Raw genomic sequence first — 72089 nt, 5'->3', positions numbered from 1 at the left:
TTCTCAGTGAGCACATGGAGATTTTTCCCTGGTTGAAGCAGTGTGAATGAGAATGGCTTCTCAGAGCTGGTAGGCATGTTTGCATTTGGCAAACATTGCCATCTATCACCAAGAGTTCCTTGCATGCAGAAACCTTCTTTTTATGTATTCTCAGAAAAGTCTGATGAGTGGATTTCCATGGAATTTTGTGGAATTGATCTTTTCAGCAGTCCTCATTGCCTTCTCAAAATTTGTGATCCTGGGTGCAAGGACTCTCTTGCCAGCCAACATTGTATTTTGGGCTTGACCTCAGCTCTGAACGTGCTTGCTGAGAGTAGTTTGGGAGTGCAAAAGTAAAGCAGTCTCTCAGCAGATTCAACATTCAGGAGCTCATTTTGTTCTCAGTGAGCACATTGGGGTTTGTCACTACTTAAACTAGCATGAAGAACCACCGCTTCTCAGAGGTGGCAGTTTCCCTCTGAAGCGTCTGTACAATTAATTGGACAATGCGAGTTCAATGCAGGCAGGCACTTGGATTTCAAGTGAATTCTGTGACAAATAATTGAGCAATTGATTTCAATCAATTTTGGGGAATTGCTCATCCCAGTGGGCCCACAGTTCTCCTTCAGTTGCTGAACCTAGGTCCAAGGGCTCTCTTGCTAGCACTTTTTGCATATGGGCTGAAACTGTGCTCTGAGTGTGCTTCCTGAAAATATTTGGAAGTGCAAAACAGAAGAATTTTGGCAAGCAACTTTCATATTAAAAAATGACTTTTTTCTTATCGTGCCCATTGAGCTTTGTACCTGGCTGAAGTAGCCTTAAATCCAATGGCTTCTGAGAGCTGGCAGGCCCAGTTTCCATTGGAAGCAACTGTGCTCTTGGTCAATGGCAAGGTGGTTACTGTCAGGTACCTGTAGTTTCAATGAGTTTTTAGAAGAAGGAGACCAAGGGGATAAGATGAAACTTGTGCAATTCATTTCCTAATCAATGTTGGTGATGCTAGACCAGAGTGGACTTTTGCAATGATACTTTCTCATGTTTTTTGCAGAAAATGTGCTATGAATGTGCATGCTGAGATGCATTTGTAGGGGGCAAATAGAAAAAGTTTGTGCACAAAGTAGATTTGTTCTCAGTGAACACGTGGTGGGTTTTCCTTGGTTGAACATGCAGGAAGCAGAACCTCTTGTCAGAGTTGATAGCACCATTTCACTTGGAACCATCTATGCACTCAATAAAGCAGAGGTCATTGGAGACAGGGTCATGCAACTTCAAGATAGTTTTCAGAATCCGTTTGAGGAATGGATTCCAAAGAATCTTTGAGGTATTGACCCACACATCAGTCCTATCACTTCCTATCTGAGCAAGTGCTCCAAGGTACAAGGGCTCTCCTGCTAGCACACTTTGGATATTGAGCCTGAACTGTTCTCTGAATGTGCTCAATGAGAAGAGTGTGAAGTGCAGAAGAGAAGCAGGGTGTACAAACAGCTTCAATTGCAGGATGTAAAAATGTTTCTAGAGAGTATATTGGGATTTGGGTTTGGTTGAACTAGTAGGAATTGGAATCCTTCTTAGAGCCAGCAGTTACGGGATTTACTTAGAAGTTTCTGTGTCTTGTATAAAGCAGAGTTTGTTGCTCATGGGTACCATCATTTCCAGTGAGTTTTCAAAAAATTTGAGAAAAATATTTCAATGAAACTCTGGGCCATTAATCTTGTCAACCGTCCAATGTTCCACATGAATATTGGTGATGTCCCAAGAGACACAATTTGCACTTTGGGTGTAAACGTCGTCTGAACGTGCTGGCTGAGAAAAGCTTGGAAGTGCAGAACAGAAGCATTTTGTGCAGGCAGCTTCCAATTGAAAAAATGGTCTTGTTCCCTGTAAGCACATTGAGGTTTGTTTCTGGTTGAAGCTGCATGAAGTGGAACTGCTTCTCAGAGCCTGCACTCTCAGTTTCTCTCTGAAGCATCTGTTCCATTGGAAATGTAGATTCCCTTCAATAGGGCCTCATCTAGGGAGCCTGCCCATGTGCCTCCCACTTGATTCAAACTTCTCCAGTGCACTTGTTGTCAAAGCAGGGACTCTAGGAGAGAGGGGCTCTCCATTCTCCACACTGAGATCTCTCAGCAGGGAGGACTCCTCCATGCTTGGATGGCAGGGCTGTGATCACCTGGAAGGTGGAAATAGGAGGCTTCCAGGGGGCTGGTGGTGTTCCTAGCCAGGATGCTGGTGACTGCAGTGCTTTTAATCTATGGATCTCAAGGAGCCTTATGCTGCAGATTTGTGTACTTCTGCATCTGTATGCACACAGTTCTTCATGTGGGGAAAAAGCAGTGTTCTCAAAGTTTGCTTTACATTATACTCAACTGGTAATTTACAAACCCCAGTGTCCCATCTTAGCCCAGAGCCATTCCATCAGCCCAGGGCCAGTGGGTAGTCCAGCGGTCAGTACTATGCACAGCTCCCAGGTGGCTCCAGTGTGTAGCTGAATTTGACAGCCAGTGTACTGTAGGATTTGCCCTTGAGGTTAGAATTCATTGACTTCCTCTTATGTCATTTGACTAGTCAGGATGTCTCATTAACTATCTGTGAAATCTTCAAGTTAGCAATTTCTGGTCATTTCTACCCTCTGAGGAACCCGGTTCAACAGTTGGTCATGGTCATGAGTAGTCCTGGGTCACAATGAGGGAGAAGAAGACAATAATGTGGAATGGTGGTGTAGAGAGTCAGGGTGGGGCCGGAGCCCACACTGTTGTTAGGGTAGGGAAGGGATCTGAAGAGACTACCTTGAAAGTGAGCTCTGGCTGCAGTTAACCAGGAATCAGGGCCTGGAAATGGAAGCCATGACAGGGCTTCTGACTAGAAAGGACACACCCTTCTGGGCTGAGTTGGAGGTCCATCCAGGCAGAGGCAAACAGAGAGGATGAAGGAGAGCGGGGGATGGTCTAGATCACAGAGTAGCTTCGTCATCATATCTTAGAGAATGGATTTTTTTCTTTCAGTTGTTGGTAAATGCTAATTCATTCACGTGTTACATTCACATCCACCTCATCCATTTGAAAGGCCGCTCAACCACCACAGGCAGTGATATCTTGGTGGATGTGTGCATTCTAAAAGGAGGTGAGGTTGGCACCAATAGAGTGTGTGGGCACTCAGGCATTGGCAAGCTTGCTTTGGAGAGTGAATCCTCTAAATGTTACTGGGCTGCTTTTGAAAGCTCGTGTGGTTTGGCTGGACTTAGAATTTTTCCACACAATTTAGCATGGTGTATATTTTAGAGAGCATGATCACTGAGGGGCAGCTTGCCGGTTTGAAGCCGTGAGCATTAACATCTATCAAGTTTCTCATCTGGAGTTGGCTACCTACAACTGGTGACAGTTTTGCTCCTGCTGAGCAATACTGAACAAGTCTCTATGCCAGTAATCCATTGCTGAACTACATCACCAACAAAAAGACACTGAGTGAAGGTGAGGACCAGAAGAGCCCGGGAACCACCAGACAGCAGCCCTGAAGTCCTGAGCTCTGGCACATCATATGCCAACTCAACTGGGTATCAACCTTGCCTTCCTGGACTCATTAGAACTGTGTGCTTCAACTTTCAGAAGCAAATGTAGAATGACAGAATCTTCTCTGAGGACACTTTTCTAAGTCTTATTTGCAGCACATATTCTAAGTCTTATTTGCAGCATGTCTTCACTGGAATGAGTAGTCATTTGGCATTCTGTTGTACTTAAAATTTCATGAGATTCTACCCCTACTTGGTAGGTTGTGTGAAAGTGACTCGGCCTTAATGCATTTTACATCCAAAAATATGGCTTGTCTTTTCTCCTAAACCTATCAGGGCAGTCAGAGCAGGCAAGGAGTACTATAAATTCAGGCATAAAATGGCCAGATAGACTTGGATCACTGTACATCTTTCTAGAACCTTCTTTCATGCTCTGGCTTCCCTGAGGTAAAGTGTGGGGACTCTGGGATCCAGAAAGTAGTTTTCTTGGGAGGCAATGCTAGAAAACTCCAGGTAGGAACAGGAAGTGATTAGGAACTGGAAGACAGGGTGTACCAGCCAGTTGTTGTCACTAAGTGAGTAAGCACAGTTCTGATAAGGAGTGCTGGAGGTTCATGTAAATCATGTTATTAATAGAACCCTTCCTACAGGGTGAGAGAGCTGGGGGTTCTCCACCCACTCCTGCCAGCCGTGGCAGGATTCTGCTGCTGGCCTTCACTGTAGGCAAATGGGCCATGGTTCTGGGGGCTCTAAGTCAGCTGGGGTGTAAAGAAATGGCATAGTGCTGGACAATGTAATCCAGCTTTAAATCCTCAGACTGGGATCTTTAGCAGGGAAAGGTCAGAGACTGTACTCAATTCAGCGTGTACTTCTCAGCATAGTGCCAGGCACACAGAAGAACTTCATCAATACCCTTGGAATGCGCTGGCTCGCCCCAGCCCTGCTTCAGGCCTCTCTAAGCTGAGCTCTCTCTGCTGGTCCTGTCTGTTCTAGTATATTCAGCTCTGCTTCTTTGTATTTCGCTTTCCTGAATTATGTCCTCTTTTTCCACACTCCTGTGGTCACTCTTTCTCCACACTCCTGTGGTCCCAAATGGCTGTCTGGAGGGGCTGTGGCAGAGAGATCTCATTACTACCAGAAATGGAGTTTTTAAACCAAATAAGACATGTGCTCTGCTGGTTAGGATTGTCTTCACCATAACGTGAGGTAGAAGGTTTGAAATTAGGATTGTCCTCCCAATCTTAAGGCATGTCATCCCTGTGTGCAGACCAGGAAGTGCCCTGGGAAGAAAGGCAGGTGTGGATTTGGAATCAGAGACCAGCATGAGAAGAACACTTTCACTGCTTACTAGACAATGAGCTTGGGCTTGTTCTGTAACCTCTTGGGACCTCAGTGTTTGCATATCTGAAATGGGGATAGTTGTATGACTGACTTCAGGAGGTGGGTAGAGAGAATCCTAGAAGTAGAGGAAGAAAACACACAGCATCTGTGAAGCACCCCGCCTCCATCTTTAGTCTTTCCATGATTTTCTAAGCATGTGTTGATTGACTGTTGGTTACAGCATGCCTGTAGATCTACCTGACTTCCCGTCTGATCCACATGGATGGAGAAGCTCACTTTTGCTCAGTTGCCACATTTGCAAGGACACCTTCTAATAGAATCAGATCTAGGAAGCTTGGGTCCCTTTGCAGAAAATACAGGATCCACAGCAATGTTAAAGCCCCTGAGACAGAGGGCTTCTCCTGGTGTCCTTAAGTCCTCATGGGCACTGCAATGCCTTTCTCCACCGATGTTCATTGAGAGCCTGGTCCAGGCCAGGCCAGGGCTCCCTGCTGAGGATGTGGCAGAGAATGAAGCACATGCCTGGCTGGCTTGTAGGAGACTCAACAATCGGGGGCAAGACAGGCCAGTGATGGTGAAGACAAGACCAGTTAGTTGACTTGTCCAAAGGTCTTGGAGCCAAATACTCTTCTAAGCACCTTATCATAAAAGCTTCCTCATCCCTCCATAGTTGGAGGAGGAACAGTGCTTTGGTTGTCCCCATTTTCCATAGGTGACAACTGAGGCAATGAAAAATCAGGTCACTTGGCCAAGGTCATGGAGATAGCACAGGGGGAAGTGTTGGCTGCAAAACCCTCCCAGGGGGCTACTGCTTTGGGCTCTTTATCACCCATGGCCTGCAACCTCTTGGTCATGCTGTGGCCCTTGTGACTTGTCTGTCACCAAATAGTGATTTACTGCAGGGCATTTCCCGAGTCCATTTCCACCTCAGAGTGCCTGTGTCTCACAGAGAGTTAACCAGTTTCCTGGGCCCCACTGGAGTTCCTAGTTTTGCCAATCTGGGGTGGGGTCTGAGAATGTGTCTTTTTAACAAGGTCTCAGGTGACCCTGCAGGTGATGGGTCTCAACACAGGTTACTTTCCCCCTCCCCTTGGGTCATTTGACAATGCCTGGAGACCTTTCTTGTTATCACAAGTCAGGGATGCTGGTGCAAAACTCAGGTAGAGGTCATGGGTGCTGCTGAATGTCTACACTGCACAAGGAAGACCTCTACAGACTGAGAAGGATATGGCCTGATGGGCCAAGGGCGCCAAGGTGAGGAACCCAGTGTGGAGTACAAGCACATGAACTTGGGTGTGTGAAAGTATGGCCTTGGGGCTTGTTTCAAACGTGGCTTCTGTCAGTGCAAAACTCCAGCACCTCTGAGTGGCAGCGTTTCTGACAAGCTCTGAGCAGGGATGCTGGTGCTGCTGACCAAGCAACCACACTTTGAGTAGCAAAAGTGACATGGAGTTCTTAGGACACCATGAACTTCTCAGAAACACAAAGTAGACATCTCCTGTGTTAGATCAGAAGAAAAGAAACTCTTAGTTGGAATAATCCCTTTTCAACTCACCTAGTTGCAAGTTTGCCCCTAAAGCAGTGCTGAGACAGCGGGGCCAGGTGGGGGACAGTGCTCCACTCCTCTCCTAGCTGCAGGCAGTGGCCTGCTGAAAATGAGGAGGGAGAAGAGGTGGGTGAGAACTGCCTTGCTTCAGTCCCCAAGCATCCAGTCAAGTCTATTTTCACCTGGAGTGGTGGCTTCTTTTCCAGGGCCCACGCTAGCATTGGGGTTTGCATCTGCCTGACTTTCAATTCTGCGAATGGAAGGTGGGAACTGGCTGCTTGAGACATGGTTGCTCTCTTGGGAGAGGGTATGGGAGAAATGACAAGACTTCCAGCCCTCCAGAGCCCGCACCCCTGCCCCTGTGATAAATGGCAGCATTAACAAGGTTTGGTTGAGAGGGTCCCCCAGATTTGTGACTTCCCATGTCCGCCAGCAAATGTCACTATGGCTGGCAGAACAGAAGGCCTTTCAAGAGTGAGCTGGGGAGAACAGAGAGGGGAAAATATCATCAAATAGAAGGCAGAAGCCAAAAGTACCCTTGGCCTAGCGGGATATGGTCCATACTATCATTTTAGGAATGGGGGACATTCTGCAATAAACCCACTATCAGATCGTGTCACTAAGGTCCAGCTTCTGAGATTTAGGCAGGAAACTCTCCAATGAAACACAAAGTTCCTGGCTTCTTTCAACTGAGAAAGTCTCCAGGTTTTGGCTCCTGGCCTATATGTATCAGGAAACATTTTCTTGAAGGAAACAAACACGTTGCACTGAATAAACATATATTTGTTGTAGCTTACCCTGAGACATCATATTGACGGGTTTTAAAAATTGATTCATTTTACAAATTCAGCAGCTTATTCTGAAGTTCCATTTCCCTTAAAATCCCTTATGATTGGCACATTAGCCAACAAGCAGAATTCTCTGAAGCCCCAGCAAGAAAAAAATAAAGTCAAATTCCTATTTGCTGACATTTGAGGAAAACAAGGGAGAAACAAGGGGCCCCACTCACTGGTGACAAGGTCTGGTTGAACATCTTGTATCTAATGCTTACCAAGAATGGTAGCAGAAACAGCACCGGTTCCTCAAACAGGGCAAGAGAGAGGTTGACATAGATGAAGAAGTACATGGCCATCCGCATGGCCCAGTGATTAAAAAATGGTAAAGTCTGGAGAGGAAAAACAGTAAAGGTGGTTCTAACCACTGAGCAGGAGTTATATAACACTCAAACTTCTGTGCTAAGATGAACAGGGGCCGGGGCTGGGACGGCAGCTCAGTGGTAGAGCAGTACCCAGCACGCACCAGGCCCTGAGTTCCATCCCCAGCACTGCCAAATAAACGGGTAAATACACAAATAAATAAATAAGACTCATGATGGGTCACATGCCCTTTAGGTTCTCAGGAGCAGGGGTGATATTACTTGAGCTCAAACTATAAAACACTAACAGAAACATCAAGATGATGATCATATCTCAAAGCACACTTGGTGGACAGTCTCGAGCCAGCTTTAGCACCTTCTTCACGGAGTTGTTGTGACAGTAATAAGAGAACACTCTGAACCAGAGACTGACAAGGTGAACCCTCAGTTACAGTGACCTAATGCCATGTGGGCGTAGCTGAGTCCAATGTGAAAATGTGCACAGCCCGTCTCAACGCGGTATACTCAGGACAGATGTGGCTGCCACACGCCAGATCCCTGCAGGGTGGGACAGTCCCCCACTCCTGCTTGGCAGTCTGGGCATATGAGGTTTTTGTTGCTTTTGGAGACCCTGACACCGAGCGCTGATGTAAGAGAGGGTTTTTCCTTACTCTAGCCAAGGGCTTGGTCTTAGTTGAAACTTTAGGGGGAGATAGAAAAGGCTGGATTCCCAGGAAAGGAGTGAATGTGTGGGTAGCATTAGGAGGTGACAGAAGGGAAAAGAGAAGCCCTCCCTTGCACTCCAGGTAACGCTGGCTAGGAAGAAAGGTGGCCATGTGCATCAAGCTTGGGCACTCCATCTCCTGGCCCTGGTGGTGTCCATTACCCCCGATCTGCTCTTAACTGACCGGATGCTCCCTGCACGTGGGACACTGTGCTCTTAGAACTTAACCCAAACCACCAGGCTCAGGGGCTGGGCTGTAGCTCCGTGGTGGAGCGCTTGCCTAGCACAGGCCCGTCTCTGGGTCAACTCCCAGCACCGCAGAGCAAAACACTTTTGGGTTTTACCCAAATTATGTGCCCTACCTAGACCCCTCTGAAAAGTTTCTGTAGAAAGAATGCCTCCAGGTTTGTCTCAACCTCTAGAACTTAAGGTGGACAAGTGGACAGCTAGATGATTAAATTACCTGATAGCCTGAGGGGAAGTTTGGAATGAAACGTTTCTGTTGTACTGGGCATCAGAAACATAGGCAGCTCCAAGAGAAGGTTCTGGAAGGGAGAAAACGTCAGCACAGGAACTAAACTGCTTTTTCCTTGTGGGAATGCATCAGGCATGGAGGGGAGCCCTGCCCCTCCACCACCAGCCCGGCTCTCTAGAGGTTGCCACCATCAGCAGAGCCATAGGTGCCTTTCCTGGTGGGTCCCCTGGGACCAAGGATCCTGCAGCAGAGCTGGCCACGTGCACACTGCATTTTCTAGAACTCAAATACAGGTTCTCATTTGAGGAAGGAAAATAAGAAAGCACTGAACAGAATATGTACATGGCTTACGTGGCATATTTACACATAAATAAAGGTTGCGTCTGTCCAAATATACATATGAGAATGTGCACACAAACCCAAGTATAGAAACCCCAAATTATATTTAAGCCACTTGGTGGGTGATTGAAGGGATTTTTGAGGCGAAATCTGACAAGTGAATTATCCATGTCTTCCAAATCTACTTAAGGTAGATCTCTATACATACATGGAACTGAAAACCAGTCACAAGGCTTTCATGTAACTCATGGTGGACACATTTCAGCCAATATATTCTGGACTTTATCCCCTTGTCAGGACACAGAGTTGTATTCTTCTTAACAAGCAACTTATCATTCTGATAGTACTCATTTTTTTTCTATTCAAACATAGTTGCATTACATATTTTTATGGGGGTGGGTACGACAGAACTCAGGGAGCTTAACAACTCAACAACATCCCCAGTCCCCCCCCTCCCCACCTTGAGACAGGGGCTTGCTAAGTTGCTGAGGCTGGCTTTGAACTTGCAATCCTCCTACCCCAGCCTCCAAGTGCTGGGATTACAGGCGTGTGCCAATGTGCTCAGCTCAACATTCTTTTGTATATTACACACACACACACACACAAGAATATCACACGTGCACACATAAATTTCTTGGGGCCCTATGAGTGTTTTTGTAAGATTAAAAAAGTGCATTACTTCTTGATGAAAGAAGACATAGATATCCCACAGGCTGCCAAATGGTATGGGAAAGAAGACTTGTGCAGGTAAGCATGCGCGCGCGCCCAAACACATACACACTTGCGTGCACTTCTCGTGCTTGTCACTAAGGGTGATGTGATTTTAAACAGTGTCTAACACCGACCAGCCAAAGGGGCTTCTAGAGACTTTGTTTGCTTTTCCTTAGGACCAGGACTGCTGCCTCCCTGTGTGATGATTCACATTCTGATTCTGCATTGATGAGATAAGAACATACACACACTGACCAGCTATTTAGCCCTTTCCATAGACTTCAGAAAGAAAAATATAAGCTAATTGACTGCCTGAGCTATCCACTGTAAACAGAAGCCATCTTCCTGCCTGTTTTGAATGGGTGTCTCTTACTGGTCAGGCAAGTTAATCTTAAAAATGCATCACGTATTCATAGGGTCAAAAGATTCCCAACTGTATGCAGATGGTCAATCATAGTTCTATAAAGCTGTTAAAAATTATCCAAACAGAAAAGAAATGCTTGAATTAAAAGTTGATGCAGAACCATATCCTTAGAGATGAATTCACTGCTGTAAGAATGGATTGCTTTTGGAGTCTCACGCATTCCAGGGCAGGAGGACACTTCACCAAGGCACATTACCAAAACCTCAGATGCACTATCTATGTTTTTGACACATTATACATTTTTCTTTAACATATCTAATAAAATATTAATAGAAAAACTATTAATATCAATTATTTTTCCATCAAGCACCTTTAATATTGAGTAATAAATAGTTTCCCAGTATACTCTTAGAATTCTGTTTTAGGTAAAAACATCTTGTATCAATAAGAGTTGATTTGTTTCTAGCTTTTTCAGTGCATGCACATCAACTTTAAGAAAATTCTTTACCTTATATAAATGTTAAAATAGATTCTACTGTCTTTTATGCCTAAAGAAGGAAAAGAAAAAAATAAATATATGTTTAAAAAAATAAAGTCCTATTAAACCTCAGAAAGATCATACTGGGGCAGCAAAGAATTCTGACTTTTTAAAAAAGTATTCACAGCAATATTTTTTTAAAGTTGCTGCTGTTCCTGGTTTGAGAAGATGGCGCAGGGTTTGGTGTAGAGTGTGTGCTCAGCGTGTACAAAGCCTGGATTTGATTGACACCCAGGAAAAGAAATTTAAATAATGAAGCTGTTAACATCCTTATGACTGGACCCTGAGACAGGAGCCCTTTGACATTCACAAGCTTGAGGTAGACCATTCACAGGCCCTCCAGAGGGAGGATGGGGAAAACCACTCTCACCAACCCTGGGAGCCAGGCCAGGGGGTTATCTCCCTGAGACATCACCCAGACACAGACCTTAATGAGACCAGCACAGGTTTCCCTCCAGTGCCCCTGGCCATGCAGACACCCCTGGTTGTCAAGATCTGCTCAGGCTCTGTAACACCAAGCCTGCTCCAGGACAGCCCACAGAAGTGCTCTCGAGGCTTTCCCTGCCTTAAGAGAAGGCACATTTCTGACATCTGTCTCCACTTGCAATCTCCTCTACTCTGCCTTCTGGGCCTACTTCCCTCCTTCCCGTTACTGTGCAACTTCTTTCTCCTGCCCATTTCACTTGGGAAATGTTGTTCTCAGCAGATGAACTGTAGTAAGCACGCTTACTTGTACTAAAGCCATTTGTGTCTTCCCAGAAAACCAATTCTTTTCATCCGACCTATCTTAGACACCCAATTCCAACACTTTATACTTTTCAAGTTCATATGATGTATTAGTTGGCTTTCTGCCACTCTAAGACCTGAGGTTGCTCATTTATAAAGAGAAAAAAGTTTATTTGGCTCACAGTTTCCATATCCAGTTCACATTTGATTGACCCTGTTGCTTTAGACCTGTAGTGAGGCAGAACAGTATGGCAGGCAGTGCATGGCAGAGCTACCCACTCACCTCACGGCAGCTGGGAAGTAGAAAGAGAAAGCCAGGAAGGGACCAGGGTCCCAACATGCCCTTCAGAGGCACACCCTTAATGACCTAAGATCCCCCACTGGACCCCACCTCTTAAACATTCCACTACCTCCCAAGAGAGTCACAGGCTGAGGATGGAACCTGTAATATATGGGACTTTGGGGAACATTCTAGATCCAAATGATAGCCTTTGGGAACCACTGTCAGTATCTACCATGAAAATGGCAACCACCAAATACAGATGCTCCCCTGGAGGCACCTCATACAGGCTGCACCAGCCCACAGAGGGCCCTGGTGGACACAGGAGTTCTCAGTCCCCATGGCAGGGGTCCACTCCCTGGGGAGCTTTAAAAGACCCTGGTGCCAAGAACACCCCACACCAGCCATGTCAGAACCCACAGGAGGTGGGACCTAGGATCCGCTTTTTAAAGTTCAAATGTGACTTGACGGTCCAGTGACAGTGGGAAGCAGGGTCTACACTGGCCTTTCCCTGCAGCTTCCCTCCTGAGGTCGGTTCTCACTGCACCACGAGGGATGCACCTCCCCGACTCCCTTGTCTCCTCTTCTCATAGCTGTGACGTTTCCTCTTCTCCTCGAGATTGAAAACTGGATTTTAAACAGTTGTGTTTCCTCCCTCCTCTCCTGACCCAACTTTGAAAGCCTTAGAAGGGAGGGGAGAGCACAGAAAGGAGGCACAGATGATTCCAGAGGTTCTCAGGGGAGAGCAAGACATTCCTTCCAAACGCCCAGCAGACACCCTCTTCAGTCTCCCCTGCCCTAGGAGTGACCACCGCCAGCCCCAGATTCCGTCAGGCAGGCAGGCGACAGGAGCCGGGAATCTGAAGCTGCTGATGGAAGTGCTTTGAAAACACACTAACATGTCTTGATGATATAGATAAGAAAATCAGCAAAACTAGCCCTATCTCAAGGTCAAGAGAAGTCCCCACATGTCTTAACTTACATTCTTCCACTCGGGTTTTTCCTCCCAATGCCAACACTCCTTCTGTCACTACAAACAGTCTTGCCCCCATCTTGCCTGACTCCAGTCCTGCCATAAACTCATCCTGCACGTGGATAAACAGAGCAGGCCCCTGTTTCCCAGGGCCCCCTGTGCAAAAGCTGCCAGTGACTTCTCTTCCCTTAGAGCTACTCTCCTTTGCCCAGGTAACCAAGTGGGAAATCCTTGGCTTGGCCTTTAGGGGCCCCACAATCCCCTCTCTCCAACGTTCTCTCCCTGGCTTTCCCTCCAGGAACAACATTCTCTGGAAAAAACAGATGGGATTCCTTGTCCACTGCCCTCCATGGGCTCCCCCTCCACGCCTGATCTCATGCTCAGGCGCTACCCTCGCACTGTCCTTCCTTGGACTCCATCTCACACTGCAGTCTCTCCAGGAGGAAGAGCGATCCCACATTTCCACATGGAAAGACCACCCGGAGAAGCTGGGGCAGTGCCCGTACAGTGCGCATCCTGTACAGACTGCAGCCACAGTTGGAGGGCACCGGCCATTCTGGCAAGAAGGGTGAGTGAGTGAGTGACGGCAAACAGGCATTAGGACAAACTCCTGGTGTCCTTCAGTATAGCCACTTGCAAACCAACAACCCACAGGCCAAGTGCAGTCTAAAGGTATGTTTTGTTTGGCCTGTAGAATGTGTTTACAATGTTGGCTACTAATTCAATTTTTTTCAAAACTGGAACTTACACAAAAATTTGAAATTATGATTTCTATTTAAAAGATGGATAACATCTGGCAAAGTGGGGCTGTGTTATGGTTAGTTATTGCTGTTCGCCCCAATACTTCATCACCTGAACTTCATATTTTCCCAGGTTCTGCGGGTCAGCTGGGCAGTCCTTTTGGAGTCCACTTAGCTGATCCTGAAGGTCATGAGCACTGGGTGTTCTAGGAGGATCTTGCTCACATCTCTTGGCCATGTGCATCCAGAGCATCCAGAGAGCAAGCACCAACACTCATGGGCTTCCCACACCTCTGCTTGTGAACATCTGCTAATGTCCCATTGGCTAAAGCAAGTCCCATGGCCAACTGCAGGTTCAAGGGCTGCAGAAATGGACCCTAACTGTATGGAAAGGAATGGCAAAGTCACCTTGCAAAGGGGCCTGCATTCAAGGATCAGAAGACTTGGTGAGCATTTTTGCAATCTATGATCAACCCCATGACACAGCTGGAGGTGAGTGACTGTGCTTTTCTTAGGGCAAGGGACATGCCCTCCAGATCATCACAAGCCCTGTCCCCTCTGTCACTGAATCATTCCCACCTAGCTGGCTGGTTTTATGTTGCTCTTGAGGGCACTGCAGATTAAACCCACACTGCTCTCTGGTGAGCCCAGGGAGCCCCGGCCAGCCCTCTGCAGGCTTCTGGTAACTGCCATCTTCCCCTGACAAGAACTTCTCTGCAAATGGCTATAAGGTAACACCAGGGACCCAAGAGCTTGAAGCCAGAGTAATCACAGACCTGCATGAAAAAGTTGAAGAGTGAGAACATTCAAATAGAAGCACACAAAATATCAAGAGGTGACCACAGAGGACAGTTGACAAGAAATAGCATGGGGCACAGGCTCTCAGCCCTGGCTGCACCTCTGAATCCCCCAGTAGCCTTGAAGTTACTGGTTGCATGAGCCATATCCTGACCAGTAAAATCAGAATCTCAGGGGCAAAGCTGAACAAAGTTCCTTCCTAAAAACTTCCCAATGAGTCTGACCAACAGTGAGGTTGGGAATCCCTAGCATTGGGATATTTCTATTTCAACTCTGAAAGTGATGGATGCTGATGCATTTTTCAGGGACTATGCAGTTTCCTGTTCTGTGACCCAAAGCTAACTTACAAAAGATTAACCCAGTCAACTGGCCACCCACCTCCCCAGATCTAGATGTTCTGCCGCCTCAGAAAATATGGGGCTTCACTGAGGACTGTCTGTTGGTACCAGGTGCATTACCCTTAGTACCTGCTGCCTGGAGGAGGTCTCTTAAAGACCTGGAGTCGCAAAATCTCTGGCTTCTGTAGACATGCATTAAACAAAATGGCTCACACTGGAATCAGCCAGGACTCTGACTTATTTTGTGTTCTTCTTCTATTTGCTAAGTTGCTGAGGCTGGCTTTGAACTTGAGATTCTCCTGCCTCAGCCTCCCCAGCTACTGTGATTTCAGGCCAGTGCCACCATGCCCAGCTGTATTTCTTGATCTCTCAAAGTATTAGTCATTTGCATGTGTCTCTTATTTAGACAAAGAAATATGAAACACAGAGGGAGGGTATCGAGCATCTCTGGCTAAAATGATTTTCTCTCCACTGAAGGCTCTCATGATCACAAGGAAGCCTGTCATTTTGTAGATGCTGGGACCAAGGGAAAGACTGGGAACCAAGAAACCATCTCCTCCTCTTGTCCTTTGCCTGATCACTCATTCATTCACCCACTCACTCACAGAGAGGACTTAGTAGAATCCACCTGTTGGAAGGAGCCTGACTTCTGTGGGAGAACAGCAGGCCAGATGGGAAGCCCAATGTTCCACCCCACACATAAGGGCACTGTGGACTCTCTCCAGCAGGCTACTAGCCCACTGGGAAGCAAGGGAACAGGGGATGCCATTCAGCCCAGAGTTGAATGGCAGGGCCAGCCCAGGAAAGATGGGAAGCAGGACTAAAACACTCTGACCTCCTACACACTTGCATGGCCTGAAGGAAATGACCAGCGTCACTGTGTGCCAGACACTGGGCTGGACCCAACCTGCGTGGTCATCCCCCAAGGTGACTGAGATTTACCAATCCCACCTTACAGAGGCTCAAGGAGGAGACCAGCCCATGATCTGGAAATTGCTCCATCAGAACAGGGGTTCTTGCCTCTCTCTCCACCCTCTGTTTCTTATCCCTCCAAAGGACTCAGCCTAAGAGCAGCTGCTTGGAAACTCCAAGTCATCCAGAGGAGCCTGTCTGTCACAGGAAACACACAGAGCTCACTGTGGAGCTGGGTCCCACAGGCTCAGGAAAAGCCAGGGCTGCAAAACCCATCCTGCGGTGGGACCCTTGGTTGTTTTCCTTTTGGTACAGAGCGCAGTGTGAGGCTCTGGAGCCAGGCCAGCAAGACCTGGAATCAGGTCTCCAGGCAATCCAGCTCAGTCCCCGTGGATGGGAGGCCTCTCCTGTGGCACAGGCTTGACAGCTCCAAGTGACCCCCAACTTGCAGGGCTGCCCTCCAGCCCACTGTGGGCTTCTTGGCTTCGCAGCTCTCCAGAGCAGCTGGGGCTCTCAGGGCCTCAGGGCGCAGAGGACAGAGAAAGCGCCCCAAGCAGAGGGGCTCCCTGCCCATGTCCCCACAGGGGCCTTCGTTCGCAGCAGCCGGTGCTGGCTTTTAGCTGGTTCGTTTTCTCCCGGGGGCTTTTCTCTGGGGAGGCATCTGGCGAGGGGAGGGCGACCAGACGCACTGCGATCCAGGCCCCTCGGGCACCATGGACTGCATCCCTTACCTTTTGGGCGAGAGGCTAATCGCGGGGCTCCAGATGTAAGCGACTCACCCCAGTGGCTGGGCGGGTCCAGGGCATCACGGCTGCGGCTCACCAGAAAGGGATGCTCCAGCGTCTGGGCCGCGCCAGCGGACTCTGCCCCCAGCAGGCTGGCGGAAGGCCCCAGTTGTGCTGGGCTGTCCAGGTGACACAGTGGATCGGCCTGGGGGCGAAGGACCTGCTCTGGCCAGAGGAGGGAGTTCCGGAGGCCCCTTCCAGGACGCGCTGGCGGGGCGGAGCGGGGTGGACCCCGCGCGGGTGGCCTGGTCAGCAGCCCTTGGCCCAGCGCGCAAACTGTGCACCCCAGCGCGACACTGTGTGTGCCCTGCTTTGGGATCAGCGGAATAGGAAGGGAACCTTCCTACAGAGCTTCTTTGGAGAATTAAATGATTTAATATATGCACAGGGGCAGCGACTGCTGGGCGCTGGTAAATATTGGTTCCCTCTTGCCCTGGTGGAGTCCCCCAGAGACGGGGTGTGGACTTTAACTCGGCCTCCTGTGGAGGATGCCCCCAGGGAAAGATATGTGGGTCCTCCTTTCTTCTCTTGGGGCTTCCCAGTACCAGCCTGACCTGGAACTCTGGGTTGCCAGAAATGCTAAATTTTCAAGAGAATGGAAATGTGAATTTATTTATTTATTTATTTAGTGTACTAGGGATTGACCTCAGGGGCACTCAACTGAGCCACATCCCCAGCCCTGTTTTGTATTTTTAAAGACAGGGTCTCACTGAGTTGCTTTGAACTTGCGATTCTCCTACCTCAACCTTTGGAGCTGCTGGGATTATAGGCATGTGCCACCAAGACCAGCGGGAATCTGAATTTTCATGATCCTGTTCCTGAGTTTTTTTCTTCTAATGTTGGCTATCAATTTAAAATAATGATAAATCCTTCCATGCCACCAAGGGCCAGCAAGGGCAAGTGTTGCTGGACACCCGTACCAACCAAATCCCTGGTAACCTCCAACAGAAGGGCGAGGCCTGGAGAGGCTGTGACTGGCTCTGTCACCTGTAGGCACCTACTGTTCTTCTGGATGGCTCAGCAGGAATCTGCTAGGTCCTGATGGCTGGCAAGGTCAAGGTCAGAGAGAGAAAGATGGGCAGAATTACAGCCCCAAGAATTCTATCCCTTATCCCTGGAAGTGCATAATCTATTTCTTTTCAGACAAATGAGAAGTTTACAGATGTAATTCAGGTTCCTAATCAAGTGACTTTAAAAATAGGGAGGTCACCCTAGATGACCTGGGTTGGCCCCATGGAATCCCAAGGGCTCTTAATGTCAGCAGAGGACGGAAGGGAAGGTGAACCACTCCAAGCCCATCAAGGACCCTGGGCAGGTTGGAAAGCTGTTACCTCCACCTGCAGGGGCAGCCCCAGGCCTCCAGGAAGGAGCAAGGCTCAGCCCGTGCATTTATGGGCGCCTGTGAGACCCCACTCAGAGGATTTGGCCTTGCCTCATGGATCTCTGGCAATACAGGCTGTGTGAGAAAGTACTTCAATCTCCTCAGTGTGTTAAGGTGGAAACCTGGCAGAACACTGGCCTGCGCCTCAGAGCTCACATCATGCTCCAGTCACAAGGCTGGCCCGCAGAGCCCACTGTGTGGCCTCAGCTCCTTGGGGGCGGCCAAATCCCACATCTGCAGCCCCACCTTTGATTGTTCCCACCCAGGCCCCACCTCACATCTCCTCTGAGCCCTTCCTCAACTTCTCAAGGCCAGCGGATCACATCCTCTCTGGTCCTGACTCTTCATGAATACAGCCACGTGGCCCTTTGCAGATGTAATCCCCCCCATCCCTCAGGCCACAGCATCTGTCAGAGGAAGGAGACAGGCAGGCTCTTGACTGAGAATCTGTCTGGTCCTATTCCTTTCTTGGTTGGTAGGCTTCTATTTTATTGCTTGAAATTGATCTGTTTAAATTTTCTTTGTCTTCCTGATTCAATTTGGGTAGTTCATATGTCTGTAGAAAAATGTTCATGTCTTCAAGATATACTGTTTTATTGGAGTATAAATTTTCAAAATAGGTTCTTCTTTTTAAAAATTATTTTTTAGTTGTAGTTGGACACAATACCTTTATTTACTTATTTTTATGTGGTGCTGAGGATCGAACCCAGGGCCTCACGTGCTAGGTGAGTGCTCTACCGCTGAGCCACAACCCCAGTCCCAAAATAGGTTCTTATTATATGTATTTCAGTAGTGTTTTTCATGATATTTTCTTTTTCTTCACGAATTTTAGTGATTTGAGCTCTCTCTCCCCTTTTCTTTGTTATTGTGGCTGAGGGTTTATCAATTTTATTTATTTTTTCAAAGAATCAACATTTTGTTTTGTCAATTTTTTCATTTGTTTCTTTTGTTTTAATTTCATTAATTTCAGCTCTGATTTTAATTATTATTTCCTGTCTTTGACTACTTTTGGTGTTGATTTTGTTCTTTTTCTGGGGCTTTGAGATGTAATGTTAGGTCATTGATTTATTGACTTTTTATTCTTTTAATGAGTGAGCTTAATGCAATGAACTCTCCCTTTAGCACTGCCTTCATAGTGTCCCAGAGATTTTGAAAAGATTGTTCATTCCTTTGGTTTGTATCTCTGTGCCTTCGTCTATTCCAATAAATCTTAAATGTGGTCTTTTATGTTATCCCATTTTCCTTGGAAGTTCTGTTCATGGATTCTTACCATCTTCTTTGTGCGGTTGACTTAATTTCCAGAGTATATATTTTGTCTTCATTCTTGAAGTTCTGTCTTCTAAATGGTCTAGTCTGTGGTTGATGATACTTTCCATTGAAATTTTAATTTTGTTCATTGTTTCCTTAATTTCAGGGATTTTGGTTGTTGTTTTTTTCCACAATCTAACTCTATTGAAATGATCTTTCACTTCCTGTATTTTCTCTTTGATTTTACTCCTTGTACTACCTTTAATTCAGATCAGCTTAACTATGTACATTTTAAATTCCTTCTACTGTGTTATCTATGGATTCTATTGTTGGAACATCTTGGTTTGTTTGAGGTGCTATGTTCCCTTGTTTTTTCATGTTGTTGTTGTGTCTTCCGATCTAGTGGTATGGATCTGAGGCAGTAGTTTCTACCCTGTAATCTTATAGTGTCCCTGAAGGCTTCTAGTACCTTACCTTTAAGGGAGAGACTAATAGTAACAGCACCCAGTGCAAACAATATACACTTTTAAACAAAATAGTTCATATTAAGGCTTCTACAGTTTTGTTGCAATAAACAGAAATAATATGTTAAATTATTGTCTACAATATAAAGAGTAAGTCTACTGAAAGGGTTTACAGTTTCTAATGATGGACAGTGAAGGAACAGAAGTAGTGTGAGATGTGATATTTATGAGGGAGAAAAAGAGAAGATAAAGGTAAAAATTTATAGTAAGAACAAGGGGGGAATTAATAGAGGTTGGCTATTCATATGAGAGAAGTAAAAGAATCCAGGGAGACAGGTAGGTGAGAGAAAAAAATATATACAGATTTTAAAAAATAATATAAATAATCAAAAAGTATCTTATACATAAGATACTTATACAAAAATATCTTATACATAAGAATCATTTAAAAATTCTATTATAGGTTTGTATTTTGTTTCACAATGTTAATTATTTAGCTCTTTACTCTGGAATTTATGTATGTTATGAAGTAAGGATCCGTTTTTTTTCCCTTCAGATGATAAAGCTTTCCAGTGCTAGTTATTAAAAGCTTTTTCACACCCGTGGCATTTACATTTTTGTTTTTTAAATACCCTTGGGTCTGGTTCTAGACTTACCCCCCACACCCCGCCCTTTTCTTTTCCAGGAACTTCAATGTTTATTCCTATGCCAGTACCACATGGCTTGATGCTGAGAACTCTGACCATGATAACAGTAGCAGCAGGGAATAAAATGTATTGAGCATTGACATGTGTCAGTCCCAGTGATAAATGCTTTGATGTAGTTTAGCTGATTATTTCTTACAAAGCTCTTATGAGTTATGTGCTTTTAATATCTTTATTTCTTCAGGTAAAAAAAGCTTCAAGAGATTTAATTTACTCAAGTTACCAGATTATTCTATAACCCATGTCGGTTGGTCTGTGTGTGTGTGTGTGTGTGCGTGCATGCGTGTGTGTGTCTCTCTCTCTCTCTCGTCAGTTTTTAACAAAAGCAACTTTAAGAATACACTTTTCACTAGTGTTTGCATTCATAGTTTCCTAAGTACATATTATTATTTTCTTTCTTTTTAGATATACCTGACAGTATAATATTTTTTGACATACATACATGAAGTATAATTAATTCTAATTAGAGTTCCATTTTTGTGGTTGAACATGATGTGGAGTTATACTGATCATGTACTCATATATGAACATATGAAAGTTATGACTGATTCTTTCTACCTTCTTTCCTCTTCCCATTCCTCTCCCTTCCCTTCATTTCCCTTTGTCTAATCCAATGAACTTCTGCCCCTCACCCCCTTGTGTGTTAGTGTGTTAGTATTCATATATCAGAGAGAACATTTGGACTTTGGATTTTTGGGAGATTGGTTCATTTCACTTAACATTGATTGTTTCCAGTTCTGTCTGTTTACTGGCAAGTACCATACTTTTATTCTTCTTTATGTCTGAGTAATATTCCATTGTGTATATATACCACATTTTTGAGCATTTTTTTGTTACACTTATTTATAGATATTTGTATGTGTACTTAAAAAATGTTAGTTTAGAAATAATTTCAAAGTTGCAAAAGAGTTTCAAAGAACTGGATACCTTCACCCATATCTACCAGATGTTAACTTTTTGTCTATGTATTCTGTGATCCCCTACTTAGATACAGGTGTATGTATATGTGTATCCCCCTACACCATTTGAGAGTTAGTTGCAAACATACTGTCTTAATACCCTTGAATATTCAAGGTGTATTTTCTAAAAATAAGGACATTTTTCTTATATAATCACAATATACAATTATCAAATTCAGTTAAGTTTTTAGTATCGCTATAATATCATTACCTAATTTCTAGTTGTGGTTATTAAATTCTATTCCTCAAAATGTCCTTATTTATTCACCCACCTGTGAATGTGAATGTGACCTTGTCATATTTGGAAATTGGGTCTTTGTGGATATCATGAAGTTAAGTTGAAATCATCCTGAATTAGGGTGGGCCCTTGATTCACTATGACTGGCATTCTTACAAAAGGAATACACCATGTGAAGACAAAGACATCAAGGGAGAATGCCATATGACAACAGGCAGAGATTAATGTGATGCAGCTATAAACCAGAGAACACCGAGGATTTCCAGCCACAGTCAGAAGGTAGAAGGAAGCACAAAACGATTTTACCCAGAGTTTTAGAGGGAGCATGGCCCTTCTCAAACCTTGAGTTTGGAGTTCTTACCTCCAGAACTATGAGAGAACACATTTCTGTTTTAAGCTTTTTTTTTTTTAAATAGCAGCCTTAGGAAATATTATAACAGACCATAATCACAAATTTCCAATTGTCATAATTCCTTTTATAACAAAAATCTAGAATCCAATCTAGGAGCACATGTATTTAGTTATATTTCTTTAGTCTTCTTTAACCTGAACAGTTCTTCAAATATTTCTTTATTTCTCCAAACATTGATGTTTTTTTAAATCAGACTACTTGTTTTGTACAGTGTGTATCAAGATTTGCCTGATGTTTTCTCATGAGTAGATTAAGTTTACAAATTTGGGGCAGGAATACAGCATAAGGGGTATTGTATCCTTCCTCATATAACACATTAAGAGGCACACTATGTTAACCTGTCCAATTATTGGCAATATTAACTTGATTGCTTAGTTACAGTGATATTTGTCAGGTTTCTTCAGTGTAAATTTAGCATTTTTCACTTTAATTAGTCAATTATATGTGGGTAAAATTTTAGCCTCCTCTGATGATTCTTGCCTTAATTCACCTGAGTTAATTATTGCAATGATGGTTACAGAATAATACTTTTCTAACTCTGTATTCTTTTTCTTTGGGGCGGCAGGTACCTGGGGTTGAACTCAGAGCACTCAATCACTGAGCCACATCTGTAGCCCTGTTTTGTACTTTATACAGAGACAGGGTCTTACTGAGTTCTTAGTGCCTTGAGGCTGGCTTTGAACTCTGGATCCTGAGCCACTGGGATTACAGGCATGTGCTACTGCTGCTGGCCTGTGTTCTTTTACATTTATTAGTTGGGATTCTGTAAGAGAATATTTATTTATTATCAGAAGAATTTATGGAGTTATTTTTAGTTAGCATGTTATAATTTATGTATAGTATGACTATGCATTTTGGTTCTCAAATTTATTCTAGTTTTGGATAGCAAGAGCCTCTTTAAGCTGTCTCCTGTGTACTTTTGATAGACACCCAATATTTTTTGAGTAGTACTTTATTTATTTTTGGTATATGATGTCCCAGGTGCATCTCATGTTTGCCTTGCTGTAACTTTGAAATCTGCCACTTATTCAAGGAGTATTGGTTCCTTTTAGCAGGTGTGAATGGTTTTCAAATGGTTCATTTTTAAATTAATATATTCTATTATGGTACACACCTATAATCCCAGTGATTTGGGAGGCTGATGGAGGAAGATCACAAGTTCAAGGCCAGCTGCAGCAATTTAGAGAGAGCCTTAGTGACTTAGTGAGACTCTATATCTCAAGTTTTTTAAAAAAGGACTAGGGATATAGCTTAGTGGTAAAGTACCCCTGGGTTCAATCGCCAGTTCTACCAATCAGTAAGAAAAACTTTAAATAATCATATTATGCAGAAATAATGATTATAATCCTAGTTTATTGCCAGTATTTACCCATCTTATTTAAAAATGTTTTCAAAAAAAATTGTTACACATTTTAATTAGACTATTTTTAGTATTTACTGTTCCAACTATGATGCCAGAGTTTGAGCTTTAAATATAGATATATAATATACAGAAGATTCTTCTATTTCATGAGTTTTTATTTTATTAAATGTAGCAGTAGATGTTGACTTAAATAATTTTTCTTGGCTTTTATTGAAAGAAATGCCTTTTCTTGTTTTTTAACATGTTGATGAGCAGACTAATGATTAGTAAACCATTCTTACATTCTGAGAATATTTTTTTTTTTCTCCCAGTGGAGAAGGATAGAACAGAGATTATGAGCATTTTCCAGTGTAGTATCTACCAGCTAGGAGAAACAGTTGAGCACTTAAAGTGTAGCCAGACCAAACTAAGATGTGCTATAAGTGTAAAATACACGTGAGATTTTAAAGACTTAATATAGTAAAAAATAACGTAAAATAACTCGGTTTTAAAATGTTGATTACATTTTGTGTATATTAGGTTAAATTAGATATTTTGTTAATCTTAACCTGTTTTAACTTTTACCCTAAATGTTTCTACTAGTTTTTTGTTTTGTTTTTTTGAGGGGGTGCGGGGGAGCAGTAGTGAAGATTGAACCTTGGGCCCTTGCACATGATATTTGAGTTCTGTACCCCTGAGTTACATCCCAGCCCAGATACCAGAAAATTTAAAATTACATGTGTAACTTATGTGGCTCTCATTGTATTTCTGTTGAACAATCCTGCTCTAGAGCCATACGGCAGACACAACATCTTTGTTTGTATATGGTGCTGAGGATTGAACCTGGGCCGCACGCTTGCCAGGCGAGCACACTACCACTTGAGCCACATCCCTAGCCCTATTGAACTGATTTTTATTTGCAAATTATATAGGAATTTTTATTATAACAATAAAATTAAAAGGTAATAAATTAGAAATATAAGTGGGAAATTCCAGTATGTTTACAAATAAAACCCCCTTTTTTGTTGTTGTTATTTTCCTCTAAATTCTAAATATTTAATTCGTTTGCTTATATTATTTTGTCTTTAGTAAAGTTACATGGCTTTGAATTTTTTTTGACTACAGCTTTTGCTATAGCTCATTGATGTATAAAGTTGTTATTTTATAATTGTAGTTTTTGTTTCTTGTTTGACATAAGAGCATTGGATCATGAAAATTTTTCATCTCACTTAGGAAAGTTTGAAAAAACAGCTGTACAATTTTTTTAGGACTTCTGGTATATATTCTGTTTTTATTACTCAAAAAAATGCTAATCAACACTATGAGGAAATTATTTCCAGTCAGAATTAATTTCAGCATGTAGACATGAAATTTTAAACACTCATTCCTAAAACAAACAATATAAAATATGGACAATTGTATGACAAATGTTCCTACAATTCAGTTCAACAAACTTTTATATACTTGCTCTGAGTAATCAAAAACTGCTAGTAGTATTATAACAGTCTGGTAAGGGTATAAAATAGTATCAAGATTTCAAATGTTGTTAACATGTTGAATTCTAATATAGTTTTTCCTAGAACTTTGTGTATTTCTAAATTGGAAACTTTCACACCTTTATGTGATAATTTGGAAAATCAAAATGTCTTTCATTTTTAATAAGACTTTTAAAATGTTGACATTCATACACATACTTATTATGTACATGTTTTTAAAAATTATTTCAGGCTTGAAATAGTACAGCACAGAAGTAAAGAATATTTCAGAAATATTAAACCAAGATTGTTTCTGGCTTTCTTTGGTCATCTTTAAGAAACTAGATACTGAGTATAAATGATCAATTATATAGCGTATGGTAAAATGCTCCCTATAAAGAATCAGCTTTTATGTGATGAAAAACTTGTTTATCTCCTTTTAATGTGACAATTTCATCAGACTAGAATAAAACCATCCATGCTGTTTCCACATTCATTTCTTGACTCCTGTATTTTGCTTCAAAAAGCAAAACAGACAAATTGATATTTTTTGGAGATTCAAAATGTAAATGCATTTGAAATTCGAAATATAAATTGATTGAAGTCCTTCAGAGCATATATTATATATCTGTTTTTGCCTTTGTAATATAGCCCTTGGAGCTCAGCTATATATAATTTGATAAATACCAGATCCTATTTTCTCATAATTTTTTACTTTCATTTATTCAGGTGCCTTTAAGATTTCTACCTATTTCTACATTGAAATAGCAGCAATTTCTAAATAATCCGTAATGCAAAAAATAGATTTTTATCGATTGTCATTGTCAGAATGAACTGATAAACTTTGTTGTAAATTGATGCTACCATGAATTGGCATCTGTGATTTTTTTATATCCTGTTGAGGTGAGGGATATTGGATATTAGAACCAATCCCCCATAGATACCAAAGGATGACTGTATGCTGATTCCAAGTATGGGTCCTGTGAGAGACAAAATCATGGCTCCCTACGATGTCCATGGCCTGTGAATATATCAAGTTATATGAGATGGCTTGGTCTGTTTTCTGTTGCTATAACTGAATAACAGACTGTATAATTTTTAAAGAATAAAGGTTTATTCAGCTCAATCTTGAGGCTGGGATATTCGAGGCTAAGGAGATGTCTTTTATGTGGGCCTTGCTGGTGGGACCTGAGGTCCACAGGGTGAGAGGGGTCCATACAAGAGACAGACTGGCTTTGATTACAAACCCATTCTCAAGACAACCCATTAAGCCATGAATAGATTAATTCTTTCATGAGAGAAAACCCTTCATGACCTGCTCCCCTTTTAAAGGTCCCACCTGCTCCATCTCACCTCTTTATGCCTCACAATGGCAATTAAACAGCAACATGAATTTGGGGAGCAGACATTCAAACCATAGTACTTGATAAAGGGGAAATTACAGTTGCAAATGGAGTTAAGGTTACTATTAAACTGATTTTTAAAAAGGGAGTACATACTGGAGTATCCCGGTGGGCTCAATCCAGTAACAAATATTTTTGTTTGTTTGTTTTATGGTGCTGGGGCTTGAACCCAGGGTGTCATTCATGCAAGGAAAGTTGCTCCATCACTAAGCTACATCCCCAGCTTCAGTAACAAAGGTTTTTAAGAATGGAAGAAGGTAGAAGAGTAAAAAAATAAATAAATAAAAGTGTTGCTGCCTTAAAAGATTGAGGAAAAAATCTGTAAGTTAAGGAATGCAAGCATCACCTAGAAGCTGGAAAAGTCAAGAAAACCCATTTTGTATTGAGAATGCGTTGAGTCTCTTTGAAATACAGCCATGCTGACACCTTTGAGTTTTAGCCCAATGAGACTGCTATCTGACTTCCAAAGTATTAAGTTTGCATTGTTTTAAGCCACCAAATTTGTGGTAATTTATTATAGCAGAAATAGAAATGGCACTGAGTCTTCAATCAACTTTTAATTCTGTCACTACTTTAGTGACATACAGCTTCACTGCTCAGGCCTCAGTTTCTCCATCTGTAAAAGAGATAATAATAGCACATATATTGCAGGATGTGGTGATGCTTGCCTGTAATCTTGGTAACCTGGGAAGATTGCAAGTTTGAGGCCTGCCTCAGCACCTTAGTGAGGCCTGAAGAAATTTTAGTAAGACCCTGTCTCAAAATTTAAAATAAAAAGAGTTGGGGATGTAGCTCAGTGGTAAGGTGCCCTAGTTTCAGTCCCCTGGTGCTTCCATTGCATACACTTACATATATCTGTTGTTTAAATGGTAATATTGTGAGTGTATTCAGAAATATGAAATTAAAAGAAAAATGCTCAATACAAAAGAAATTAGACACTTAGCAAATATCTTCTGGACATTAATAATTACAAAGAATGTTTCTTAAAATGTGCATTTTTTGCCAATATGAAATTTGGAAAGATTCCATCAATATCATTGCTGTTGTTTAAGGTATGAAAATAGATCTTCTTATACTTAAAAAAGAAAACTAAGTAACTCTTATTAAGTTACTAAGTTTTATTTATACAGTGTTAATTGTATGTTATAAATATTAATGCCAGGTGAAAAAGTACTCAGACTGTGATACAATAGAAGCTTAGAAAAATCTGTTGTGTCGGCATATGGGAGGCAGATATGATATGAGTTCACTCACAGAGCACCATTTTATCCTGGTTTTTCCAATTCAACTAAGTCAAGCTTTCAGGTTCAATTTTGGTACAATATTGCAACCATTTTCTGCTAGAATGCCATAAAAGGTTATGTGATGGTTTTTCCCACATGGTTTTTCTACTTTAAAAAGTGTTTTCATGCCAGGCATGGTGTAATCATGCCTGTAATCCCAGTGGTTCAGAAGGCTAAGGCAGGAGGATCGAGAGATCAAAGAGAGCCTCAGCAAAATTGAGGTGCTAACCCGTCAAAAAAAAAAAAAAAAAAAAGAAGTGTTTTTATTTCAGTTTAGAACAAGACTATGCTAGTTTAAATTGTTTTTTAATATCTTTTTTTTGGGGGGGGTAGATGGACACAACACAATGCCTTTATTTTTATGTGGTGCTGAGAATTGAACCTGGGTCCCGCCCATGCTAGGCGAGTGCTCTACTGCTGAGCCACAATCCCAGTCCTGCTAGGTTAAATTTTAAAATGTACTTTTGAGGTCTTTTCCTAACCTTCTCTTTTCATCTTTAAAATATGCTGTACATTTTTTTGTTTGTTTGCTATCTAATTTAATAAAAGTTTTAAAAGAATATCCTTAATCCTTATCCTTTTAAAAAGAAATGTTTACCTTTGCAGTCTATTTTGCAACATTTAGCTATTGAGATCAGAAATTTAGTAAAAGAATTTAAAACAGGAAAAAACTAACCCTTTAACATGTTTTATATTAATATACATTTTCCACTCATAGGTCATAGAAATGTAACTTTAAACTTGTGACTGATAACTACTACATTTTTATTGTAGTTGGTTAACTTAAGTTTTTAGTTCTCCTGAAATGCTGCTGCCTTTTACTTATTACGTGCAATAATATTTTGATTGCCCAGACTTCTTAAGACCCATTTCACCATCTCAAAGTTAAAATGGGACCTGCTGTGTTCCAGCAGCAATCCAACCTTTGTCTAGAAAAGACTCACCCAGAGGGAAGTTCAGAGTGCTTTAGAAATTCAAAGTTGATTCTTAAAATCTCTGTCTTAACTGTAAAATTAAGACTATAATATGTTTTATCCTGTGAAGCAAAGGGCTGAAAAGGCCATTCTGCCACAGGAGAGCAGAATGAAGCAGATATATAGAGGGGCAGAGTGCAAGATGGATAGAGACTGAGACAAACTTGTAAGAGGAGAGCTGAGATGAGGAAAAAATGGGTATGATAGAGGGACCAGGAGAAAGAGAAGGTAACAAACTAAATTTCTAGGACTTAGATTCCTTTTTCTAGTTTTCTTTTATAATTTCAAGTTCCTTGTAACCTTTCAGTAACCTTCATAAAAATCTCCTTTTTGCTTAAGCCAGAAGTCTTAATCAAAGCAAACACTTTCTTTTCTTAGGGTATGTACTGGTTGCTTTACATATGATATCAGTTAATTCTTAGAACCTTGAAAGATAGGTATTTTTCTTCTGAATAAAAATTAGGAAACTCGGGCTTGGGAGAGATTAAGTATTTTAACCAGGGATCACAATAATATGTAATGAAATCATAATTGAAATGTAGGTCTAACTCCAAAGTCACTCTAAAAATATTTATTGGGTATTAGCTATAGAACAAACACTGGAAAGATTTTTTAAAAAAATTATTTAAAAATTGTTGCCCCAAAGCTTACAGTTCAGAGGAACATAGTGAAAAACAGGCAGTAGCAATTCAGTAAAGTGACTTGCCTTATTTAGGAATAAAATATTAGCATATTTATGAATAAAATGTGCTTTGAGAAATCAGGGAAGATTCCTTGAACATATAAGGTAAGACTTGAGAATGCTGAGTAGTCATAAGCCAAGCGTAAAGAAAGAGGTAGGTGGATGTATCAAACATTTATGAAAGCAGTATTTCTAAAATAAATTCAGTATGCCAAGAAGAGGGATAGGAAGATCCAAGAGAGGTAAATAAAGCAAATTATACAGGGCCTTCTGTTGCATGTTAAGGAGTGCAGACTTTATACTGGGAGAAAGGAAGTGGAAGTCAGGCTAATCAAGGCTCATAATCAGATTTATTTATTTATTCATTAATTCATTTATTTATAGATACATACATACATACATAAATACATACCAGGGATTGAACCCAGAGATGTTTAACCACTGAGCCACATTTCCAACCAGCATACTATTTTTATTGATTGATTGATTGATTGATTGATTGAAGATAGGGTCTCACTAAGTTACTCAGAGCCTCACTGAATTGCTAAGCTTGCTTTCAACTTGTGATCCTCCTGCCTTGGTCTCCTGAGCCACTGGGATTACAGGTGTGCACCATCACTGCATATGGTTTTTTGTTTGTTTTGTTTTGTTTTGTTTTTTGGGAATATGCAAACATACTGTATAATCAGAGAGATAAGAGAACTAACACAGAGACAGGCTAGTCAAGGAAGCTTTTGCAATAATCTAGGTAATAAATAATAGGTAATTAAGAGAAGTAGTAATTAGCTGAAGAAGTGAAAAAATTTTTATAGATTATGGGCTATTATGATCAGGTATTGGTTACTAATCATATGGAACATGGGAGAAGTAGAAGTTAAACATGACTCTCAGGCTTCTAGTGAAGTGTGGATGGGAGCACTGTGCTTACCGTTCACAGAGACATGAGTGACAAGAGGAAGGAGTAATAGATTGTGATGGGAAAGATGACAGGTCCCATTTTGGATAAGGTAAATTTGAGATTCCTGGAAGATATTCTAACAGGTGCCTATAATACACAGCTATATCCACTAAATGAGCTTTCTGTGGAGAGTATTTTGACAAAATGAGACCTAATCTTTTATTTTATTCTATAAGTTTCAGGAAAAGAATGACTTTAGGTATCTAATACATTTTTGCTATTTTAGATGATCTGAGAGATGTTTTCTATTCATTTAAAAAGTAAGTTCATGTTCTTTCCCCACACCCTCCCCCAAAAAAATTGCTATGAAAATCATTGCTTGTCTTTACTATTCTTCTGTGTAATTGTCATTATTTCTTAGACATATTTTTGGGAAAATTCCTGTTTAAAAAGTAAAACAGAGGCCACTGCAGTGGTGCACTCCTGTAATACCAGTGGCCTGGGAGATTGAGGCAGGAAGATTGAAAGTTCAAAGTTAGCCTCAGCAATTTAGCAAGCCCTAAGCAACTTAACTAGACCCTGTCTCAAAATAAAATATCTAAAGGGCCAGGGATGTGGCTTAGTGCTTAAGTACCCCTAGGTTCTATCCATGGTACCAAAAAAAAAAAAAAGGCAAAATTGATATTTTATAGATCTTTTTACCTAGAGGGTATCCATGGAATTATATTAGCTTGATTTTGAATGAGACAAAAGCTAAGAAAACTGAGTAATAAGCACTTATTAAACACCTATTATATGCCCAAACCGTAGTTTTTTGTTTAATACATTAATTACAAGACAGAACTTTCTTAATGAAATTTAAAAATTAAAAATTTTTTAATGTGTTTGGAGATTTAAAAATTTGAAGCAAATGTCAAAATTTTACTGATTTCTAACAAAACCAAAATAAACTGTTTACTTCATGAAGTAATATATCATGGTTGAGAAGGAAAGGTTTATTAATCACATCTAAAGGACAGTGATTTTATTTATTAATTTTTTGTGGTACTGAGGATTAAAGCCAGGGGTATGCTACCCCTGAGCTACATCTTCAGCCCTTTATATTTTATTTTGATATAGAGTATCACAAAATTGCTCATGCTATGATCCTCCAACCTTGGCCTCCCAAGTAGAAAGTCACAGGCATGCACCATCATGCCTAATTTAAGAGAAACCAATTACAAATATGTAAAATTATTTCAGAGTTTTTTGTTTTTAACAATGGAAAAAATGCAATGGTTTTAAATGTAATTTATATGTACAAGTTAAAATGAAATTCTGGTATACCAGTCTCAATTTATTTTTCACAACTTATTTTTTAATTACTTCCATTACCAGATATATTACCTTGAGTTTGATAGGCACTGTTATGGCTTCTGCTAATTTCTAAGAGAAGATTAGTGGTTTAACAAAAATACAACATCTGTAACAAAAGCTCCATGGTCTTAAAACTTATTGATTGTGGTTTCTTGCTTTGCCTCTTCAACTCATCTCCACCCATGCTTGTCATCATGTGATTCATTTTGTTTTCTTAAATCACTTGGCTATTCCTTGCTTTTGTTGCTTCATTGCTGAAAACTCCCTTTCCTTGGGTCTGCTGTATTATTGTCATACTTATAGTTGTGTACATTTGACTTATATATCAAACTTTTGGTTTTAAATCTGTTGATTAAAACATACATTGAAATTCAAGATAGTAATAAGTAAATATCCCAAGAATTTGGGGAAAAGTAAAGAGTTCCAGTCAATAACTAAATCCAATTTCTTTAGTTTAGTCTTACTAAAAGAAAAAAAAAAAAGAAGGGAGATACAATGTTGTTACACAAATAATTGTTTAAAGAAGAGTCCATGTAGCATCTGAGGAGCATTTAACTGACCAACAAAGGTTAAAGCAGTATCTGATACAGCAATTTGCTCCTAAAAAATCTTAACAAAAGTCAGACATGGTGGCATACACCTGTAATCCCAGCTACTTGGGACGTTAAAACAGGAGGATCACAAATTGAAGGCCAGCTGCAGCAGATTAGGGAGACCCTGCCTCAAAAAAAAAAAAAAAAAAAAAAAAGGGCTTGGAATATCTTGGGGCGGGGTGGTGGTGGTGGTGTTGGTGGAGGATATTGACAAAAGATGTGAAAATCTGAGAGGTTAAAAATTCTTAAGGGATAAAATCAGCTTACTTTTTCAAGAGTTGGCAGAATTTGAGAAGGGAATGATGCCTAATAGTTCTTTATAGGTGCTTTTCTACCAACAAATTGTTTTTAACAATTGTTGAAAGTAGCTAAAAGTAATTCATTCTTACACTTGGATCTGATCTATGTTGAATTTAATTCACTTTTTAAATCTGTGGTTTAACATTGATTTGTAAGTTATTTTTATTACTATAATCCATAGCAAAAAACAAAAAAGAAAAAGAAACAATGAAGGATTCATTTTTTGACTTCAGACCCTTGTCAGACTTAAACCATGAGGCTCCAGGGATTTGGAATGAGTTGCTTATTTTTTAAGGTCAATTGTTAAAAGTGTAAAAAAAAGAAGAAAGAAAAAAGATTGCAGTGGTAGAAAATTGCCACCATTAGAGAACTCTACAAGCCTCAGTTTTTCATTGCTTACATTTTCTATTTCTTTCACTCTTGGAAAATTAAGTTATTTATTTGCTTTTACAAGACAGGAGTTCACGCCCTTTAAGCAATCTGCTTCTTCCTTCTCTTTGCTTATGTTTTCTGTTTTTTTTTTTTTTTTATGATCCTGCTGTCCTTTGTGCTTTATATTAAAGGGGAAGATTTAAAAATGAAAGATAAAAGTCACTGACTTATGTTTATGACCTGTAAGGCTTCTTGATTTCACAGTCAAATGAAATTGTTCATTTCATACCTTATGAAATTAAATTTATAATTTATCTAAGATTTCTTAAAACTCTGTGGTAAATTGGAACCATCTGGGCAAAATGCCAAAGTAGGACTCTGGCCCTTCCCCCAAACTGGATATAGCATATAATGAATGCCACAGTTGGTTAGATTGCTAAAGTTAGAACATTTAAGTCTTTCTTAAAGTTCAAAAATGTGTTAAATTAGCCAGGTAGGTGATGTGTGCCTGTAATCCTAGCTACTTTAGGAGGTGGACATAAGAGTATTCTAAATTCAAGGCCAGCATAGTCCACATAGTGAGATCCTGTCTCAAAAAAAAATGAAAATGTAAAATGTGTTATATTACTTGAGAATTTTTATTCACTGTTACTACCAGTAATGCAACATGGTTAGAGTGAAGGATGGAAGACTGTTTTCAAAGTTAATAGATTGGTGTTAGTTGTGCAGTGAAGCTGGCTGCCAATAATGTTGTTATGTTTGTAATGTTTTCTAAAGAGTTAGTATTTAGTGACTTATCAATGAACAGAAAATGTCATACACAATTTTCTTAGAGGTTATGTTGAGTAGTGAAAAGAATGCAACTTGGAAGTTAGAAAATATAGTTCCCTGGTTGTGTTTCCTTTTAGCCTCAACTCCTGAACAAGACAGCTTCCCTGGGCTTGAGGTTCTATAATATGTAGAAATTATGCCTACTTCTCCTGGTAGTACATTAGGATTATTATGGGGTCAAATTAAATAATAAATATTTCAGAGACAGAAAACATTGTCAAAGTGGAAAATATTATTTAAAAGATACTTAACACTATACAGTGTAATAATGTTATCTGCTAATGATTAAGCCAATTGCATTAAAAACATTTCAAATTTGTCCCCAATTCACTGAATACAGTGTTATAGATTCTTATATAGTGTAGGTAATTCTGACATATACCCACCTAAGATAAAGCTGAAAAACTTTAATCTGCCTTAGGGAATTGATGTGTTAGAAACTTGCTGGAAAACTTAAGTGTTTCTAGACCTTTTGGTATGCTTGGCTCTTTGCAGGGGATATAAATATTAGGTAGTTGTATAGAATTCATCAGCATCAAATTTTAATTCAGTAATTTATTTCAGTGAAAATTAAATGAATGCCAGTGTATAAAATGCAGCTTGTGTCAAGTAGAAAGAACAAAATCTCTCTGAGATAGACTGTTTCCTATTACTATCTCTTCTGTTCTCATCTTTCCCTTTTTATTTGTATGTTGTACTTCAGCATTGAACTACTTAACATTCTTAAAACTCACTTCATTCTTGGGTTTGTAGTAGGCTTTTTTTTTTTAGTTTAATAGGGATCTTTATTTTTGTTTGTTTTATTTATTCTAAATTTATTACATATGATAGCAGAATGTAATTTAATTCATATTATACAAATAGAGTACAATTTTTCATGTCTCTGATTTGCACAGCATGCTCGCTCTGCTTAAAAGGCTGTCTTTGCCTCCTGGTAGACTGTCTCTGCCTCCTGGTTTTCTTAATTAATATTGATTATCCTTTTTTGTCTTCCCTAACTCTGAGGCTGAGTTTTAGATTAGTAGGTGATAGGGAAAGCAGAATGGGAAAAGGAATTAGGGAAATTAGCCTGAAGTACTGGGGCTAAGGGAGTTCAGATTTTATTTTGTTGGTAGTAGAAAACCTGTGTCAAATGTGGCTGATGGCTAATGGTCAAGTAAGATGAGAGGACTGAAAGTTGGTCATTGGATTTAGCAGTGTGGAGTTATTTGGGGACCTGTTGGGAAGTTTTAATATAGTGAAAGCAGCAAACACAGTCAGAACGAAAATTCAGATTATATTTTAAGCAAGTGTGAGGAACAGGAATGTTGGAATGACATTTGCTGAAAGAATAGGGTATGTGGAAAGAAAAGCGGAAAAATATAGTGGGCAGGATTAAAAGATCAGAGATTTGAAAAAAAGAATACCTGACCATCTTAAATAACTAATAACAATTTTTGGTGCTGTCACTATCTTATCTTTTATTTCCTACCGAATTTTGAAACAAAAGACAAAGGTGATAGGGCAGATATTTTAGTTCAGTGATTTATTTTCTTTTGAAGGGTGACAAGATGGCTATATAAGAAATGGGAAAGGAACTGTTTTACTTCTCTGCTCCTGAGAATTTGCCCTATCAGCAAAGCCCTTTTAGTTTTACTCTTCCTTTTCTTACTCATTATCAAACATGAAAAAGTAGTTCAGGTGTGATGAGAGAACAAGGTAAATCCTGATCTTCTGTCCAGTAAAAATAAAGTGACTTTGTGGTGGAACTGGATCAGCATTCAAACATTAATCTTCCAGATCTCTGAAGTCATCTCCATTAAAGAAAAATAATGTAATGTGGTGATTTGTTTCAGTCTGAGAAGTTTTTACTTTTTAGTGCATTTTGCTAAAACATGTGTCAACACTTGCTATTAAAGCAAGAACAATCCAGGAGACTTTGTTAAAGAGTTTACACTGAATACTGATCAGTCATCCTGGTTCCTTCCAGGCTCATGAAGAAACCATGGGATGAACCAACAGCCAATTCATAACTAGTTACAAGGTTAAGGCAATTGGGTAGTACTTCATATTCTTTTAATTTTGCTCATTCAAATGCAAAGTCCCAAAATAGGCAAATCATATAATTGTGGAATATTGAGAGACCCTTGAGTCTGTCACAAATGAATAAAGTATGTAGAAATTGTGAGATAGATAGGGAATGGCTGTGTCAATAGAAAGTGAAGTAGTTGGTTTTAAAACATCAGAAGAACAAGGACCAGAGGTGTAGTCTGGTGGCAGAGTACTTGTGTAGCTTGTAAGAGGTGCTAGCTTCAATCTCCAGCACTGCAAAAAAAAAAAAGTACAAAAATAGAGATGCTATGTCCACATAATGGAAGGGAATCAATAAAATCCTGACAATAAAACAGTGATTATAGTAGTAAGACTGCAATCATTATAATCAGATTATTCTATAGCTTCTGATTTTTATATATTCTTTCTTTGATTATGCTTATCTTTATAAGAACCCCTCTTCCCATCTAAAAGAGCCTATCTGAAGCTGAGTATAAAGTTTAAACTAATCAGATACATAAATGAGTACTTAAAAATGTTTCCTTTCTTCAACTTGTACAAAAGAAAAATGCCACAGAGTACTTTTAACAGATTATAGTGAAACACCTAAAATTTATTTGAAGGTGATTTATTATTAAGGGATAAATTCTGTTATACAAACTGAAGTACAGATTTATTAATATTTTTAGTTACACATGGACACAATCTATTTATTTTTATGTGGTGCTGAGGATCAAACCCAGTGCCTCACATGTACAAGGCAAATGCTCTGCCACTGAGCCAATACCTCAGCCCTAAAGTACAGATTTATTTAGAAAGTAATACCCTCTGCACTTTGATGATATTAAAATCAAGGAATGAAATATTTTTCTGGATTTAAACTTTTAAGAACAAATTAAGTGGTCATGATGAATTTAATCCATCCCCAGCCTCCTTCCCCAAAAGCGTGAAACCTGGACAAAATAAATTGAAGCAGTGATTTTTTTTTAGACAGTGGATAACATCACTACACACAGTGGTCCCTGAAAGACTAGAAATCAGGTGCAGTTTTCAGTTACCTAACCCCCTCAGCAAAGGTAGAGAATGATGGCCTTAACAAGTTGAAGAGACAGACTTCAGAATTTATGGAAACGGAGGTAGCTGGAGTTTGCAGAGGAAAAGAAAAGTTCCAGCCGACACAATGTAGACAAATAATGTTAAAAGTGTGTGTGTGTGCATAGAAGTCTTTTTACTTTTTCTTAATGTAGGCATAGAGTGAGACTATAAAACCGCACAAAGAGTGGCCAAATTAATGTGACCTGACGTACATCGGGGGTCATAGATGAGTGGTAGGTATTTGAGCTTTTACTAACCAGAGGGGAAAAGTTCTTGTTGATCACTCAGGGCATTTAGTGAAAACTCCCAAAGAGCCTTGGGCCTTGCTGGGGGAGGGTGGGGCTAAACTAGAGTAATAATGGAATGTTGTAAATGACTTTATGCTGATATTAATTTAACAACTGGGATGAGTTTAAGAAATCCTTGGAAGTTAATGCAAGAAACAAAATCAAGAATATAAATAGTGCTATATATTAAAGATACTTAATTTATAATTGAAAACTCCAGGCCCTAATAGCTTCTCTGGTGAATTCTTTTCAACATTTAAGGAACAAGTAATACCTGTCTTAAATTCTTTAAAAATACACACACATACAAATACACACACGTATGGGGAATTCTTCCCAACTCATTCCATGAGGCCAACATGATTAGTCTAATACCAGAAGCAACACAAAATTCAAAAGAAAATTAAAAAATGTCTCTTGACCACAGACCCAAAAATAGTTTACAAAATATTAACTTTCAGGAATATACTAAAAGGGTGATATACTGTGACCAAATGTTATTCATCCCAAGAATTCAAAGGTTCCAAGTTTGATTTAACATTGAAAAATCAATGTAATTCACCTTATAAGTTGAATAAAAAAGACCTATATGATTGTATAAGTACAAATAGAGAAACTGGAAGAAATTCAACATCCCCATTAATGATTTAAAACTCTCAGGCAAACAAAGAATTTCAAGGGAAATTTCCTCAGCCTGAGGACAGTCAACTACCAAAAAATCTTTCAGACAACTTAAAGGTATAGATTGAATGTTTTTCACTTAATATTAGGAGCCATTGCAAAGATGTTTTCTCTCTTCACTTCTATCAACATTGTACTGTAAAGGAGCAAGCCAGTGCAGTAAGCCAGGCAGGCAAAGGCATACATTGGAAAGGAAAATAAAACTGGTTTGTGGTCTTTCTGGATGTAGATAATTCTATGGAACCTATTTTAAAAAAAAAAACTAGTAGAACTGATAACAGAGAGGCTAGCAGGAACATAACAAGTTAATACACACATCAGTATAGAAGTATCTTTTTAAAAATTATTTTATTATCATTATTATTAGATTGGGAATTAGACCCAGAGTTTTTTTTTTTTTTTTTACCACTGAGTGACATACCCAATCTTTTATCTTAAAATTTGAGACAAAGTATTGCTGAGGATCCCAAACTTGAGGTCCTTTTCCCTCCCTCTCCTGAGTAATTGGGATTCCAGGTGTGTGCCCAGGAAGTATCTGTCTCATGAAAAACTGAAAATAGAAATAAAGCAATATCATTTATAATAGTATTTAGAAAACCAAGAAATGCTTAGAGGTTTACTTAACAAAAATTGGACAAGACCTATAACATTAAAAACTACAAAATATTTTTGAGAAAAAACTTGAATATCCTAAATAAATACAGTACTACACTTAGGTGTCTTTCAGTAGATGAATGGATAAAAATAATGTGGTGTATATATTCAATGGAATATTACTCAGTTTTAAAGAAGAATGAAATTATGGCGCATAGTAGGGGATAGGAAAGGTAGCAGAATACAACAGTCACTAATATGCCATTATGTAAAAATGTGAGTATGTAACAGAAGTGAGTCTGTATTATGTATTTGGGGAGTTCAAAACCCAATTGAGTCGAATGTATGAAAGATGATATGTCTTGAGCTCTGTAATGTTTTGAACAATCAATAAAAAAAAAAAAAAAGAAAAAAAAAAAAAAAGAAATTATGGCATTTGTGGGTAAATGGATGGAGTTGGAGAATATCACATTAAATAAAAAAAGTCAATCCCAAAAAACCAAAGGGCGAATGTTTTTTCTAATGTGTGGATCCTAATTCACAGGGGTGTGTGTGTGTGGGGGGGGGTTAAACATAGACAAGAGGATAGAGTTACCTCAGATTAGGTAGAGGGAAGGGGAGAGCATGTGGGGATAAGACAAATAGTTGAATGAAACAGACTGCATGACCAATGTGAAATTATATCCCATCTGTGTATGATATATCAAAGTGTATTCTACTGTGATGTGTAACTAATTAAAACAAATTTAAAAAGTCAACCTCCCCCCCACCTCTTGGCACTGGGGATTGAACCCAGAGATGCTTTACCACTGAGCTACATCCTCAGTCCTCATTATTTTATTTATTTATTTTTAAATTTTGAGACAGGGTCTCACTAAGTTTCTGCGGATCTCACTGAATTGCTAAGGCTGGTCTCAAACTTGTGATCCTTCTGCTTTAACCTCCCAAAGCACTGGAATTCTATTGTGCACCACCATGATCGGCAAGATATCAAATTGATCTGTAGAGTTAGTCCCAGCAGCCTTTTTTTTTTTTTTTAAGAAATTGACACTCTGATAGTAAAATTTGTATAGTAATACATAGACTCTACTTCATGGTTTGACAGACTACTACTTGCAAGCCAAACTGGCTCACTGTCTGTTTTTTGGAAATTGTGTCATTTCAACACTGCCACACTTAATGTATTTGTGTATTGTGCATAGATGCTTTTACAATAACGTGGCAGAGTCAAGTAGTTGTTACAGAGACCAACATGGTCTACAAAACTTAAAACACTGTCCGGCCTTTTACAGCAAAAATTTGCAGACCCCTGGCCTAGAGTATCCAAAGCAAATTTGAAAAACAAAAAAATGGAGGACTTATTTAATTTCAAGACTTACTCTAAAGCTACAGTAATGAAAAGAGTGAAATAATTGATCATAGGCATAGAACAGGGAAACAGACCATAGAAATAGTCTTAAACAAATGTGGTAAATTGATTTTGACAAAGGTACCAACGTAATTCAGTGGGATATAGTTAATTTTTTTTCACAAATAGTAGTTAGGAACACTGGATGTCAAATTTGGAGAAATTGAAACTCATACTTGACTTTACAGAATAATCAAAAGTTAGCTTAAAATAACCTGATAGTCTTGATGTAAGAGGCTAGAATTCTAGTGAAAACATAAGAGAAAATCTTCTACTAAAGAATTCTCAGGACGTATAAACCACAAACCATAAAATTAAAAATTCTTAATTGGATTTTATCGAAATTTAAAAAACACATACAAGGGCCTGTGGCTATAGCTCAGTCGTAGAATGCTTGCCTAGCATGTGTGAGGCACTGGGTTTGATCCTCAGCACCACATAAAAGTAAATAAAATAAAGACATTCTGTCTATCTACAACTACCAAAAAAATTTAAAAAAAAACACGTACAAGGATACCATTAGAATAATGCAAAGGCAACATATATTCTGAGAGGAAATAGAATAATATATGTATATCTCACAAAGAACATGATTCCAGAATATATAAAGACTATAGAGTGTTATAATAGCAAATATTTTTGTTTCCAGTACACAACCCAATTAAAGGACCAGTTTAAATATATATGTTACCAAAGTAGATATGGTTAGCAAAGTAGAAAATAAGCATGAAAACATGCTCAATATCAGGTGCTTAGTCATTAGGGGAAAGTGAATTAAAACCATAGAGAGATCAAGAGATCTCGATTCACACTTATTAGAATAATTTAAAATTTTGACATAAACAAGTGTTAAGAATGTGGAACAGGGGCTGGGGATGTGGCTCAAGTGGTAGCATGCTCGCCTGGCATGCATGTGGCCCGGGTTCAATCCTCAGCAACACATACAAACAAAGATGTTGTGTCTGCCGAAAAACTAAAAAATAAATATTAAAATATTCTTTCTCTCTCTCTCTCTCTCTCTCTCTCTCTCTCTCTCTCTCTCTCTCTCTCTCTTTCTCTCTCTCTCTCTCTCTCAAAAAAATGTGGAACAACTGGAATTCTCATTTTGTTGGTGAGAATGCAAAATGTTAAGGCCACTTTGGAAACATTTTGTCATTTCTCCTAAGATTGTACTTCCATACAGGCCAGCAGTTTCACACCTTGGTAATTACTCAGATGAAATGAAAGCTTATTATGTTCACAGAAAACCCTGCAGGTATATGCTGATAGTGGCTCTATGTGTGATTTTCAAAAATTGGAAACTCAAATGTCTCTCTATTGGGGAATGAATAAACAGTAGTATGTGCATACAGTAGTATGTGCATACAGTAGTATGTGCATACAGTGGCATAGTACTCATTCGTAAAGGAATGAACTGTTGACATTTGCAGAAACATGCCTGCATCTCAGATACATTAAGCTAGGTGAAGGAAACCAGAATCAAAAAGCTGAATATCATATGATTCTATTTGTATGGTATCTGGAAAAGATACAACTATAAGAACAGGAAATAGATCAGTGGTTCTCTGGGCTTCTATGGAGAGTACATAGGGGAATAGGAGAATCCTGGGAGGTGATGCAATTGCTCTTTATTGACATTGATGTAGCCAATGTACAATTGTATGCATCTGTCAAAACTTGCAGACCTGAGCCAGACATGGTGGCACACATCTATAATCCCAACTACTTGAGAGGTTGAGGCATGAGGATTGCAAGTTCGAGGCCAACCTGAGCAATTTAATGAGACCCTAACTCAATTTTTTTTAAATGGCTGGGGGTTGTAACAGTGGGAAAACACTTGTCAAGCATGTGCGAGGCCCTGGGTTTAGTCTCCAGGACCACCACCAAAAAAAAAAAAAAAAAAAGTGCATACCTGAATAACCTGTATATTAATAAGGATGACTTTAAATTATGTAAGTTAAATCCTGGTTTTTAAATAGGATTTTTAGAAAGTGAGAAACTGATCCTTGAAGCATTGCAAATGTAAAAGATTCCTCATCATATCTTAGTAATTAATGTGCATGCTTACTTAGTTTACCATTGAAACTAACCTACGTGAAGAAATAGTATATTTTAGAAGATAGGATGTTGTTTAACTGCTTTTTGCTGACTTTGGCAAATAAAGAGAGATTAAAGATGATATGCCATTATTCAGTACCTGACTGTAATTTGTATCAGTGAATTGGTTAGCGTTAATATGTAGTTCATATGATTTTTATAATATCAGTTCAGCCAGATGCATTTTATGATGTCATATACCTTTTGATATCAATAGATTTCCATTGCCAGAGCTTGGAAATGTAAAACATAGCTATACAGAATATTTGGATTCTATCCAAATCCATGTAGGTATATGACAAGTTTTTGACAGAAAAAAAGAAGTATTGTTGAGGACGTAAAGCAACTGAAATTCACATTGATTACTGGTGGGATGCAAAATGGTATAGACAATATGGAAAATAGTTTAATAGCTTTTTGTGGTAAAAGTAGGCATAACTTTATATTACATGATCAAACAGTTCTATTCCTAGATATTGCTGGTGGTGGTGGTGAAGAGAATGACTCATGTTCACCCCACCCCTGAAGACTTACTGGAATGTTTATAGTAGCTTCATTTGTAATAGCCTCAGACTGGAACATTTCGAAAAACCTATCAACAAGTGAATGTGGTTATAGGCAAGTGATGGGATTCTACATAGCAATAAAAATTAACAAACTACTGATACATTGCAATGATATGGAAGTATCTCAGACAGGATTTAATGAAAAAGCTAAATACAAAATACATATGATTTTATTTAGGTAAGACCCTAGAAAAGATAAATCTATAGTTAGAAAAAACAGATCATGATTGCCTAGGGCTGAGGTTATGGATTGAAGTTAGGATTTGCGTGGAGAAGGGTACAACTGAACCTTTTGGGATGATCAGAATATTCTGTATTGTGAATATAGTATATAATTTTACACATTTGCCAAAACTCATTGAACCTTATGCTTAAAATGCTTGCCTGTTATTGTATGTAAATTATATCTTCAAAGTTGATTTTTTTTATTTTTTAAAGAATTTTAGATAAAAACTTTATGACAGTGTCAGGACAGATTTCCATGATTTTTAAATAAGTTCATGTTTAAAAAAATCTTCAGAATAGCAGTAATAAATAAGATTGAGAGTTAAAACATTGTTTTCCAGCAAATATTCATACACATATCAGAATAAAATAGTTTGCCTATGATTTTAAGGTTTAAATTTTACAACTTAATATTTTATGGAGGGCTGGAGTTGTAGCGCAGTGGTAGAGCAATTGCCTTGTATGTGTGAGGCACTGGGTTCGATTCCCAGCACCACATATAAATAAGCAAATACAGTAAAAGTCCATCAACAACTAAAAAACTTAAAAAGAAAAGAATATTTTATGATTATATAAACACTTTGAAGGAAGTTTGAAATCTTTGTTGTTATGCTATTGAATCCTGATATCTGGAGCCTGGGAATGTAGCTGAAAGATAGTGTGCTTGCCTAGTACGCACAGGGTTGTTCTGGATTTGACCTCAAGCACAAGGAAGGCAAGAGAAGAGCTGATATGTCCTTATGATATGTTGAAAAGAGACTTTAGGTTTATACAATATTTGAGTAACACTATCTAGGACCCAAGTGCCTTATGTCTTCCTGCCCTTCCATTCTCAATATATTGGTATGTTACCTCTGCTAGGTACTTGAGGTCTCTGGATGGCAGCCCCAGATATGGGCATTCATATTTGTGAATGTAACATCTGTGCAAGAAAAATGGAAAGTAAGGAAAACTTTCTAGAAACCTGTGTTCATGGCTCAACAAGCAAACTGTCAAGGGAACGAGACTTCCTGAGTGGCTTAAGTCAATCATTAGGGCTAGAAAGGTGTCAAGCCTCCTCTGAATGACTTGGCAAATGAAAGGAGGGTAAATAAAGTCAGGGTTCTTCTATCCGAAAACTGGGAGAATGATTGTTCAGTAACCAAATATCTGTTGTATCAGATTACATTAAGACTGTGAAGGAGAGGCTCAGTAAATTATACAAAGAAATTATAGAAGCCATCTTGATAGTAAATGTATGTTCTCAGCTGATGAAGATGTAGTCCAATAATTATCCATATTTTTATGACCTAGTCATTATTGTATTCTTCAGTATACTGTAATCTATCCTATGTCTTCATGACATTAAGAAATGTTCCAGCTGGGTACAGTGCCACAGGCCTGGTAATCTCAGCCAAGGCAAGAGGATGCTAAAGCAAGAGTATCATAAGTTCAAGACCAACCTAGGTAACTTAGTGAGACTGTCTCAAAATAAGAAAGTACTGGAGATATAAGTCAGTGGTCAACTTTCTGGCACCAGGTTCTATCTCCGTTGGTGGGGAGGGATTGGCAGAGATTCCTGAGACTGGGAGTATGGTTCAGTGGTAGAATACTTACCTGGCCAGCTAAACTGGAGGGTCCTGAATTTGATTCTCAGCTCTTTGAAAAAAAACACTAAAGCCCCTATCAGGCTTCTAATTTCTAATCAGCTAACCTTTAAAAATCAGTTTAAATGTCACTTCATTTTGGTCTTTAAACACTGTTAGTCATTTTTATCTGGAGAGTCTGTGTCTTTATTCCCTCTATACTATTCTACTTATTAGCACTTGTTAAAAAATTACAATGTACTTCACCTGAAAATAGTTACATAATTACCTACATTTAATACATTAACATTTTTCACTATTTGTTTATGTTTATTTTACGATAAAAATGTTATAGTTGAAGCTCTTTCCCACCCAACTCATGTCATTGTCTTAAGCTTATGATTATCTTTTTCAATATGGAAATATTAACAGCTGTAATTGCTGCTTATCTCTTATATGTAGGTATCCTCCAGCATTGTGTTAATTTTTCATTTTCCTTTAAATCTGTACCTTGGGTGAGTTTTATTATGTCCAAAAGAGTTAAAGTGTGAAAATATTTTGTTTATTTTTTTCTCTAGTTCCCCACCTTTTTCTGAGCTTTATATTATCCTTCACTAAGCTTCACAGCAACCTACAATATACATCTGGAATTAAACTCATTGGTCAAAAAAAAAAAAAAAAAAACAACTTATCCCTCTCTACTTGTTTCCTTTCAGCTATGGTTTTTCTTTCCACTTGATTGAAACTACAAACTTTGAAGTCATTCATTACACATGTATAAAAACTAAGTGTCAATAAATACTATAAATACTAAGATGAATAAATGACCACTTTTTTCTTTGTGTTTTCTCTCCCCATATTCAGCTTATCATCTACACTTATTTATTCTGCATATCAACTAACTCATTTTTCCTTTCATAATTTACTGCTCCATGTTTCTTATTTTGCTTTTTTCTCATATGGGTCATTAAATGATGATGTTTCCTAATACTTTTATTTTAGTAGCAGTTGCCTTTTTTTGTGGGGGGGGGTACTCGGGGGCACTCAACCGCTGAGCCACATCCCCAGCCCTGTATTTTTATTTTTATTTTTTTATTGGTTGTTCAAAACATTACAAAGATTGCAGAATCACATCGGTTACACATCCACATTTTTACATAATGCCATATTAGTAACTGTTGTATTTAGAATTTAGAGACAGGGTCTCACTGAGTTACTTAGTGCCTATTGCTGAGGCTGGCTTTTAACTCATGATCTTCTTACCTCACCCTTGTAAGCCACTGGGATTACAGATGTGCACCACTTGCCCGGCAGCAATTGCTTTTTTTTTTTTTAAGTTGTAGGTGGACACAATATCTTTATTTCATTTTTATGTGGTGCTGAGGATTGGAAGAAGTGCCTCACATGTGATAGGCGCACACTCTACTACTGAGTTACAATGCTAGCCCCAGCAATTGCCTTTTATTGTTTAGTTTATAATTCCTTCATAGTTTTCAGTATATATTTAAATTCAGTATATACTTAAATTTCCAGACCCATCTTGTTTTGATGTGTGTATTCAATTGTCACATCTTTAGAATGTGTCCACTTAAAGTAGTGATCTGAAAACCCTTCAACTCTGAGTTTCTGAGACTGCTTATATTTTAATATTTACAGCTATATTTTGAATTAATATTACATAACTGAAGTTATGAATGTTCACTCTTTCAGAATTTACCAGGCAGTCATCATTCACCTGCTTTCTTCTGAATGTTATAGGATGGGAAAAACTACAACTAAGAATTACTGTTTTTAAAAAAGAATTACCTTTAAAGTTACTATTTGTAGTTTATTTGCTGCTCAATTTAAATTTTTATAGTTGTCATATATAGGATAATGGGACATAATTTAATACTGCTTTTTTTCTGGGTAGCAAGGCTGGGAGGATGCTTTATTTAAAGTCATATTTTCCATTGTATTTTTTTAAAGTATGATGTATATTAGCTATTTCTCAAAATACTTGCCTGTTTCCTCTGTAGATTTGATAATGGGCTGCATTAAAAGTAAAGAAAACAAAAGTCCAGCTATTAAATATAGAACTGAAAACACTCCAGAGCCTGTCAGTACAAGTGTCAGCCATTATGGAGCAGAGCACACTGCAGTGGCACCATCATCTTCAGCAAAAGGAACTTTGGTTAATTTTAGCAATCTTTCCATAACACCATTTGGAGGATCCTCAGGGGTGACTCCTTTTGGAGGAGCATCTTCCTCATTCTCAGTGGTGCCAAGTTCATATCCTACTGGTTTAACAGGTGAAATTTAAATGGATAATTATGTTGCCTGTTTGAGAACATAACCTTGGGCAGTACATACTTATGGTCTATTTGCTAAGAAAAATATCTTACTGGAGGACTTTTAAAAATTGTATATGTGAAAATTCAATATCTAACATAAAAATTAAAGTCAATATATATATATGGTTCTGGGAAATTTGGTGACAGTTTGATAGGGTTATACTTTTAATTATTTCATTAATTTACCAGTAATTATTAAGCAATTAATATGTGGCAGGCACTGGGAAAATGAAGATTAAAAACATACATTCCTCTTCCAAGAATCTTATAACTTCTCAGGATTAGAAAGTGCTAACTAGTATTAAAGTAATCCAGTAGTTACTTAATAAGTGTTAATTATTTGGCATTACAGTCACGATAATGCAGTATTTCTATCAGATATTATGATTTATAAAAGAAAAATCCTGAGGCTCAGAAAAATTTTTCCCCCAGAGATTATAAGCATAAGAGCTTGGATTCAGTGTCATACTGCAGGACTCCCATTTTTACATTATCATATCTTTTCAGAGAACAGCAAGAAGAGATAGTTGACAATCTTCCATGGATACAGAATGCCCTAAAAAAGTAGATTTTAAAAACTTGAAAAAGAGAAAATGAGCTCTTACATTACATGAGGGCTCCCGCATCAGGATGCTTTTCCCTTGAAATAACAAAGCACAGGTAGCTAAAGCAAAGAAGATGAACTTCAAGATTCATTTGTGTGGCAGTTCCATGATATCAACAGGATTTGGGTTTATTTCATCTGTTTCCTGTTTATCCTTAGGCATAAACAGCTACCAGCATCAAATGGAGTAACATATGTCCTTATTTTTTTAAAAAAATATTTATTTATTTATTTATGTATCTTTTAGTTTTAGGTGGACACATTATTTTGTTTTTATGTGGTGCTGAGGATCAAACCTGTGCCTTATGCATGCTAGGTGAGCACTCTGCCACTGAGCCACAACCCTAGCCCTAACATATGTCATTATTAACAGCCTGTGGGGGCAAAGGAGAAATCTCTGTCACAAGCATGGATTATAAATTTGTCTCCTCAGTTTGTTCACCTCTGAACCAATAATAGTGAGGACTGCCATACACTGATTCTGTTAGACAACATTTGGAGAATATTGGACATCACCACAATCACAGTCCTAATTCCAGCGTTCTGACTGCAAATATTTCAATAATCTATGGCCATGATGATATTTCTGTCATTAGTAAAAAGTTTAACTTATTTTCTGGATTATATGTTTTTGAAAGTTACTAATTCAAAATGATTAAAATAAATTTTAATACTTAAAAGACATACTTTAGTTACTTTAAATTTTTATTGATGTGCATAGTGGACATGGTGGTGCACACCTGTAATCCAAACAACTGTGTAGGCTGCGGCAGGAAGATCACAAGTTTGAGGCCAACTATGGCAATTTACAGAGACCTTTTTTCAAAATAAAAAGGGCTATGACTGGGGATGTAGCTTAGTGGTAGAACTACAATCTGGGTGCAATCTCCAGTACTGAAGAAAAAGAAAAAGTATTTATTCATATGAAATACCCCATTCAAAGATGTTCACTTATTAACTCTTGTAAAAAACAGAGTGTCTTTGCATATAGGTATAAGAGATGGGCAAGACAAACAAGGCTTCTCTCCTGATAGAGTTTACCTAATAATGTTGATTGAACAATAATTAGTGAACAAACAACTAAATAAGTTGAGATCAGTATTTCTTAATTCTATGAAGGAACTAGCAAGAATAATTGGTAATGATCCTGTAGTTGATCAGGGAAAGCCTCCTTGAGAAGAAATCATTTTAACTGATATTTGATTGATGAGAATGAACTATCTGCAGACCTCAGGAAAGAGCAGAATTTCTAGGAAGAGGGAATAACAAACACAAAGTTCAAGAGAAACAAATGGACTGGAAAGTTTTTAAGAACTGGTGGGAAGAACAATGTAGGCAGAGAGGAGAGTTGTATGATGTGATATTGATGTTAGGATACCACTATTACTTAGTACTACATAGACTCTAGTAAGGAGTTTGGATTTTTTCTGAAGCTGGGAAGAAGCTCATCAAGATTATATGTAAAGGATTTTGCATAATGGAATTCCCTTTTAAAAAAACTCATTCTTGCTGCTCTGTGGAGAAGTAGATTAATTAGCCAGTACTCATAGCCCCAGCAGTCCCAGTAAGAAATGACATGGATTGGGATTTAGGGGGCAGCAGTGGAAATGGAAAATAGATAAATGAAATATTATAGATGTAGAACTGGTAGTATTAGTAATAGAATTGGCTCAAGTTATTACCTGACTTGATTCTAGTGCTATTTGCTTAAATAGAGAGGATTTGGGTAAATACAGGTTAGAGAAGAAAAATCAAGAGCTTCATTTTGTACATGTTTTAAATGGTTATTACACATTCAGTAGTGATGTCAAAAAGCAGTTGGTACATGACTAAAACTTGGGATAGAAGCCAGATGAATGAACTTTGGTTTGCTATTATTTTATATTTAGAGACGGTAGATTTTATACTGCTTTTTACATTTTGTATTTAGAGACAGTACGTTTTATACTGCTTTCTACATTTCATATTTTTGCTTAGTCTGTAATTTTACTAACTGCCTTTCTTCCTACCATTAAAAAAAATCTATTGATGGATGGATGTAAACTAACCATTGATATTTGCCAAGTCAGCGGAATTACATTGAGTAAAATATATACATATTGAAATTAAGAATATGTTGGAACAGAGCTCAGTGATAGAGCATTTGCCTTGCTTGTGCGATGCCCTTGCTTGTGCGATGCCTTGATTGATCTCTAGCACTGAAAAAAAAAATTAAAAAAGAATAAGTTCAAATCTATAGTACAATCTAGTGACCATAGCTAATAACAATGTATTGTAGTCTTCAAATTTGCTGAGAAATTTTAAGTTTTCTCACCAAAAAAAAAAAGAAATATGTGAAGCAATGCATATGTGAATTAACTTGATTTAACCATTTCACAGTGTATTCATGTTTCAAAACATTGTGTCATATGTGATAAATATATACAATAAAAACGAATTATATATTATGGGAAGTTTAGCCAGAATACCTGTCTGAAATAATTTTAAGCACTGACAAGTCATGCATATTGTATACATTTGTTCTATTGTTATTTGTTTTGCTTACATATAATAGTTTGGCTGTTCAGTGCGCTCTTCTCTTAAGCATCTGCACATGTTGCTAAATATGAGTTATTTTTGGAATTTATACTTTATAATTCATATCGGCCATGCCATTAAACTTCCACGACAAACCCAACAGTTTTATTTTTAAGGTAAGTATATAGTAAGTTAATCTTACTAAAACCCTAGTGTTTAGTATTAATGATTATGGATGTAAATGTTCACCTGTTGTTTATAAGAAGTTGAGAAGATTAATGTCAGTAGTCTATAGTGCTCCAGTAGTGTTCTTCCTTACAAAGAATTGGTTCGAAATTTGACTGTCTTTTCAAGCCAGAGGCATTGGTTCAGAATCAAATTAAATTTGTTTCCGAGTCTATAGAGTTTTAGAATATGTAAACTACAGTGATTTTGTGGAAGGTCTTAAGAGAACATCTCATTATTTAAACTCCAGCTGCTTAGAGCCCCAACTTTTAGAAGCCCCAATTGTCTAAAAATAGATTTTGAAAACTGGAGAGAAAAAATAAGATTTTTGCTGGCAATATTTTTTTATTTCTCTTTTGTTTCATTTTATCTATATAATTTACCTTGGTCTTTTTTTCCTTTGCTAGGTGGTGTTACTATATTTGTGGCCTTATATGATTATGAAGCTAGAACTACAGAAGATCTTTCATTTAAGAAGGGTGAAAGATTTCAAATAATTAACAATACGTAAGTGTTGAGTATTCTGAGAGGGAGAAATACAGACAGACACTTGTTCTTTACATTGAAACTTATAAGCTAGTTTATGATCCGGAGATAAGCATGACAGGGTATGAATCTCTGACCTCTGTGCTGGATAGATTTAGTTCCTTGAGACACGTGACATAATACTGCCTATAGAAGTTACTACTTCTACAAATTGTGCTGCTGTGGTTCAGCCATAAAGAGTAGAGATTTAAGAATGAAGAGTTGTAGCTAATCAAAAAAAAATTTTAAATGAAGAGTTACTGAGGGGGCATATGCAAATATATTACTTTAAAAATCTTTTATAAAGAAAATTCTTTGTTCCTATTTAAGTATCCAGATGATTTAAAGATCTTTTCTTTTTTCTAAAAAACAAAGCCAAAAAGTTGAATAAGGAACTTTTGTACTCCCAAATGGACCAAATTAAGTTGCTTTTTCCTTATGTAACTCTCAAGACTTTCTGTCATTTAGTGATCCACATAGAACATTTGATCCTTGTTTTGGAAAACCAGCCCATAATTTCATTAGCAAGCATAACAATCACTTATAACTTCTTGAAATATATACTTATAGTCCCTTTGATTCCAGTCATGTTTCCCTCTATCCTTGTTTCCATCTGTTACCAGTTATTGTTCCAGAATGTAAAATACGATCATGACTGTCTTGCTTTAAAGCAAGTCAAAAAAAAAAAAAACCAAAAAAACATGAGTAGCCATCGTTCCCTGAGGATTTATTATGTGTTTCTTCAAATCCTTTTTAACTCTACCAATCAGCCATACTGTAGTAGGTGGAATTTTCTAAGTACACTAGAGTTTCTTGCCCTTTCCATGCCTTCACACATACTACTTTTTTCTGGAGTGACTGTTTCTCCATTCTCCTCCTTCTCTCCCTTTTTCTGTCCCTTCCTTTGTGCTGGGGATTGAACCCAGGGCCTCCTGTATATTAGACAAGTGTTCTAACATTTATGCTCTACAACCCATGTCCTGCTATATTGTTTCTATTAGGTATTCACATAGCACCTTATGCAGACTTCAGTCCCAGCTTCCAGGGAACTTTTAATTTGTCACTTAGCTTGTCATTCTTTTAGGTTAGTAGTTCTCAACCTGGGGCAAAATTACCTGGGAGATATTTGGCAATGGCTGGAAATATTTTTGGTTGTCATCAGGGTGTTGCTACTGTCATCTACAAAGTAGAGGCCAGTGATATTGGTAAACATCCTACTATGCATGCAGCAAAGATTTATCAAATCCAAAATGTCAGTATTATTGAGGCTGCAAAACCCCACTCTAGACTGAGTTATTTAAATTTAAGGACTGTCTTTTTACCTTTTTTCCATACATCCTGAGTGGCATCTATCACTCAGTAGGTATTCGGTTCATATGAATCAGATTGCTTATCAGGATCAAATACAATTCTATTTGTATGTTTCAAAATCATTAACGTACTAGAAAACCAAAAACCAAATGTACGAGTTTGTAAATGTTTGAATTACCAAAGGGCTTTCCATTTCAGTTTTTGAGAGCAAAATCAATGAATATTTTTAAAATTTTGGTCTAAAAAATACATTTAATCTTTTTTTAAAAAAATTTTTTTTTTGGTCAATGGTGCCTCACACATGCTAGGCAAGCGCTCTGCCACTGAGCCACAACCCTATCCCTACACTTAATTTTAAGTAGTGAATGTCATGTACATCATCCTTATTAGAGACTAATATTTGTTCTTTTCATATTACTTTTGTAACAGTCAAGGTTTTTATACCACAAACCATATAGTTCTCTGTGGTGAGCCGTTCCTGCGGACTGTGGTCGCCATTACATGATGGCGCTGGCTCCGTTGTGGTCTGTGAAGGACAACTCCATATCAAAGAGAGTTGGCGTGTTCCCAGCTCCTTATCAGAGAAAGTTGGCGTGTCATTTTCTAGCACCCTGTGAGAAGGGTACACGTGGCAGCTTTGCATTGGGGTTCGCGGTGCTTTATTAAGGCTGGGAGGGGCATCCGAAGTTTAGTAGAAGTAGAGTAGAAGAATTATTAAAAGAATATCAAGGGCCTGAATAAACTGCTGAAAGAAGATTCCTGAGTCGCGTCTTCCTTGCGGGCAAGGGGGGTCGCGACAGTTCTCATATTCTGAATTATGACTTAATTTGAGTATATTGAATTATTTTTAGATAACATTTTTCTAGAAATTGAGCTTTTTATTATTGTTTATTATTAATTGCTTTTCTATAAGGAGTGCTCAGGCCTCATAATTTTTTTTTTTCTAAAATGACTAAAACAAGAACATTATAATTTTGTGTACTGTTAAAAAGAAAAGCATTCAACAACAACAAAGAACTATTGATATGTGCTAAAACATAGATTAACCTTGAAAAAAATATATGCTGAGTGAAAAGCCAGTCACAAAAGACCACATAAATCATTCCATTTATATGAAATGCCCACAATATTCATATCCATAGAGATGGACAGCAGTTAAGTGGTTGCCAATAGTGGAAGGGGTTGGAGGTGATTACTCATAAGTATTGGGGTTCTTTTTGTGGTGGTAAAAAATATTCTAAAATTTATTATAAAATGGCTATACAGCTCTATGAATATATTAAAAACCACTAAGTTTGTACCTTAAATTGGGGAGTATTATGGTAAGCAAATTATCTCAAGCTCTTAAGAAATTCAGACAAAGATGAATAATTTGAAAGTTTATTCAAAACTACTTAGTTCAGTATAGTTTATTGTCTTAGGTTGAAAAAATTATGAAGAGGAATAAAAGATACTATAATTGAATTTTTAGTGTATGGTGTTTGGGGCTTTTATTGTTGATTTATTGTAGTAGTATGTAATTATACTTTTGCTTAGTCTTAATTTCTTTAATTCATTTAACTTATTTTTAAAATGTTGTTCTTTTACAATGTTGAGTTTAATTCTTGATCAAGTGAATGCATAAGTAGAAAAATGGAAGTTATATCTCTCATTTACTTGAAATAAGAAAGTGCAATATATTATACGTTGTGGTAATTGTTGTTTTATGTGTTTCAGGGAAGGAGACTGGTGGGAAGCAAGATCAATTGCTACAGGAAAGAATGGTTACATCCCTAGCAATTATGTAGCGCCTGCAGATTCCATTCAGGCAGAAGAGTATGGCAGTACTTCATATTTTATTGATTATTTTGATTTTTAAAATGTTTTAATGCACATTCTACTTAGCCACAATTTTACACACACACAATTACATACCAGTCTTAATACAGCTAATGTATCATTAATAGATGTTACTTGAGAATTCATAATTAATGCTGTAGTATCTGCTTAGATTGGTATCCTGAGTAAATCTTAATCATATTTTTATGCCTTGTCTTTTTCCTTTAGTTTTCCACTTAGTTTTTAAAATTATCTAGTCCTTTTCATATTCTGCAGACTTTCTTCAAAATTTACCTCAGAGAGGAGATTGTTTCAGTGTTTAACTACTTGATTTAGGTATTTGCATTGTGGTTATGTAGGACAGTATCCTTTTCTTCTACAAAGCATACACTGAAGTATTTAGGGTAATGATTCAGCATTTTGGCAACATTCAGTCAGTTCAAAGGGGAAAAAAGATGTAAACACATGCACCCAACATATAAAGGAAGGTGGGAAATAAAGAATATAACAAAGTAAAATATTAACAGCTGGGGAACTTGGGAGTTCTGTGTACTATTCTTACAACTTCTAAAATGTTAGAAGTCAGTTTCAATAACATATTACTTTTTTGGTCCAACTAGTTGTTCTGGAATCTATAAATAATAACCTCTTTTTCATATTACAACAGTTAACACAGCGTCTTGCATATAGCTAGGGGTTGTCAATACTTGTTTGTTTTATTAACATTTGCTTCAATTACTATTTTTACTATAACATTTGTTACTTTTGTTCTTTTGCCTTCTTCACTGTTCTGTGAGTCTTTTCATAGCAAAGATTGTCATTTTTATTCATTAAACTTTATTAAATCAAACTCATATGAAATTAGAGTTCCTCATAATTTGAATATTATATACTTAGATCTTATCAATACAGGTGATCACATGTTATCAGAGAACAACTTCTGTTCTTCCTACCTGTATGTGTCACTGACAGAAAAGATCTGTTATTTGCTGTCTTTCTCCATTTGCTGTTTCCATGACTGCCAGGTAGAGTTCCAGTGTCATGTTGAGTAGTCAGTACATGGAAATACTATCAGATATTTTAACAGTGATATTTGTAAATTCTTCTTTAATAAATAAAAATTTATTTTTTACTATATCCTAAGCATGTTCTGTAGCTATTCTTTGTCAGCTACCCTATCCCATTTCACTCTTATTTATTTGTGAATATAATTTTTCTGACCTTCAAACCTTCCCAACTCAAAACATCATTAATTTTTTTTTCTAGATGGTATTTTGGCAAAATGGGGAGAAAAGATGCTGAAAGATTACTTTTGAATCCTGGCAATCAACGAGGTATATTCTTAGTAAGAGAAAGTGAAACCACTAAAGGTATGATTACTATTATATTAATATAAAATTTTGTTTGTCCAGTATTTTAAGAAAGAGATAATAAGCATTTATTTTCTTCCTCCCAGGTGCTTATTTCCTCTCTATTAGTGATTGGGATGAAGTAAGGGGTGACAATGTTAAACACTACAAAATTAGGAAACTTAACAATGATGGCTACTATATAACAACCAGAGCACAATTTGACACTCTTCAGAAATTGGTGAAACACTACACAGCTAAAAATTATTTCCTCATGCTCTGTTGTATGAGAACAAAATTCATGTCCTCATCTCTCTTAAGGGTTAGCATACTACTACTTTATACACAGTATGTGCCCAGTGTATGTTAGTATTATAGTTTTAAAATGAGAACAGGTAGTTCTTAGTATCTGAATTGGGTTATTGGATAGTGTGCTAAAATTAGACTGTTGTTGAAATTTTTATATCTTACAAGCATAATTTTTATAGTGGAGTTCCATTTCATAATGTACAAATACATTTTGAGGCTGGGTGCAGTGGCACATGCCTTAAATCCCAGCAGTTCCAGAGACTGAGACCACGAGGATAGTGGGTCCAAAGCCAGCCTCAGCCAAAAGCAAGGCATTAAACAACTCAGTGAGACCCTGTCTCTAAATAAAATACAAAATATGATGTGTCTCAGTGGTTGAGTGTCCCTGAGTTCATTGCCCAGTACCCCCTCCCCCAAAATATATTATAGAAAATAAATGAAAAACATAAAAGCAAATATTTTATTTATAAACACAGGTAAGTAGCTAAAGCTAAACACTTTGACACAAAAAGCTGTATCACATATCCTCTTGGATTACCTTCCCCTTCAGTGGCTGATCTCCTAAGATTTCCTAGAATATAAACCCAATAAAATATGGTCTGAAGGTATATTTTTCTTAGAAGATTAACCTGTGGCAACTATAGATATTCTTGTCTTTCAAAGATTTTGGAAATATTCAACTGTGGAGTCTTATGTCTCAGAATTTTTCATTATCAATTCATTATGTAAATGCATCTAAGTCTTTAAATTATTAGTACTGGATGAGGGAAAGTTTCCATGGTAATATCTTCTTCAATGACAGGTAACTATAAACTGAGTCTACCAAGTCAATCAGCAGTCTTGACATCAATCAAATATGTTACCAAGCAGTGCCAACACATAATTGCCCTTGCTAGAATAGAAAATTTGTGTGGTTGGTAACCATTCTTGATGAGAATGGGAGGGAACATGTCTCATTTACAATAAGAAAGACTGTATGAGAAAGATGCACAGATCAAGCCATTATAAATCTAAAGTTCCTTACATTGTGGCTCTCTTATTCAAAATTCAGTTAACTAAGTGAATTTTTCCTGCTGGGAACAGTGGTGTGCATAGCTGTAATCCCCATGGCTTGGGAGGCTGAGGCAGGAGGATTGCTGGTTTAAAGCCACCCTCAGCAATTTATTACGGCCTTAAGCAATTTAGCAAGATCTTGTTTCAGAATATAAAAGGGCTAGGGATGTGACTCAGTGGTAAAGTGCTGGGTTCAATCTCCAGGAAAAAAACAACAACAAAAAAAGAAATAACAATTAATAAAAGCATTCTCTTAGGGATCAAATAAATCCCATTTATTAAATCAGAAATTTGGAGGTAGACAGACCTGGCTTTGAATCCCATCACTTATTAACTGTGGGACCTTGAGAAAGTTTCCTAAATTTTCCAAGCCTCATTTTTATGAGCAATTTATAAAGAGCCAAATTAACATAATAGCTAGAGCATAAGTATTCAGTAAACAATAACATAAAAATATATTTAACAAAATGTTTCACTTCTTATATGTGGGGTTTTTTTTTTAGTTCTTGTAAACAACTTCCTTTTTGTTTTTAGAGAAAAACTTATGACAGTTTTTCTATAATTTATGAGCCCTTTTTAAGCATTTATATACTCTGTAGCTTAATTTTTATACATAATTCATTTTACATTGTAGTTTTATTCATTTATCTAGAACATGCTGATGGTTTACGCCACAAGTTAACAACCGTGTGTCCAACTGTGAAACCCCAGACTCAAGGTCTAGCAAAAGATGCTTGGGAAATCCCTCGAGAATCTTTGCGACTAGAGGTTAAACTAGGACAAGGATGTTTTGGTGAAGTGTGGATGGGTAAGAAGCCTGAATTTTTGGTTTTTGTCAATTTTTAGCCACAGATTAAAGTGCCGCAATTTTATTACAAAAATATATATATAATATTAAATATGTAATATAATTGCTATTCATTGAAATTTGTTCTAAAATCCCTTAAAATATTGATTAAAATAGTAAGAGGTATTGTTTCTCTAGGAACATGGAATGGAACCACAAAAGTAGATATCAAAACACTAAAACCAGGTACAATGATGCCAGAAGCTTTTCTTCAAGAAGCTCAGATAATGAAAAAAATTAAGACACGATAGATAAACTTGTTCCACTTTATGCTGTTGTTTCTGAAGAACCAATTTACATTATCACTGAATTTATGTCAAAAGGTAAGTGTATATTAGTATCTTTTGGAATATTCATGTTGGTAACTTCTTTACAAAAGAATCATTCATTTCAGTTTTTATAAAAATGGAGTCTTATTGCATAGTACTTTCTAATTTATGATTATTTTGGAAGCATTTGAAAATAGAAATGGGACATTTTGGTTTTGTTTTTGTTGTTTGCTAGTCTGGGGATTGAACTCGGGTATGCTCTACCACTAGAGTTATATTACCAGCACCCCCCCACACACCCTTTTTTTAAAATTTTCTTTCTTTCTCTGTCTGTCTCTCTTTTTTTTTTTAATTGAGACAGGGTTTCACTAGGTTGTCCAGGCTGGCCTTGAACTTGCCATCCTCCTGTATGAGCCTCCCAAATTGCTGGGATTACAGGCATGTGCCACCATGCCCCCAAAAATGTGACACTTTGTTAATGAAATAGTGGTTAGTTCCAGTTATTCCGGAGGATTTACAAAGTTTTAAAGGATGCCTAGGCAGTTTGAATTTATTTTGAAAGTAGGTGTTTTATTTTTAAATATGTTTTTTAGTTGTAGATGGACACTCAGCACCACATAAAAATAAATGAAAGTAGATTTGACTGAAGAAAAAAACAAAATATACAACAAAATATACAAACTGAGTTAAAATGATAAAATCAGAATGATATTCAGGTAGTACTGAAGCAAAGAAAAAAGGTAAAATTAAAGGAAATTTGTTTTAATGTAAACACAGTCTGTATACTCAGGACTCCTAGAAACTTCTTTTCTCCACTACTGTCAACTGCAGTTTCTCCATCTTTCAAACACAGACCACAAGGTGAGATCTTCTGTAACAGAGCTAGTTATGGCCAAGAAAAAGAGAAAAGAAAGTTGATGTTCTTTCCTCTTCATCCCTAGGCTACTGATGCTTTAGAAGAAGGACGAGCAAATCTGCAAGTATGCTTACTGGCTCAATTTTTACCCATTTGAATTTGATCTTTTTTTTTTTCTTTTAAGTTGTAGATGGACACAATATTTTTATTTTATTTATGTATTTTCGTGTGGTGCTGAGGATCGAACAAAGTGCCTCACATGTGCTAGCAAGCACTTTACCACTAAGCCATAACCCCAGCCCTTGATCTATTTTTTAAGTTATTTTATTTTTTTACTCTCTTGAATCAAACTAAATTACTGCACAGGTTATGTTACCCTCTCCATAGTCTACCTTGACCAATGATATAGTTCCCTCTAGTGGTAACAAGGGCAACAACAAGATACATATTTACTATAGGAATTTTTTTTTTCTCAAATGGGACTGAAACAAACTGACATAGCCTGTTAATTGATAGTCAGAACATACCTAAACCCAATAATTCATGGCTCTCTTTGGGAAGAGTTTCTACTGTAAACAGTTTCCAAGTATACCTTTTCAAAGAGTACTCTGGTTGAACTAGAAGACAAAGGAGAAAGGGATAAGGAAGAAATTTAAATCAAGACATTGCTAACAAAAGAAATATAATGGAAGTAAAGCTAATGGTTCATTTATCTCTGTATTACTTTACAAATTATTTAATTTTGAGAACATGTTAGAATTTGTGTTGTCAGATCACTAGTTTAGGATTATTTCTAGGTAAGAGGTTAAGAATACAAGATAACAAAAGTCCTTTCTAGTTTTGAAACTCAGAAATTCCCCATTTTGGTTTTTAGCTTAGCAGTTGGCCCCTATAATACATCCAGACTCATTGCCTTATGTGCTCCAGTGTAAACCCACTGTTTTGGACAGATAGATTGTTTTCATTCCTTGCTTCCATTACTTGGAATTTCTTTTTCCTATCTCCTGGCCATTTGTTACATTCAGTTGTAATTTCTCTTTGTCTCCTTGAGCTTGGAGCCATTCCTCTGACTTTCTGTTTCACAGCATTGTTGTTTAAGAAAACAATCCAATTTTATGTTTTATAAAATAAATCTTAGTTTGGATTTGTCTGATGGTTTCTCTTTATTAAATTGAAGCATGTGTATGTTTTTAACTAGTGATAGAGAGAGGCAACAAATAGACATTTCTTCCTGGCTTTTCACTTTGCTGTATTCATAGTATTTTGCTTTTCCATTATAATTTCTGCTAAAATTAAGAGACATTGGTCAAGCCAGCACTTCCACAGCAGCTCATTTAGTTATAACCATATCTGAATTCTTGAATCATATTGATTTAAAATGTTATATTTTTTGAGGGCTGTGGCTGTGGCTCAGTGATAGAGTGTTTGCCTGGTACATGTGAGGCTTTGGGTTCGATCCTCAGAACCACATAAAAATAAATAAAATAAAGTCCATCAACAACTGAAAAAGTATTTTTTAAAAAATATATTTTGGGATATAAAACTTAAAATCTTGATCAAAGCAGGAAAGAATGACACCAATTTGATGAAATTTTCTGTAGGGAAAGGGAAAATGGTACATTTTTCCTTTTTTTCATGTGTTATAAAGAGAATAAATTTCAGTTTAGGGGTCTTTTCTAGAATCTTTGAGGTAATTATTCAGAAATTTCAAAACTACGAAAGAAACTTTTTTTAAAATAAAAAGTTGAGAAATTTTGTTAGAGTTTGGTCATTTGGGGGTAGAGGAATATTTATGTCAATCTTAATGTAAAATCTACTGATTTTCCATGGATATTTCACTGTCTCTTACAGAAAGTTTATTAGATTTCCTTAAGGAAGAAGATGGAAAATATTTGAAGCTTCCACAACTGGTCGATATGGCTGCTCAGGTATTTGCATATAGATATATCAACTTGAATTGAAAGTTAACATTTAAAATGTAGAATAATCTTACCTAAATAATATGGTTTATGTAGAAAAGTAAATGAATTTTAGAACAGAAAGGAACGTTGGAGATAATCCAGCGTGAGCTCCTAGTATTACAAATAATATAGTATCTAAAGACCAGAGGGATTTAAAATTTACAAAACTTTTTCATAGCAGAACATATTAAAACTAGCTATGGAACTCCCAGTTCAGTGCTATCCCATATATTATGACCCTTTAGAAAGTGTTTTCACAGATACAAAAATCTATTTATATTTCAACAGATAAATTTGAGAAAATTAAAATGGCTGGGCATGGTAGCTCATGTCTGTAATCCCAGTAACTCCCAAGGCTGAGGCAGGAAGATTACAAGATCCAGGCCAGCCTTAGCAATTAAGTGAACCTCTCAGCAACTTAGTGAGACCCAGTCTCAAAATGAAAAAATTAAAAGGAATCAGGGAATGTAGCTCAGTGGTAAATTGCCCTGGGTTAAATCTCCAGTACAAAAAAAAAAGCAAGAAAATTAAAATGGATGATTACTCTTCCAAAGAAAATATTAGAAATCTAAAGTGTATGCTGAATTTTTTATTTACTATGGTCCTAAATAAGAATTAAAATGGCAATATGCTGTTAAGAATGAGTCTTTTGAGCTGGGGTTATGGCTCAGCGTTAGAGTGCTCGCTTAGCACGTGCAAGGCCCTGGGTTCAATCCTCAGCACCACATAAAAATAAATAAATAAAGGTACTGTGTCCATCTACAACTTAAAAAAAAAAAGTAAAAAATATCTAAATATCATGCTCCTTACCAAAAAAATATATATTAAAAAAAAAAAAGAATGAGTCTCTTTAGGCTAGACAGAGTAGTACACACATAATCCCATTGAATCAGGAGGCCGAGGCAGGAAGATCACAAGTTTAAAGCCAACCTCAAAAGCTTAGGGAGACCCAATCTCAAAATAAAAGGGTCTAGGGATTGTAGCTCAATGGTTAATATGCACTTCTGGATTCAGTCCCTGGAACCCCCCCCCCCCAAAAAAAATCTTTTTTAACTCTTCTGAATTTTTTGTTTTATTAAAGTGTAATGTTTCTATTCAGATATGTTTTAGGTGTTCGAAGGGACTTTTATTGAACTCAGTTGACATAACTGGTAATGCAGCTTTTACTTCTCAGTGAGCTTCCACATGGCCACAGAATCTGGCAGTTTAGAGGAACTTTATACAGAGGAACTATACATATAACACTGGCATATGCCAAGCCTTGAGGTCAAAATTCTAGATACTCTGTGTTAGGGTATCTGAACCTTTTTTTTTTTTAAGTCAGGTACATGTTTTAGGTTTTAGGAGCCATATACAATCTCTGTCAGACCCCATCCTCCTCCTCCTTACAACTCTTTAAAAACAGAAAAGCCATTTTTAGTTCTTGGGCAATATAAAAACAGTTTGCAGGCCACGTTAGGCTGCAAGTTCATTTACTGTTTTCCACCTGTGCTTACAGGACATCTTAGGCTGTGCCTGATGCGAACTTTGATAGACTTTTATCCAGAAGTTCTAAATAACCCTGTGACTTATCTTTTCTCCCAACAACTGACACAGGAAGACATTAGGACATTGAGCTGCTAATGATTACTAGATACGCTGAGTGGTACCCTCAAAAAAGGTGTTAGATTTTTGGTGGGTTTTTTGGTGGTTGTGCTGGGGATGTGTCCAATTTTTAAAAGCTGGATTTAGCCTGCTTTTTTATTATAGTGTTTTCTATTTTACCTACTAGCTCCTAAGTAATATGCCTGTTACTATCATCTTCTTTTGAGATATATGATTCTCCAGTGATCTACTAAACATTAACCAAAATTATCTTCTCCCTGGTTCCTTCTGCATCATGTTTTGTATGTATCTTTTTTTTCCTTTCCAAGATTGCTTATGGTATGGCATATATTGAAAGAATGAACTATATTAACTGAGATCTTCGAGCTGCTAATATTCTTGTAGGAGAAAATCTTCTGTGTAAAATAGCAGATTTTGGTTTAGCAAGATTAATTGAAGACAATGAATACACGGCAAGACAAGGTAAGAGTACTTTTATTTAAATGCTTGTAATCTATTGTCCTTTGTTTCTTTCTCACTTAAAACTCTTTTCAATATGCAGTTTTATAGAGTAAGAATAATTACAGGTCCTCTCAGAAGAGTCACAAAAACATTGATTTTATTCATAAAATTATATATAATGAATACTGCTGTGATTTTTTTAAGAGAGATAATTTTTTCAATATTTATTTTTCAGTTTTCAGCAGACACAACATTTTTGTTTGTATGTGGTGCTGAGGATCGAACCCAGGCCGCAAGCATGCCAGGCCAGGCGAGCATGCTACCGCTTGAGCCACATCCCCAGCCCTACTGCTGTGATTTTTTGATAGTTATTTCCTGCAAGGATTTGGCTAGGTGTTCTTTGCATTTGAAATATAATTAATAATAGCTTCTTTACATTTATTTTAGCATATCAACAAATAAAATTTTTTTAAAAATTTCTTTCTTTTCTTTAACAAACTTCATGAATTTTGAAACTCTTACCTTAGCTTAATGGTTCTCAATCAAGGGACAGTCACTCTCCAGCCCCAAGAGACATCCAACAATGTCTGTAGACATTTTTGGCTATTACAATGTGGAGGCTGCTATTGGCATCTAGTGAGTAGAGGCCAGGCCTCTAAACATCTTGTACTGTACAGGACCCCAAATAGCATCTTTTAATAAGACCTTTGTGATTGTACTAGTGAAAATTGATCTTCTGTTTGCCAAACAATCTAAAGAACTTATTTTATACTGCTATGCATACATGTATAAGTAACTTCAAGATACCTATAAACTTATTAACATTATAAGTGTATAAATTCATGTTTTTATGTACCCATAATGATTAGTATAATGCCTGTGCATAAAAGTATGCACTAAATATTGGAGTAAATTAATGTGAGCTTTTAAAAGTGATGGCACAATAAAATTTTCCAGAAATATATTATAAAATTGAAAAGAAACTATGGTTGAAAATCAGTAGCCATTAGAATCTAATAAAATATTCCTTTATCAGCACATAATTAGAAGAACTGCTGGGTGCCAGACTGAACTTAAAAGTTACAGATTTTATGATCCATATTTTTTACTTACTAGAGCCTCTACCTCAATTTTCTTGAATGATATTCTGTTCCTTCCACTAACTTCCTTTTTTAAATCAGTACTATAAGGAAGAAATGTGATTCATTTTAATATAAATTTCAAAAATTAAAGAGTTTTCCTCATGTCTCTTCTATTGTTAGAATTTGACACTGATGCTGCATATAGTAAGGATATTGACAAAGGATTAGCACTGCTTTTACTATAGTTATAAAAGTAGATTTTTAAAAAATTATTTATTTGTTTGTTTTTTTTGTTTTTGTGCTAGGGATTGAACTCATGGCTTTGTGCATGCAAGGCAAGCACTCTGCTAACTTAGCTGTATCCCCAGCCCACAAAGATAGACTTTTAATAAACAGTTAAACAAGATTGCCAATATGTTTTTAGGTGCAAAATTTCCAATCAAATGGACGGCTCCTGAAGCTGCACTGTATGGTCGATTTACAATAAAGTCTGACGAGTGGTCATTCGGAATTCTACAGACAGAATTGGTAACAAAGGGGAGAGTGCGATATCCAGGTAAGTTTGCATCTCATTTGCTCTTCATTATCCCATCAGTGACTTCTTTTTTAAACTAGAGATTGAACCTGGAAGTGCTTAACCACTGAACCACATCCACAGCCCTTTTTATTTTTTGAGATAGGATCTTGCTAAGTTGCTTAGTGCCTCAGCCTCCAAGCCTCTTGGATTATAGGCATGCACCACAACACCCAGCCCATCACGACTTTAATAGGAGTATGTTAGGAGCTAAAAAATAATAGGAGGATCTTTATTTCTCATTTTCCAAGTCCCCATCTGTTTATTTTGGCATTGGATGGAGAGCAACCATAAGAGTCACAATCCTGAGATAGGGCAGGGGAGGTGTGCCTGAGGTCCATCTTAGCTTTCTCCTTAGAATGTTTTCCACAAGTGCCTTTTATCCATACCATTATCTCAGATCAGAAGCATATCACAAATATCCTTCTGTACCCCAGGTAATTGTTCTTTTCTATTAGTGTGATTGATGTATTTTTGTATATATTTGCCCTATTTTCTTCAATAGACTTTTTTGACAATAAATGTATCTGTCATTACTAAAGGAGAAAAAATTAAAATGGCTGTCTCTTAAAAATAAGCTTTTGGGGTAAGAGGAAATTTTAGCTTATTTGAAATTCAGTGACAATTGAATGTTTGTTTATTCTGTTGCCTCTTAAACTTTTCTACTGAAATATTCTAATAGTTGAGAGTGAAAGTATATAAAATCTAATCTTCAGGAAAAATAGCTATGCTACTCCTATGGGTTTTACGTATATATCCTTCCTTTCTAATATCTTCAACTTTAGAGCTAATGCCATCAAATTTTATCTCCCACTTTTCCCCTTTTGCTATTATTTGCTGATACCATTCAAGTTCTCCTCACTTAATACTGACTCCCCATCACTCTTTCTATTAAAACTCCATTCATACTTTAATTCATGGCCATCTTAATACATATGTCAGTTGCCCTAGTCTCTTGCAGCTTAAACTCTCCTCCTCCTCCTCCTCCTCCTCCTCCTCCTCCTCTGTAATCTTCTCACTATTCATACCTTAAAGGTTTAACATAACCAGTAACTGCTCACCTCTCAATTGAAGTTTAATATGTCTACTGTCAACTTACATCTTGCCAGCTGTCTCTACCTCAACCATAGAAATTTCTTCATAGTACCAGGATATTCAATCCATTGAGTCTACCACCAGTAGCTATCCCTTATACCCCTTAAATTTCATGGTCAAGCATTATAATCTCTGCCTTACATTTACAATTTTTTTCCTTTGCCTTTTCTCAGTATTGTTGGTAAAATCATAACACTAGATAAAATCTAGCTCTGCTTTCTCTACATGCAATATGGTTGGAGGAAAAAATACAGCATGTTAAGTAGTTTCATTTGGAATTCTTATAGATTCAAATGGAAATTTCAGTACTGTATCTATGAAATTAAAAACACATTAGATGGACATAGAAGACAAGATTAGTAGATTTGAAGGTACATTAATATAAAATATCCAAAGTAATGCATAGATAAACTGCTTGGAAAAAATAGAACAAATGAATGAAATAAAGTGGGGCATAGTGAAATTTCAGGTCTAATTTATATGTAATTGGAGTCCCAGAAGGAGATGAGAGAAAAAGTGGAAGAACAATTTTTGAAAAAATAATAGCCGAAAACTTTATAAATCTGATAGTGCAGGTGGGTGACACAACCCACAAATTTAATAAACTTAGTCATTCTTAAGCAGGATAAATTAAAATAAACTCAGTAAACTTCAAATAATTATATCATGATCCAATTTTAAAATCAAAGCCAAACAGTCATAGAGATGTGTGGTATATTATCTACACAGCAGCTAACTCTGTCAGGATATGGAAACCAGGAAAGAATGAAATGATGGCTTCAAAATATTTGAAAACTGCTGATCTAAAACACCAACAATAAAAGTATCTTTCTGATTTTATAATGCATGAAAAAATACATTCTATGACCACACAGAGGACAGGGGGCAGGGCAGAGGTAAAGGAATAACAGGTGAGTCTTCTAATTTCTTTCATTGTTTGGAAAGCATCAGAGTATTTATTTAGAATGAAGAATAATAAACCAAAGAAATGTTATCTTGACAGTGACCACTAATATAATAAGAAAAGGTAAAGGAAAAAGCTAGGAAAAGGACTAGGGTGTAATGGAGTACTATTTAGCATGCACCAGGCCTTGGGTTCAATTCCTAGCTCCAAACAAAAGCTAGAAGAAGAGGGTAAAAAGGAAATATAAAAACTGCTTGCTTGCTCAAAACATAAAGCAAGAGAGGAAAAAATAGATGGGAAAAAAGTAAATAAATAACAGAATGGTAAAATTAAAACTACCTATGTCCATAATTACATAACGTGTAAGTACACTAAACATTTTAATTAAATGACAGATAAGCCAGGATTTTAAAGGACAGAAAAAAAAATATACTGTGCAAATAAATGCTAAGCAAAAGATAGCCTGTGTAGCAGTAGACTTTAAAGCAAGAAATATTAGTAGAGATAGAAAGGGGCATTCATGATGAGAAAAGGGTCAACAGGGAAGAATAAAAATCCAAGATGAGTTTGCAGCTGACTACATAGCTACAAAATACATAATAAAAATTAATATGGTTGGGATATCCTGGTTAAATTAAATGTTCAGACAAAAATCCAAATACAATTTGTAGATTGTTTTTTTTTTTTTTTTTTTTGATGGTGCTTCAGATCAGCGTAGGGTCTTGTGCATGCTGAGGACTTTCTCTACCACTGAGCTACACCCCAATTCTCAGCCTGCCAGCCTTTAAAAAGAAGCAAAAGACACTATATAAGCATCATTGTCTTGGATGATTTGAAGAGGATTCACGTGTAACACAGACCGATCCACTGCAGGCTCTTCTCAAAGCAGACTGTTCATTGTAAAGTGACAGCTTGTTTGCTAGTCTTGTTGTAGGATTGTAATAAACTGTGGCAAAGGCAAACAAGTATGAAATATTTAAATTTATTGACAGAGTGCTAAATATTTCCTTTTAAATATTAACAATCTTAGAATCTTCCTATCTCCTTTTTTTACTGAGATATTGGGGAGAAAGAACTCTGTGCTATGTTCAGGGAGTTGTATTTCATTGTGAAATTCAGAAATTCCTTTACAGGAAATAATTCTCTTCCTGAAGATAGTATTTTTTTATATTTATTTTTTAGTTATAGGTGGACACAATGTCTTTATTTTATATTTATGTTGTGCTGAGGATGGAACCCCCATTCATGCTAGGTGAGCACTCTACCTCTGAGCCACAATCCCAGGCCCCTGAAGATGATAGTATTTCTACCAGAGGCCATTTCTGCCATATTGTACTTATGTAACTGTTGTCATAAAATAATTCATTAGTTGTGATTGTCAGAAAATTCTGAAGGGTAAAGTTTTGAATGAAAGAGTTTATTGATAATTAGGGCTGGGGATATAACTTAATGGTAAGAGTACATGCTTAGCAGGAGCAGGGTCCAGGGTTTATTCTTTAGCACCTGACAAAAAAAGAATTATTGGTAATGGAAGGTTACTTTTGTATAGGTTCAGGCTTATTTAGATTGATTAATCTTAACAATCTGTTAAGCATAAAATTTTTTAAAAGGCATAGAAGTGGGGGAAAAGTTCACCAATTATAAGTAAGCCCTCATTGAATGTTAAGTACCTGCTCCTTTTCTCCTCCTCCCAAAGAACTTCTGCTTATATTTCTGTGTTGGGTAAAATATAGTGGATTTCAGTTATTAAAATCTGCTTACCTAGATGAAAATCACAGAAAACTTCTTTTTCAAGTGTTGGACCCCAAAGTAATAGTTATGCAGTTTCTTTTAATATTTTTTAAAGTTTTTTAAAGAATCACTTGTTCCTCATATTACAACTAAAAATAGAAATAGAGATAATAATTTAATCTCATTACATTGTTTTAAGGGAATCATAGTCTATGAAAAATCTCATTGCTAACAGTCAGTTTAATATTGCAGAAGATATGAGGAATAGCTTGCCTTGTGGACAGGCAGGAAAGAGGGGGTGATATGGGAGATAGGAGGAATGATGGGTTTGCTGATATGGTGAGACAGCCAAGCCTCTGCCAATATGGGGTGAGTTGCCAGTGGTGGAAGAGGGAAGTTTACAAAGGAGTAGAAGAAAGAAACTGTGTGTAATGACAAGAAGAAAGTCAAACAGATATATGAGATAAGGGAAACTGTTTCAGGGAGGTGACTCAATATAATTATGTAGTTAGTATATTTAGCAAAACCAGGACTGAAATTCTTGGAATTCCTACTTGAAAGTTCTTTCAGACACCATCTGGCCTCCATTCTTCAAGTGTGCCCAAGTTAGGCATTGTTAAACATTAATATCAGAAATTATCTTACTTCAAAATGGTACCCTGAATTCTCATTAACCACATGGGATTGGCTTTTGAAGAAATTAGTGTTGAAAATAAAATTTTAGGCAGAATTAAAAATTGAACATGTTTAAATATAGATTAGCATTTTCTAAGTTTCTCTGGATATACTCTGATGTCTAAATTGTATTTTTTATTAAAAGAATCTTTTACTAAATAAACTTAACATACCTTGATATACAGCTAGTGGTTAGGGGATTTATTCTGTTTTACTAGTGATGGTTAGGATCATTTTTTTAGGATTTTTTTTCTTTAACATTTGAATGTTGTGTGTTAGGTATGGTAAACCGTGAAGTGCTGGAACAGGTGGAACAAGGATATAGAATGCCCTGCCCTCAAGGCTGTCCAGAATCTCTGCATGAATTGATGAATCTTTGCTGGAAGAAGGACCCTGATGAAAGACCAACATTTGAATATATCCAGTCCTTCCTGGAAGACTACTTCACTGCTGCAGAGCCACAGTACCAGCCAGGAGAAAATTTGTAATCTGGATTGTAATCTGGGGATTATAATCCCAGTACCCTATTTTATATGCATAAGTCTGCCAAAATGTAAAGACTTGTGTAGAATTCCTCACTTTATGTACAGGAATCAAAAGAAGAAAATCTTCACTCTGCATGTTTTAATGGTAAGCTGGAATTCCAGATATGGTTGCACAAAACCACTTTTTTTCCCCTGAGTGTTAAACTCTAAAGTACCAATGATAAATTTTCCAACTTATTTCAGGGTCCAAAGAAAATCTAGGGATAATATACTGAACAGTATGGGTAATAGCATGGTAAGGAAGCACAACAAGGCTACTCTTTTCTTCGCCAAACTCAGATTGTTAAAAGAGAAAATTATTTATTGTTATAGACAAAAATTGAGAGGTAAAATCTTATACCATACTAAAATCTAAAATTAAGGAATGTCGTGGGACCAAATGATTCCATTCCAGTTTTGAAGACTTTCTTGTGTTTATTATTCTCAGAGGTTTTTATTTTTTCCTATGTGAAACAGTCGATATAAGTCTTAACATATGCCTCCTTTTGCTTGGAAATAGACCATAATTTTCAAAAGCAAAAAGGTTAACACCTAAAACTTAATTAAATGTTAGACCTCAGCAGTGGAATTTGAAAGTATTAATGCACTATGTTCATACTCAGATTCATGGAACTGGAAAGTAGAAAAAGAAATTTCTCACTTCATTTTTGAAATAATTCACATTTAGGAAAATGAAAGTAACTGTAAACTCATCTTTTGTAAAGTTACATTTTTTTTCCCAAAGGCAATATGTAATTGAAATTTTATTATCCAATCGAAGGGGAAATCTTTTAATCTTTAGCATGAAAAGTGAGACCCAGAATTTAAGCAGTCCATTTTTAAAAATAGACTTGGTACTGTAAGATTTGCTAATATGTTCTTATGGTGATGGGTGCCACAAATAGAAAATATCACTAGATCAGGGACTTGAACGCACTTTTGCTTGTATTGAATATAGACTAAGAGAGGAAAATGTATTTAAAAGAAATATGAGAAAAGAAAATGTGAAAGTTTTACAGGAAGAGGGGTGGAATGTGATATTTAATGCTGTTGTATGGAGTAGCAAAATGGCTTTGCTGGCACTCAAAGCTCCTCACTTAGCTGTTTCTGAGACTTCAAGAGTTATAAAGTATGACTGTAAAACTAATTTTCTTAACATACATATTAAGTGAGTGTTAGTTACATCCTCAAAATAATGAAGTTAAGGCTTCACACTAATTCTAGTGACATAATTTTTATGCAGAGCAATTTTAGAGTTTTCAAATTCATGTTTAAATCTCCACTTTTTAATTATACTTAATGATTATCAATTTTTCCTTTTAGAATATAGTTGATTTGGGGAGGAAAATTTATTCTGCACAATAACAATCATTAAAAGGGGACAGTTTTGCCCATTTAAAGTGCAGAAGTGAAAATACAAATAAAGCTGATTTTTTTTTAACTTGTAAAAAATTCCCAAGAATGAATTTCAATAGCAGCATTACTGGCTAAAGAGTCTAACAAAGGAAAAACTGAATCTGATAAGTAGAAGTCTAGTATCTGTATTTTGAAATACTGTACTATAGTTTCACTTTAAAACACTGTATCAGGTTCCCATATTTTCAGTTTTAACTATCATCACTTAACCTGATTTAATCATTAAATTTAAAATTCTGTGCCATGGTTTATATGTTCAAATTCAAATCATTTTAAAATGTGACAAACGAATTTCATGAAAGTTGGCAATAATTCTGGTACTAAAAATTATGGTTGTGTTTTCTTTTTACATAACCTATTTAGTATTAATCCCTGTGTCTAGAGGGCATTCCTGCGAAGAGTGCCCTCATTATTATCCTTAAAATCAACAACCTGTGACTTGTTTTTTAAAGGGCTTTATGTGAACTATGATGAAATTTTTCTAAGTATTTTAAAAAAGGGTAACAAAAATCATGTACTAATTCTGATCAGAAAAATAAGCCAGGAAGTTGATGGTATTCATTAGATTTTAACTAAATGAAATAGTTCCTAATGATAACAGTTATATAGTAAGGATAAAACACTAACTTAATGTGTATTCAGTTTAAATTGTTATGTATTTTTAAATTACCAAGAAAAACAGTTTTGTAAATTTGAAAAATTTTTTTCCAACAGCTTTCATCTTCAATGTCTTAATATAACCCTTACCAAAAAAAAAAAAAAAAAAAAAGGAGTTGGCAAAAACAGCCTTCTAAAACAAACACTTTTTAATGAATAGTAGCCTAAAACTTAATATTTTTATAAAGTATTGTAATATTGTTTTGTGGATAAATGAAATAAAAATTCTTGTTGAATGCACCTACATATCTTTTCGATTGCTGTTCATATTTCTCATTAATTTTTTTTTTTTTTTTTTTTTTTTCTTTTTTTTTTTTTTTTTTTTTTATTGTTGGTCGTTCAAAACATTACATAGTTCTTAATACATCATTTTTCACAGTTTGATTCAAGTGGGTTATGAACTCCCAACTTTACCCCGTATACAGATTGTTGTTTCACATCAGTTACCCTTCCATTGATTGACATATTGCCTTTCTAGTGTCTGATGTATTCTGCTGTCTGTCCTATTCTCTACTATCCCCCCTCCCCTCCCCTCCCCTCCCCTCCCCTCCCCTTTTCTCATCCCTGTTTAATGTAAATCTTCTTCTCAAGCTCTTCATCCTTGCCCTGTCCTTGTTTACTCCCCTTATATCAAAGGGGTCATTTGGTATTTGTTTTTTAACGATTGACTAGCTTCACTTAGCATAATCTGCTCTAATACCATCCATTTCCCTCCAAATTCTATGATTTTGTCGTTCCTTAATGCAGAGTAATACTCCATTGTGTATAAATGCCACATTTTTTTTATCCATTCATCTATTGAAGGGCATCTAGGCTGATTCCATAATCTTGCTATAGTGAATTGTGCTGCTATGAACATCGTTGTAGCAGTGTCTCTGTAACATGCTCTTATTAGGTCTTTAGGGAATAGACCGAGAAGGGGAATAGCTGGGTCAAATGGTGGTTCCATTCCCAGCTTTCCAAGAAATCTCCATACTGCTTTCCAAATTGGCTGCACCAATTTGCAGTCCCACCAGCAATGAACAAGAGTGCCCTTTTCCCCGCATCCTCTCCAGCACTTATTGTTGTTTGACTTCCTAATGGCTGCCAATCTTACTGGAGTGAGGTGGTATCTTAGGGTAGTTTTGATTTGCATTTCTCTAACTGATAGCGATGGTGAGCATTTTTTCATGTACTTATTGATTGATTGTATGTCCTCCTCTGAGAACTGTCTGTTCAGGTCCTTGGCCCATTTATTGATTGGGTTATTTGTTATCTTATTGTCTAATTTTTTGAGTTCTTTGTATATTCTGGTTATTAGGGCTCTATCTGAAGTGTGTGGATTAAAGATTTGTTCCCAGGATGTAGGCTCCCTGTTTATCTCTCTTATTGTTTCTTTTGCTGAGAAAAAACTTTTTAGTTTGAGTAAGTCCCATTTGTTGATTCTAGTTATTAACTCTTGCGCTATGGGTGTCCTATTGAGGAATTTGGGGCCCGATCCCACAGTATGTAGATCATAACCAACTTTTTCTTCTATCAGATGCCGTGTCTCTGATTTAATATCAAGCTCCTTAATCCATTTTGAGTTAACTTTTGTGCATGGCGAGAGATAGGGGTTCAGATTCATTTTGATGCAAATGGATTTCCAGTTTTCCCAGCACCATTTGTTGAAGATGCTATCCTTCCTCCATTGCATGCTTTTAGCCCCTTTATCAAATATAAGATAGTTGTAGTTTTGTGGATTGGTTTCTGTGTC

The 72089-nt window shown here is 37.2% G+C and overlaps 1 protein-coding gene across 1 annotated transcript; it reads left to right on the top strand.

Annotated features, from left to right (window-relative positions):
- Positions 1-45693: 45693 nt before the first annotated feature.
- Positions 45694-68260, top strand: LOC144369549 (tyrosine-protein kinase Yes-like). The gene is given in 12 exon segments (XM_078029795.1): positions 45694-45964; positions 49760-49859; positions 52905-53003; positions 54273-54376; positions 54463-54618; positions 56373-56525; positions 56703-56812; positions 56815-56891; positions 59545-59617; positions 61564-61717; positions 63203-63334; positions 68037-68260. Coding segments are annotated over 12 exon segments (1632 nt in total). The 5' UTR covers positions 45694-45699; the 3' UTR covers positions 68246-68260.
- The last annotated feature ends 3829 nt before the right edge of the window (positions 68261-72089 follow it).

The sequence above is a fragment of the Ictidomys tridecemlineatus genome, chromosome 12 (assembly GCF_052094955.1).
Source record: "Ictidomys tridecemlineatus isolate mIctTri1 chromosome 12, mIctTri1.hap1, whole genome shotgun sequence".
Classification (NCBI taxonomy): Eukaryota; Metazoa; Chordata; class Mammalia; order Rodentia; family Sciuridae; genus Ictidomys; species Ictidomys tridecemlineatus.
Note: the sequence above shows the minus strand (reverse complement) of the source record. Positions and strands in the feature narration are given on the sequence as shown.